This window comes from Eublepharis macularius, chromosome 12 (assembly GCF_028583425.1).
Source record: "Eublepharis macularius isolate TG4126 chromosome 12, MPM_Emac_v1.0, whole genome shotgun sequence".
NCBI classification, from domain to species: Eukaryota; Metazoa; Chordata; class Lepidosauria; order Squamata; family Eublepharidae; genus Eublepharis; species Eublepharis macularius.
The window spans coordinates 33,995,888-34,067,976 of NC_072801.1; the positions used below are offsets into that span (position 1 = coordinate 33,995,888).

Here is a 72,089-nt window from a genome sequence, read left to right on the forward strand (position 1 = left end):
ACTTTGGCCTTAAGGTTTGGACTTGAACCACCCTGCTTGGGTTGGCCCAGCCCGTGACACTACCTTCTGCAATCAGACAAGAGTCCGTTGTTTCCAAAAAGATTTACTGAAAAAGCAATCATTATAGTCCACTGGCCCAGATGCAATATCTGGGCTGGTACACGTGTATTGTTACGAATGACAGGCAAAGCATAAGGTACAAAGTATCAGATCCCAGCAGACCCAACCTCCCCCCATAGTTCTCAAAACAATCTCTTTGAAGCTAAGAAAGCGAAAGTTTCCCAAGGCTGGAAAAGCGATAGCCAAAACAATCCTCTTCTGTGAGATAGCTGCTTGGACCATCTTGGCACCTGTGAATAAAGCACATAGAATACTGAATGAATTAATATGGAGTCCCTTTGGTTACACACACAGGAAGAACATTCTAACCCTGACACCTTGAAGGTTCTAGGTGAAGATATTTGATCCTGAACAAAATTGTAAAGGTTCTAGGGTTGCCAACTGCTCAAATAATTGATAGTTGATTATCTATTGTAAACTAAATCTGCATATCACAAAACCAACAAGAGTTTTGAGCTGTCAAAGGTACTTGTTTAATAAGCAAGCACCATAACTCCTTCTTAGCAAGAAAGACTGTCTTCAACATTCTCACTTTCCCTGTTATAGGAACACAGCAGAACCAGAATATAGTAGACTAAAAAATATGGTGTCCTTAACTCTGCCTCACTGGAGAAAATTTATTGATAACAACCTAGCCCCAGCCAAACAACTTTAACTGAATAATCAACTGGCTACATCAATTAAAGATTCCTAAAAATGGTAGAAAACTTGCTTCATTTTTCTTTAGTTGTGCAATTTAGTTCATTTTATGTTCAGTCTGGTCCGGAGTCCCCAACCTTTTTGAGCCTGCAGGCACATTCAGAATTCTAACAATGTGGTAGGTGTAGCAACAAAATGGCTGCCACAAAATGGCCACTGCAGGAGGTGAAGCCAGCCATAAGATGGCTGTCACAGCTTACCTTCAGTCACACAGTGAAGACCCTTGTGCTGTGGAAGCAACTTCTGCCAAAGCAATGTTTTTAAAAATTTGCACAACCAATCACAGAAGCCATGCTTGGCAAAAGCCCTACCTGGTCCCATCCACTTTCTAAAAACACTTGGTGGACACTAGGAAAGATGTTGGCAGGCTCAATAGTTAGATTTGCCAGCTCCAGGTTGGGAAGTTTTTGGAGATCTGGAAGGCTGAACCTGGAGAAGGTGCAGTTTGGGGAGGGGAGGGACCTCAACCGGATATAATGAAATGGAGTCCACCTAGGGCTGCCAGGCTCCAGGTGGTAGCTGGAGATCTCCCAGAATTACAACTGATCTCCAGTGGACATCAGTTCCCCTGGAGGAAATGGCTGCTTTGAAGGGTGGACTTGATGGCATTATACCCTGCTGAGTTCCCTCCACTCCCTAAACGCCACCTTCTCCAGGCTCCACCTCAAAAATCTCCAGGGATTTCCCAACCTGGAGCTGGCAACTTTAAGTCCACCCTCTAAAGCAGCCATTTTCTCCAGGGAGACTGAACTCGGTCTCCTGGAGATCAGTTGAAATTCCAGGAGATCTTCAGCCCCCACCTGGAGACTGGCAACCCTAGTGCCCATGGGCATCACATTGGGGACCCGTGGTCTAGTCCATTCATTCTGTCTGCCATGGAAGCTTGCTTGGTGAGCTTAGGCCAGTCACACACTTTCGGGCTAACCTACCTCATAGGGTTGTTGTGAGGATAAAAATAGAGGAAAGGAGACAGATGTTAGACATTTTGTATCCCCATTGGATAGAAAGGTACACAAAGTAAAGAAATAAAATGTATTATAGAAGAAGAAGGTGTAGTAAGTCACAACAAACTCATGGTGACCACAACCATGGCGTGTTCAAGGCAAGAAATGAGCAGAGGTGGTTTCCCATTGCTTTCCTCTGTGTAGCAACACTGCTCTTCCTTGGTTGTCTCCCATCCAAGTACTGACTGTGGCTAACCCTGTTTAGCTCCCCAGCTCTGATGAAACCTGGCTAAGTTGGGCTAGTCTAGTTGCTAAAATGCATTATTGGTCTTTATTGTATTCTCTTATAATTCTGTAATATGTCTTGAGTCTTAATGAGAAAGGCAGATGATAAATGAATAAATAAGTTGAACTAGTTGACCAAGTTTTAAACAAGTGGTTGAAGCAGTTCGAGTGCTAGTACAAAATCATTTTGTAACATATTTTGGACTACAACATTTCCTGTCACAGACATAGCCTGAAAGACAAGATGAACAGAAGCTAACACTCATGTTAATTACCCCTGGCATGCCCTTGTCTGTCCCTCAGCACTTCTGCTAGAAGGGCAGGTGTTGAGAGGGTGTTTGTTCGGCCACAGTGTGACCCAAGAAGGACCCAGATAGGTATGGAAAAAATGGGTGGGGAGGGGGGAGAAGAGTTCTTGACAGTGACAAATTCACCTACCTGGTTTTTAACGGCAAATGAGAGGAGGGGTTAATTTAGAAAGCAATTTATCAGCCACTTAAAATAGCAAGACATGGATGGGGGACTTGTCAGCGCCCAGGAGGATCCCATGAGAGGGATTTGGGGAGGTCACCCATGCTCAGAATCTATTTATACTCACTTCAACACCTTTCTTCATCTCTCTCGGACTGCCACCTTCCGAGAACGCGAGCAAAGAGGAAACTTCTGGTGTCCATCAGGTGAAGACAGGACTAACATTAGTTAAGTTTTTCTTCATCATACATATGATCTGATTTCAGATTAATGGGCAGGCTTGTGCATGTTGCCTGATCCTCTCTACTCAACTTACTTAGAATACCAAGCAGCACCCCCGTCAATATTCCCGCCAATTATGGCTTTGAACTCCTACACATACATTTATTTAGCTATTTATACCCCCCTTTCCTCCCCAATGGAGACGTAAAGCAGCTTACCCTACTGTATTTTACCCTCATAGTCACCTCCCTGACAAGCAGATCAAGAGTAAAAGTATCTAGCCAAGGTGAGCTTCCACAGCAGAGGGGGGATTTGAACCCAGGTCTCTCAAAGTTGGACATACTACTATAACTGAGATTCAGTGATAACACAACAGTACAGGCTGTGGGCAGTTTTGATTATTTTTTGAACTAATTCTCAATGGGGTCAAATCTGTGGATACTTGCATCCAGGGACTGGAGCCATGAATTAACATTGGAGGGCAGTTAAGCCCTCATGTAATAGAAACTGCACTTGTAGCTCTAAGAAATGAATGGCCCTTGCTATGCATTGCCAGCCTTCAAGACTTGGCTTCTGTCAGTAAAAGGCAGAGGGAGGGGGCAGGGCCATTTCTAGGGCTATTTTGGCCTTTGCGGGAAGATCAGGGCAAGGTCCAGCAGCAACCACTAGGTGACTTGATATGCAATTTCCATGTCTCATGTAGGCCTGGTTGTTTGCTACTGTTCAACAGCAGCCACCCCACAAAAGCCAGTGTGATATAATGGTTAGTCAGACTAGGCTGAGACACTCAGGTTTAAATCCCCATTCTGCCACGGAAACTTATTTGGTGTCCTTGGGCCAGTCACATAGTCTCATCCTATCCTATCTCACAGGGTTGCTGTGAGGATAAAATTATTTTCCACTTGGGAATAATGTGAGGGGCAGATAAAAATCAGCATGGTTTGTGGGAATGAGAGAAGGAAGCAGCAAAAGTAGTAGTAGTGCGGGGAAGGGGATACAAGGGAAAATGAGGTGAGTGCCACACCATACAACTGGGCATGGTCCAGTGGTTACTACAATACAATTGGGCCCCTTTGGTAGAGGCTGCCAGGGGGATGGAAAGCTGAAGACAGGAGAGCAAATAAAGATAGGTTTGCTGGTGGATGGGAAGGAGAGGAGGAAACAGGGAGAGAAGCTATGGGGGCTTTCAGGGATAGGAAAAATAGTGTAGGAAGGGAAAATGAGATGTCCCCGTGAGTCCTTGCAAGCCCCACCTTGTACCTGTCTAAAGCAAACAGCATGTCATTTGGCCAAAGACTGCATCTACCTCTTTGCTGTAAATTGAACACTACACTACACTATTGGTACTCAATGGAAATCCATACCCTTAGGTATTAGCAACAGAATGCATCTGATTAAAGCATCCAGTGAATAATGGCTTAATTACCAAGAATAAGATCTGTGTATACATATATGTGCTGAGACTTTCAATAGCCGAAACACATTAGTCTATCTAGGTGAACTTCATTGCTTTCTAAAAACAAACATAGATCCAGAGGAGTTAGCCGTGTTAGTCTGTAATATCAAAATCAAAGAGTCCAGTAGCACCTTTAAGACTAACCAACTTTACTGTAGCATAAGCTTCCGAGAATCACAGTCTCTTCATCAGACGCATCTGGACTCTTTTCAATAAAAAGTTTTCAATTGTGTAAGAGAACTGCCTGCCCTTAGAGAAGCATGCCGTTCTCTGCACACCTGTCCACTAGCTGTGCCTCCCTTTTGCTGAATTCCTTTGACTCATATGGAGACAACAGACAACCTCCATTGAAAGCAGCTAATTCTGCAGCATCTCTGAAAACCACTGAAGTTCCAATTCTTTCCAATGCAGACATGGGAGAACTGCATACTAGCAGAACAAACCACAAAGATGCATCTTTGGGTGGGTAGCTTGGGCTCCTTTACAATTCTTTCTTGCTGGACAACAGCTCTCTCACAGTACACCAGAGAGCTATGGCAGTTTGGGAATAATTGGCTTGGTTATTTACACTAAGTCTGTCCTCTAGTGACAAAAAGGAGATTGTGCACAGGGTACTATTTCCCTGACTGCCACTTAAATCCATGAAAAGTGCTCTAAATTGCCAGTTCCTTTACTACTGTAACATGATTGTATGCCAGGGCTCCATGCTTTTAATTAACTTCTCATTTGAAAAAAAAAAAGTAAGTCCAGCGGCGTTTTAAAGATGTGTCTGACAGAGTAGCTCTGACTAAAAAAAGTTTATGCTGGAATATATTTTGTTAGTCTTAATGTGCTACTGGACTTGTTTAATTTTGCTGCAACAAACGTTTACACCTCTGGCATTAATTTTGAAAAGGCACCAAAACCACATTTCAAGCAAGGCAGTTCTGAAACCTGTATAAATTATGCAAGTTAAGTCTGCATAATTACTTATTTCTTATCATTTGTGCCTCTGCTCTGGCTCAAATTTTCACTATACATTGGACATACACTTGCAAGCATATTTTGAAGCCAGAGGAGAGAGAGAGGTCACCTTAAAAAGAAAAAAGTAGATTTTGTCCTAGTCCCAATCTTCCTGTTTGTGCTCAACATTGACTGTGGCATGCTCCCAGTCTTACACACATATTTCGGGGAAGGTGGACCCTTACTTGCCTCTGGGTTTGCTTTCTTCTCAGCTCCTTGCCTATAAGGAGTCCTGCGCTACATTCCTACTTACAGACCCAGCTGAGCCAAAAAGAACTTTTTTCTGAATTATTGATCTATTTGGCATGGCTGTTTCCATTATGTTACAAGTGACACTCATCTTTTTCCTTTGACTTTCTGGTGCGCCGTCTGCTCACGCCATGCCTTTATGGCAACCATGGACTATTTACCATAAGCACCCATCAACCATTTAAACATGAAACAGACAAGAGAAGAGGTTCAGTATCTTAAAACTTGTTTAATATCCATATTTTCATCTGTTGGGCAAAGCCAAAACAGTCTGGCCTAGTTTCAAGTTACAAATCCATACTTTTCTTTTATTTCAGTAAAATGAACTGTGTGGCAATAAAAAGGTTTAGTTATCTGAAATAAAAACTCATTTTAGCAACAGCTTTATTAAAAATAAAGGGGGGAGGAGTTACAATCTGTTTTCATCCAAAGTGAAACAACCTGTTTTGATTGTGAATGCCACAGAACAAGGTAAAAGGCTGGCTGGCTTAAGATGTCCTGCTGAGGCACCAACGGGAACTCTTGAAAGCCCCAATCCATAAGGAAAAAGGAAATAAATGCATGGCCAAAAGCTGGGTTGGACATTTTTGAAACCTTTAAACTTTTGAGGTCAGGGCTCTCTGTGGATGATCAAGAATTATGGATGCAAATTTTAACCTGTCCAAAGTGAAGACATGCTTTTGGAGCGGTTGCTAAGGCAGGAAAGCTAAAGGCTTACGCTTGGACAAGGACAAGGGTTGCAGTATCTTCAGTTCAATGGCAGGGGAAAAAGGGAAACAAAACACCCCCTGCCTCAAACTGGCTAAGATAAGGGAGGTGGAAAGGGGAGGTTTGCCAATCCCAACAAGACACCAGTTTTTACTTTCTGACAGTATTTATATGGGCCCAAGCTGCATTTTGGTGAACAATATGGAAATAATACCGCCACCACACAGAATAGCAGGTGCTGCTTGGAGGGTGGGTGGAAAAAGGGAAAGAATCGAGCTATATGTTCTCTTCTATATATGTTCAGAAGCAACCGCTGACTTGATAGGTGGGGGAGAAGATGATGTTGGAAGATGTACTAGAAGGCAAGTCAAACCTGGAAAACCCAGTGGCATGCCCCCTCCCTCACCTCAGTTAAATTTCGGCTTTCTGACCAAAAGGAAGGGCATAGATAACAGGTAGTCCGCTAGAAGGAAAACTGATGAACAGCCGAAAGATGCTACACTCTTCCCCAAACCTCCCCTGTTGCTGAGGCACAGAACATCTCAAACTCACAAGGAGAACCGCCTATCCTCACAGGAGGCTTGTGGCACCTATCTGGGGTGGGATTTAAAAAAACTCAACAACAATGCAGCAGAAATCCAATTCTCTGGTCATCAGACAAAAGACTGTGGCCACATGTGGGAGTAGCATTCTGCCACAAGTTTCAAGAAACTGGATTGGTCTTTGGTTTTAATGTTTTCCCCAGAAGGGGAGAAGTCAGGAACAAGGCTGGAACGTTTAAAAAACCTACTAATGGATGAACGTACACACCCAGCGTTTCAGGATCAGAAAGCCAGCTTACTCTTGAGGATGGGGTTCCTTCAGATGATTAACTGTAGCTGATACATCTGAGATAGCACAGTAATCAAAGGGGGGGGGAGATGGGAAGTTTAACGAGAGAGATTTAGCAGAACCAGCATCCATGGGTGTTTAAGAGATCATCCTCCAAAAGACTCCCCCCGTATGAGGAAAACCAAATTAAATGTTTTCCCTTTGGGAGACAGATTCCATCTGCAGGGGGATAACCGTCAAATGGTTGCAAAGAAGCAGTTTTGGGGGAGGAGAAAAACCTGCAATGCAACCTTGGTACCAAGTCACAGGTCTCCGTCCCTGAATGGAGGCCATACTAAGGAAAAAAGGGAGAATGGGGCTGCCACATCGACCTACTAGTTAGTTCACCTTATAACCAGTAAAAAGTGTTACTTTAAAAAAATGAAATTATTTGGGATAACACGCTAATGCTAGTGCTGTCAACAGACTGAATCTCTGATTCCCCTTCAAAGGGTGCAGAGAGGCCTATGCCAGTTCCCCGGTAAATCCTCACCGCATCACCTCTGTGCTTTCTTCCCCTTCTCTCCAAGGGGCTATAGCCTAAAAATTTATTTAAAAGAACGTATTTTTTTTAAATATTGACAGTGGACTGAAGTCCAGCCTCTTCCCCCACCCTGCCCCCAAGTCCGCAACTCGCCACATGAAGCGTGCGCGTCTTGCATCATGGAGCCACACCTTGGGTCCACGGTGTTTGGAAGTTCACAGTCCATGGAACTGTCTTTTCCCTCTACCGGCCACAGCAAGTCATGCTTTTGCAGTTGCTCAGCAAAAGATCAACCAACCAACCAACCAACCACCTCGCCCTCGGCCACAAAGCTCGGCTAAGTTGCCACAGATCCTTGCCAAGAACCGATAATGCCTTGCTCTATAGATGGGACAAGAACGCAAGAGGAAAAACAAAGCACTTGACACCGGTTTCTCGAGGCCCTTCTGTAGATTCCTCGCACCAATCCCAAGGCCGCTTTTCAAAATGTGTCTCTCTCTTGGTTTCTTTCTGCAGTTCCGGTTCATTTTTTTCCTTTTCATTTTTCATTGGGCTTATTGTTCCTGCTCAGTTTGAAGAGCTGTTATTAGAGGATCCAGAGGTTGAGGCAATGGCAGCTCCTGCTGGGCTGCTTGTTGATACAGATTTGCGGATGTGTGGAAGCAAGTAGGGGTCGCATGCCAACTGCTGGACGTCTATCCGATCCTCTTTTCGGTAGGCCAGGCAGCGCCTGATAAATGCCTGAAGGACAAACCACAGGGAAGAGAAAGTGGGCATTGAAAAGTTTCTGTTGGGGACCTCTTTTCTGGAGGAGGGGTGGTGGTTAGTGCTAGCAAAAAGAGGCCTGGCTTGCTTAACCATCCATGGCTGGCTATGGATCGGTCCTTTGTAGAGCAGCTGTCCAGCCCACATCATCCCTTTCAGCTGAAAGTCTAAAGAGAAAAGACCCACTGGGTCTACTCTCACCCATTCTGTCCATGCCCCTATTCCCACCCCCCATATATACTTGCTGTGGCAAGCAGGTCTCTTAAGGTCAGGGCTGGAAGTAGCTGTGTTTGCCTTTTCTGTCCTTTCAACATTAAGATCCAAAGCACCAGACTCATTGGCCTGTGTAAAATATGGCAATGGCCACTCCACAGGCTACACACACTTCAGTCTTATCTTTGTGTAAGCACAATTTGCCTAGCCCTGTTCTCATCTCTGTGTCCCTACAACAGCCCCTTTGCAATCATGAAGATTTGAGGGAGATTGAATGGACGGCATTGGCTGAAACAATTTTGAAGGGGGTTATAGAATTGAATGCTCAGGGAGACTAGGATAAATAGGTGGGAGCCAGTATTCCTATGCTGGTGGCAGGACCTGCAAAGGTGTCGGACTTTCTTTTGGGGCAGTTACACACTCAGCTGAGGAAATACCACAGTGGAGGAAGTGTACATTAACTGAAAATGCAATTCTCAAAGGAAATGGAAAAAGAGAATAGGAAGAGTATTCTCTGATAAGATTCCAACTGGTCTAAGGGAAATCTGTCCCAACTGGTAAAGCAGGCCCTACCTGGGGATAGCTTGGGTGTATCCTCCCCCGAATGGAAGGAACCTTCACCCTAGGTTTCTTTGTTCATGCAGTTTTCTGCAACACCCTCCTGAAGGAAGGTTTGACACATGTGTGGAACAATGGTAAAATTCAAGAAGTACTCTTGAGGGAAATTCCAGTGCAGAGCACTGGAAGAGAATGCTACTATAGTAAGCTGTTCCAGAGCAACCCAAAACATCTGCCTGAATACATGCCCCCTAGGACTGACAAGTAAATCTACTTTTAATTGGTGATTTAAGGGACTGTAAGAGAAAACTTTTTTACACAGGTAATGCAATCAAGGCAGTAATATCAGAATAAAAAATGCAGAGTTCCTTTGCAGAGTCCCCAATGCCAAGACTCTTCTGACAGAGACCACAGCAGTAAGAGCACACAGACCTTGCAAACAAACAGCTGCCAGAATTCTGTGGCACTTGACGGGGGCGGGGGGGGGGGGTAGATATTTGTCCCAAAGCATAACTTTTAAAATCGTTTCTAGCAACCAGTGATCTGTAGATGGCGTTTCCCCACATGTGAAAGGAAAAGTCTCCCACCTACTCACTGAAGCTGCAATCTTAGATGGCAGGGGGACACCTCTTGGACACTGGGGGGGGTGTCCTGCCCCCTGCAGGAAGGTCTGAAAGCAACAGGAAAAGTGGTATACAGATAACAAACAAAATGGATGAAGGAACCAGAACTACTGCCCTACCATCTTTGTTTTCTTCCTCACTAAGGGCAGACAGCTTGGCCTCTTCTTTATCCTGTTAGGATGTTTTTCAGTGACTTCCCAAACAATTTTCTACCTGAGAATAGCATGATGCTAAATTAGATCTATTCTCACCAGTATTCCAGGGGCTCAGCCAGAAGTTATGCCTAATGAGTTGCAGGCTTCCTTCAGCTGAGTACCATCCAAATTAGAGACAGCTATGCAACCTGAAGTTCTGGCCAATTGTTAATTCTCCTCGGCCACATCACATACTGTATGAGCCCAAGAGATTCTGCTGGAAAGTTCCTGGCCCAAAGAATAGAGGCTCCGGCAAGAACTGAGGTTGTCACTGCCATTCATAATTGCCAAGACAAAAGGACTTGTGTGTCATGTGTTAAAACAGCTCCGTTTTTTTCTCCCATGGATCATTTAAGAGCAACATGGCATCCACCATGGGAACCTGCAAGGCATTTACAGCAAGGCCAATTAATTCCACTTCCCTGAAGACTTATGAAAAGATGGACAGCCTGGTTGCAGGGTCTGAACCCTGGAAACAGCACTGGTAGACCCTGATACTTGCCCTGTGCCTCATCAAGGACAGACTGTGGAGCCAGCTCCAAAACATGGCCGGCCCTGGATAATTACACCAGGAATTACTCAGCTTGGAAATGTCTGTTTGAGGGGAAAGAGCACCACCCCTCACCAGAAAAACTCAGATTTCTCCTCTAACCTTCCCACCATTCTGCAGTTCTGTAGGGACTAACAGAGAGCAGCCTACAGAGATGGGCTGTCTTTGATGAAGCAGGCTAGAAGGGAGTCCGAGGCACTTTCTGGACTGAGGGTACAGGATTCAGAGTGTGATCAGTCACGTCCCTCCACTCACTATCAGTGAGAACTTGATGATCCCTGCCAAAAACAGAGCAGCACCAGATTTTTCCCAGCGTTGTCACCCATGGCAGATATATGTCCTTCCTTACCTTTGCTTCTGGTGTGACTCCTGGCTTTGGAGGAAACTGCACTTCTGTAGCTTTAAGGATCGTGTTCTCCTGCAGAATATCTTGTTGTGACTGGTTGTGACCAAAAGGCTGCAAGGAAGCATAAAAGAAACCCCTTTTGTATAGGAGAGGGCAGTCTTGGGCAGAACATGTGCGATATGTACATATACATGCATGCTCATTAATCATGTTTCAAAAGGTGAATTTAGATTTTTTAAATCAAAAAGCAGAAAACAAGCTGAGAAGGTTCTCAGGACTCTCAGATCTTTACCATTCCATGGACGGTTGACAGCCTCTGACTTTACAGGCTGGCTTTTCTTAAAACAGTAGTTTAATTACATGGCTTGCTTACTTCATTTATACCTCCCACTTTTCTCCCCAATAGGAACCTAAAGTTGCTTACATTGGTCTCTTCTTCTTCATTTTATCTTCATGACAACCGTGTGAGGTAGGTTAATCTGGGAGTGTGTGACTGGCCCAAGATCACCCAGGCCAGCTTCCATGGCAGAGTGGGGATTTGAACCAGGTCTCCCAGATTCTAGACCAGCTCTCTAACCACTACACCTCGCTGGTTCTCCTCACCTTTCTGCCATAGAGGCACTGGTAGAAGATTACTCCCACTGACCAGACGTCAACTTTATTTGAAATCTTTGGAGGTTCTTTTCCAACCACAAAACATTCGGGTGGCAGATACCTGAGAAAGAGAGAAAAGATTGCCATCTTTAGACTAGTCATGCTCATCTTCTTCGCTACCCACAGCACTTCATTGCATAGGGCAGTATTTACTCGAGGGCAACTGTTCTTTCATAGTGTTAAATGATGGAACATATGGAAGTAGCCTTGCTGAAACTATAATCAGTGGTATAGAAAATTATGTATGTGGTATAATCAAGTATACATGGCACTAAGAGTAGCAATAAAAGGTGAGGTCCCTGCTCTAAGCAGCCTCCCCCCACCCCCAAGTAGCTGAAATTCAGACTGCTTGTGCTTGCTGTAGGCTGGATCAAGCCTCATATTTTTATTTTGAAAGCATGCAAAGACACTGCTTCTAGACTGTTGTCCTTCTCTTTTATGGAAGCAAAAAGAAAAGCTGCCTTCCAGTAGAACTTTAGGCTACTTGAAAGAGCAAACCAAAAGATGAAGGGGGAACACAGTTTTTTTAAATCAAGTGTATTTATTAAAATGAAATAAAATGATTATTTGCCTGTAGATGTAAGTAATTACATAAAGATCATATTTATGACTTGCTTCCTCCTCTATTCCCCACCGTGATAGTCAAAATCCACACAGCAATATTATCACACATTGACCAAGGATGCTTAGAGAAGGGATTCATACACACAGCCTTCCCACTGGAAGTTTGCCCAGAATTCTAGCCTGAGAATAATATGGAAGCCACAAGAGAGCATTAGATGACTGTAGTTAAAAACTGAGAGTAATTTTAATTTTTCACTTTCTTTAAAGAAAGTTCTGTATCTCTCGGTAGCTGCAATAAGACAGGATGATGCCCAACGAAACATAGACCACAGCTCACAAAAGCAGTCAAAAAAGTCCAAACCTTATTTAATAAATGTTTGCCTGCCCATTGGGCATCCAGAGAAACCATGGATAACCCATGGCTCCATGTTCTTGTATGATGCTTAATCAGTCATACATGGAGTTAGAATGGAATCTTTTCCTAGGTTTCCTAGGTTTAACTGAGTTGTGACTGAGGAGGCTACTTCCTCCTGCAAGGTTTGACCTGGCTCACTCACTCTAGCCGTCTCTTCCCAACTACTCCTTGCACTGCACAGATACTTCTTTCAGGAATGCAGCTTTCATTTACACCTAATGTTTATTTTTATTAAATAATGATGTTCAGTCTGCAAGTGATGGAGGGGAGAGGAGAGAAGAGGTCTTGACTTATAGCAACGTATCATAAAAGGTACCTCTTGGCATTGTTCCTGAAAGAAACACATCTGGGCACTCACCAGTAAGTGCCAGCCCCTTGCGATGTCAACTCCATGCCATCAACAGAGTTATAACTATCATCGTCCATGATCTTGGAGAGGCCGAAATCAGTGATCTTAATCTCCCCACATGCAGTACCATTCACCAAGAGGATGTTACCTGGCGGAAAGAAGACCACATTAAAATGGGAAGACTCCCATTTCCTATTGGGAAGAAAGCAGTAGGCAGCTCCAAAAGAGAATACAGAAAGAGACCAGCCACATACATATTTTCAGTCCATATGATGTAGCACAGCCCAAACCTCATCAATTCTTTGTATCTGATTCCCCCCGCCCCCAACTGGAACACAGTTCACGGTGCTACATCGCATGGTGCTACATTTGGTAGAAGTACTGCCAATCCTCTTGCCAGGTGAATGGCCCTGCCCTCCCATGGGGGAAGTGACTGCAAGAGAAGGCATCTCCTTGCACTTTTCCATCCAGATGACAGTAGCAGGCCAGAGGGAAGGGTTGCACTGTTGCACAGCAATAGCAACAGGCCTCCCATGCTAGACCCATTTTACAAAAAGATCTTGAACCAAGAGAGATGGAAAGAGTGGCCAGGGAAACTGGGACAAACTGTTGCCTAGCATGAGGGTCAACAGGACTGACGATATGGTCAGGACTACTTAGCAACCACACAGAACAGGCTCCGCTGAGCAAGCAGACCCAATCCCTCCATGGATCTAGCAGCCAGTGCAACTGGTGTGGCTACCGCTGAAGCTTCAGAGGGGACTTTGGCAGCAAGCATCACAGACATTGCTAGCCCTAGTGGGCACAAGGTTAGACTAATTCTTGAGCTCAGGATGACCTATGAGCAGCTAGGATCCTAGGATCTGATTTTCCTTGCACTCCTCTCTGGCTGCTGTGGAGGGCTTCCTCTGCTGCAGCGCTCAGTTACGTCTGCCACTAGCACTTCTGTGTGCATGAGGACTCTTTGAAAGACACTGACTTTGTCCGTACAGAAGTGCTAGTGGGAGCTAAAAGTTAGCACAGCATTGGAGATGTGTGATGGTAAAGAAAGGTGTGTGAGAGGGTACAAGCGTGTGAGGGGAAAGATATCCTAAGATCCAAGCCTATAAGTGTCATATGTCTTCAAGGTGTTTGGATCTTGGAAGGCCAGGCAAAATTCGTAGATGCTGATATGGTTATCAGTTGAGGCCTGGTCAGCCTCTCTCCACTCCAGAAAGTCATGACAGAAGTCAGGAGGCTGAAAGGGGAAGGTCTGCATTTATCATTGGTAGAGCAAAAAAGTGGTTTCCTTGGAGAAATTCCACAAACATCAAGGGTCAAGAGGCAGGAAGTTGGACATAGTGACCTCAAGACAACAACTGCTGCCCATCAGTTCAGCCTATTTCATCAAAGCAGGAGCTTGACTCCAGCAAAGTGTAAGATCAGGGCTGTGCAACATCAGGAAATCCACAGACATCTGTTCCATCTCACTTAAGTTAATGAGACATACTACAAGCTATGAATAAAAGCAACAAAACCAATAAGGGCTGCCGGCTAACATACTTTTAAGAAATCTAGCACTGAAAACTTACATCCAAACATGACAGCTGGAAACCTACTTGTTAAATAAGCAACAAAAACTGTATCTGCTTAACATGTCTGCTGACACAAACAGTGCCCTTCCACTCCCAGGCTGCATTCTCGACCACTCCATGAACATACCTGGCTTGAGATCGTAGTGAATAATGGGTGGCTTGATTTCATTTAAATATTTTAAAGCATTCACAATCTGCATGATTATAGACCGAGCTTCTTTCTCAGTCATTAGTTTGTGCTGTTTCAGATAGAAGTCCAGATCATTCCCCTCACAATATTCTAACACCGTACAAAACCTAAAGAAAATGAAGCCAAATGTAACAGTTTAGGGTCTTTTAAGTGATGGATAAATAATGTTTCTCTCCTCCCCTGAGACTTACTCTCTCATCAGTGATAGTTCACAGGATTAGTTATCCTGAAGTAGCCCACCCTTCACTTGCTCCAGTGTAATTTGTTTATTTGGGTCAGGGTTCTTAAATCAGAGACAGAAAGCAACTGCTCCCTGAGATAAATAAATGACTATTCCATTATCCATTTCAACACAAAATGTTATTTTTCAAATTCACATCCTGCCCTTCAGCAGCTCACAATAAAAAGCACATAAAAAGCATTTAAAATGCACCTATTACAAATAAAGTTGAAGGATCATAGACTCAACATAAAAACAGCAAGGTGGCCTACCAATTACAAATTATTAATATTAATTGTAATAAATTTCTGTTATGTTTCTGAGGCAAAGTGCTTCAGGGACCACTGCCTGAAACATGGGATAGAAAAAGAAAAAACAAGTTTAGTGTATACAGACAGTTGCATGGAAATTACTGGAAAAAATCCCTGTTTGCACAGACATGGTTGAAAAGGGCTCAATGCCTCAGCAAGAGAGGGAGTGTGTGTCTAAAACATTCTGGGTTCTTTACCTGAGAGAACTTTTGCCTCTCGTTGAATACAGATAGCCCTTGATCTCTAAAGAGTAATCACCCAGCTCTGGGACAGACAAACACACTCAAGCCTTGAGGCCCCATTTTAAAAAGAGATGCCTCTTAAATTGCACATGTTAAGATATGTGCTGCTTTTTCCACTGTTGAGATGCAAGCTCTCCTGAGTAGTTACAGGGACTTGCTAAACAAGCATCTTTGCTATGAAGCAGAGTGCATGTTACATTTGCACACATCTTCAAGTATTGTTGGGAGCTCTTAAGAGCTCCTCCTCATGACTGCTTAACACATGTTAAGTTTGCCATTAACTTTACCTTCCCCATACACACATTGTACATCGAACCACAGCAGCGCATGCATTTTACTTTCTCTTCAAATTTCACACAGCATAAAATTTCATTCCATATTAACAATAGGTAACATGAAAATCAGGGGATGGCAGATACACTGGATTAACATACTTGGAATAATACAACTGATCTCCTGCCTGTACTTTGAGCCCCTGTCACCCTTCTTGCCTCTTCCAGGGAGACTCCCAAGGAGCAAGGACTGCCTCAAGACTTCCCAGTAGCTTCAGAAGCAGCACCAAAATAGCACGTTTCTCAGAACAATTTATAAAAAGGGTGGCACTCACGAGTCTGTATCCAGCGAAAAGTAGTCATATAGCTTAACTATACGAGGGTGATCCAGCTCTTTGTGGATTCGGTATTCTCTACATGCATGTCTGTAAGAACAAGGCAAGAATCCTCATTTATGTTATTTCCTAGCCCTTCTTGCAGATAAGTGAGGAGGAGACAGCCTTCAAGCCTTGTGGAGCACAGAGCATCATTCAGGGCTTCACAGGATCAAGGCTTTCCTTGAACTGTGACTAAGGAGACAATGAAAAGCCTTCACAGATATCACAGGTTTCCCCTTTCAGGGCTCATTCCCTGAAAAATCTCTGTTCTTATCACTCTTTCGCAGCAGAAGTGCATGTTCCCCTTCAAGTGAAATAATTTATTATGCTGCTCAGTAATAAACACTTTTGTTCACAGCAGAGAAAAGCTCTTCTCCAATCAAAAGGAATTCTGCATCAGTGTACCTTTACCTTGATCACATTTCCATTCAGTGCCTTTAAAAACAAATAAACTGTGCACCCTGCAAGCTAAGGTCTAGAAATACTTACTTGTGGTAGTTCTCTTTCTTCTCATCCCTCCAGTTTTTGTTTAACTGATGAATTTTGACTGCTACATACCTCTGTTCCGTTAAATCAAATGCCTGAAAGAAGAGCACTAATTAGGTACTCCAAAATACAAGAAAGGACATCTCAAGAGATGAGAAGACCCTGGGCGAGGGGAGACCGAGAAAATTTTGGAATACGCAATAGGTTTTCCTGTCCTCCCCTGCAAGAACTCCCCTCCTCATCAGTGTTTCCACAGAAAAACTAGATGTTTGGTGGAACTTAAAAAAAATAAATTATATTTTCTCTTTAAGAATGAGCAAAATGCTTTTTAAGACACAGTTTTACTCACTCACGAGGTGCAGTATGAAGATTTTATGTAAGGTAGTTTACAGATCTAGAAAGTGATAATCCCTGAGTATGTTGAAGGAGCTGCAATGTCTTTTCAAAGATATTCTGATTTTTAAACCTAATCGATTTAATTCACAATTAACAGGCAATGAATACGATGATATAGTACTGAAGAGTTCAGTGTTTTCAGCATTGTAAACTTTAGGTCGATATTCAAATATCCTGCTAGCCCTGTGATTGTATGAGATGGTTTTTGCCTAATTAACATATTGTGTTTTCTACAAAAACTGTTTTTTCTATTTTCATCTTTTTTTGTAGCTCTCAGACTGCAAACACTAAGGTAGCATAGGGTGCAGCAGGCTGCATCTCTAGTATTAGGTCTATTTACAATAAATATGCCAAATAGTGTAATTTTATATGCCAAGTTGTAAATGCATTTTGTATTATTAAAGCAGTAAAATAAGTCTAGGTTTCAATTTCAATGTTATTAAAGCAGCAAAACAAATTAGTTTCAATTTCCACTCAAATATGTTTAAAAATAGAAAAATACACGCAACCTCTCCATGCTTCAAAATTTCTAGAAATTTCCTCTCTAGACACCACAACTCTGACACAACCTCCAAAAATCTTGCTTCCTGAATAAGAAGCCCAAATAAAACATATTTTAAACTGCAATTTGATGTGGGTGCAGGAAATGTTCCGATAATCATCCCCAGAGGAAGCACCAATATTTAAATGTTTAACTTATAGGATAGTCATGTGCATCATCCCATTTATTCTCTCACTCGCCACCTCCTGTGTAAGATGGTATTATACTTTACAAATTAGCAGCTACGGAAATCATAGTGGCAGCAGTTTTAGTATCGCTCATTCTTACTTGCAAATCTGGTGTGTGGAGAGAAAAATGAGTATGTCACATAGCAGGACTAAACAGGAAGACTCAACCCGCTGTGATACATACGTGTGAACCTGCTAACATTTCAAGTGACACCATTAGCCCATGTCACCCAGGACCGCCTGCTCAGACTGGCAGCAGTTCCCCAGGGTCTTTCATAGTCTTACCACCAAGATACCCAATGGCTAACACTTTGAATTCTGCATTACCTCAATCAGGGGCTAAATTATGAGGAATATCTTGTGTGGAAATGAGATTCAACTTACCTTATATACTTCACTAAAACCCCCTCTACCCAGAAGATGTAGCAACAAGTATCTGTCGTTTAGTGTTGGATGGTCTTTAAATCTGGGGAAGAGAGAACAGAAGAGGACTTGATCCACACAGGAGCTGTAACTTCCTGGGTCTTAAGCACCATGATTCAAAATAATAAAATGTGGCAAAATTCCTGACTGAGGTTCACATCTCTGCCCTGATCCAGAGAGTCTGGGGACGGGAAAACTAAGTTAAGCTATACCTCAGTCTTATGAACTGGTTCCATATAGCTATGGGCCTATACCAAGAGCTGTGCTGTTGACAAACCTTTTATTTAAAAATATTTTATACCACATTTCCTCACAGACAGCCCTCAAGAAACCAGTTAAACACATAACACACAGTACGTTCAGGGCAAAACCAACAGCGACTTTAAGGTAACATCATTCAAGACAGCATGACTGGCAATACCAAAGGCTGCCGTTCTTCCAATTTTGCACACACTTTTGCTCTCTCTCAATCAGGCACAAGCACAGATGAAAATAATAACCAAAGAGAAAAGGACAGGTTGTTCAGAGTCCCAAATGCACATTATGGGAACAACTAAACATCACAAGGGCAGTGCATGGGTAGTTCCTCCACTTTGCCTTAACTTGATTCTGAGATGTACTATACAAACTGACTGCATCATGTTATGCAGCAAGTAGTTAACCATGAAGGTCAGCTGGGAACACTAGCAGGGGTTAATGAGGCATGTAAATTATGTTTTTTAGTTGTCAGATAGCCTGAGAATTTTTAAAAAGCATATGGTGGGATATGTACTGAAGTAAATACACCTGCATGTCTGAGGGTATGAAGGTTTAGGATATGGCTCCTAACAGCACTCTGCCCGATTTCTTCGAACCATGTAGGGCCATAACTCATTCCATTAGCAAAAGATGAATCTTGGTAATTTGTTAGCCTTTCTCCAGTTCCCAATTTGCATTTTCTCCATGCCTGATACTCACTGCGAGTTATCTTCATTATGTATCCTTTTTAATTCCCTGATATGTAGATTTCTAACTCTCTCTAGCCGCTCCAGTTCTGCCTGGATCTCTGCTTCTTCCTGCACCAAAAGAAATACCACATCAGTTAGACTGAAGAATTCAAAGTGAGCTATCTGATACAGAACTTAACGGAAGGGGACCCATTTGGCTTGATTAAAAAGAGTTACAAAGGGAGAAAAGGAGTTCGCATTTTTACAAATTCTAATATCCAGGACATCTACATTACCGTATTTGATTCCCAAAAGTAAGGGCCATTCTTTGCTTTACTTATTTGTTATCTAGGGACCACTCAAAGTGAATTAGAGCTATATTGTTGATTCTCATCCCCCCCTCCCCCTGCCCCGTGGCGCAGAGTAGTAAGCTGCAGTCCTGCAGTCCAAGCTCTGCTCACGACCTGAGTTCGATCCTGGCAGAAGCTGGGTTCAGGTAGCCAGCTCAAGGTTGACTCAGCCATCCATCCTTCCAAGGTCAGTAAAATTTACCCAGTTTCCTGGGGGGAAAGCATAGATGACTGGGGAAGGCAATGGCAAACCACCCCGTAAAAAGTCTGCCAAGAAAACATCGTGATGTGACGTCCCCCCATGGGACAGTAATGACTTGGTGCTTGCACAGGGGACTACCTTTACCTACCCTCCCCCTGCCCAGATAATGTACATGTCTTTTTATCATCTGGAAGTAGCCCACAGCCTGAATGATGTGTCTCAGTAACAGTAGACCATTCAGGAAAAACAGGGCAGAATGTCTCGAGGAACCAGTAATATGTGGGAAGGATGCAACCAGCATAGCACTGTTAGAATAGGATTCTGACTAAGCAACATAAAATGCCCTGGCCTTTAGAGAATTTATAACTCCCTTTTACTATCAAACACCTTCCGAAAACAGTGAACAAACTATTCCAAAATTACAGTAAACAGTCTGACATCTCACAGAGGACTGTGATACAAATGGGCCTGAGCAGTTCATTCTTGCTTGGCCCTGATGCAAGCCAATCCTCCCTTGGCTAGCAGCTGTCACTTCCCAGGCAGCAGCTCCTCACATATCAAGGAAGTGGGGCAGAGCAGCTGGATCTTTTCCTCTGCTAATGGTCCAAGAACTGAGGCCTTAAAGTGACCTAGTCATGCAATCCAACCCAGAATTACTTCAGTCTGTCTAGGGAAATCCATGGGCTCAGACAGGAGTGTCTTTGCATAAGACTGCACCGTGGCATGGAAAGTTCTCTCTTATTTGGTTATTATGAAAAGCAGTTTGTTTAAATCATTGGTTTTCAGATGTTTCTGAGGAATTCCTGGGAAGGTTATCAAAGCCTTCTGTAATGGCAGAGGAACTTCCTTGCGAATGGAAGAGGAGCTTCCTTGAGGAAAAAGCTTGCTTAGCAATACCCATCATCCCCTCCAATGTGCAGCCACAGGAGACCCTTGGTCATGTCCTAACACATAATCTTGGTTCACAGAAGTCAACAGCAAGACTCCACAAACCTGGCTAGCGTTCTTCATGAATGGAGAATGCCACTACAACACACCCAGGAATCCTCTATGATGTGCAGGATTCTGTGGCAAGCAAGTTGCATAAAATGTTTGAAAGTCATCTGTTTAGTACGGTATATTTGTATGGGACAGCAGGGCTAAAATTGCCAGCATTTCAGTCACTTCAAGGTATTCAGGGAGTTAGACCTTGTACCTTTTTCAGATGACCTAGCCGGAGCTTGAAGATTTCTTCTTGTTCATGATATTCTGCTAGCGTTAACCTGCATGTATACAAGATAACTGGGTTAAAAATTAAACTTCCACACCTCACACCTCCACCATTTTGGATGGGTCTGCACAAAAGAAAATGCCAAATCAAATCCTGGACCCACTCCTACCCCCTGTTCTCCCATGGGCAGCTTCCTATCTCTGCTGACCATAGCAGAGATGAATCACTGACACTGATAAATGCCAGTTATATGAAGCTGCTCTGTAATGAGTAAGGTCACCTAGGCTGGCTCTCTTTACTCTGACTGTGAGCAGCCATTCAAGTGATTTAGGTAAAGGTCTTTCCTAGCCCTGCCTACCAGAGATGTTTTGACTGCAGGTGCCAAGAGTTAACAACCTGATACCTTCCAAGCTCTACCACCAAGATATGGCCCCTCCCACTACAGACTCCAGAATAGTTGCTGTTGTAGAAGGCAGAAGTTCAACACTGGGATTCAGAATTGCCCTTTTTCCCAACGTGTGCTCAGTGGCTATCCACTCACCTTCCTGAGGAGTAAGGGACTACCCCAGCTAAAGAAACAATGCTGAGTCACATGGAATGGAGCAAAGTCTCATCAGCCACAATCACTGGGCAGTAAAGAGCCTTGCTCTGCAGACTGTAATTGTCAGCAACTTGCCCAACACAGCTCCAAAATTCCCCCATTAATTCCCGCACAACCCCCAAATCCCCTCACTAATCTGAACTCTGGTCTTCCAGCCTTAAGAGCAACACTTGCAAACTGGTTGCATCTTTCTAGTAATGGGGGGCTTCAAGAGTTTCACATGAGACTCAGGGTGGAGATGTCTACAGGAGCAAAGTTTGAGAACTGCAGCTCTAAATTATTCCTGGCAATTCGACAGCCCTAGAAAATGATGTGAAGGTTTTCTGCAACACTCACGCCTCATTTTCTGCTCCATTGGTCTTGTTCTTGCGCTGCTTCTGCTCATTGCTCGCTGGAGGGACTTGCCCCATGGCAGGTGGCTTCCGCTTTGCTAACATCTTCCGCTGCCTTTCTATCTCTTCCCTTTGGGAATTTATCCTCTCCTGTTGCCTAAGCCAAAGCAGGCAAAAAAAAAAATTACACACAAAACAAAACCGTTAGAAACATAAGTGTTTAAGCTGTGGGGGAGGAGGGGTCAGATATCAGTCTTCCACATCCCTCGCATAACAGTTTTTTGGCCGCTTGCCTCTCAGGAAGAAGAAGAAGGGAACTTAAACCAGGGGCTCTAGGAATGTGGTAGGCCACCAAAATGCTAAGGAGTGCTGAATTCAGCTTCTAGTGGTTGAGCAAAACCCACAGAATCTCAGAAACAGGAATAACTAGCCTTCATGCCTACAGAGAAACTGTCAAGGCTCCAAGAGGGGACTCCAGTGGTCAGAGTGCTGCTCGAGCCATCCCCTGCATATCTGTGTGGCTCTCATCCTCATGGTCCTGCATTTAAACCTCGCTTTCATTCTTTCCTATCAGGTGCAGCTACAGAAATACAATTCACAAGACTTGAGCAGAGTAGGGGAATCCCATTCTTCCCCCCTGCTTATTGGTAGCAGCTCCCTTTCCCCCATTTGCCCACTTCGAGCACTGCTGCCAGCTCCCACTCCTCCTCACAGGTTGCCTTTGTCAAAATGGCAGCCAAGATCTCATGGTATAGCTTTGTGCGATTTCAGTTTTTCCTCCCAATTTTTAAAAATATTTATGTTATTTATAGTCTGACTTTCTCATTGAGAGTCAAAGCAGATTACACAGAGTAGGGTTAATATGATCAGCAGCTGGGACACTCAAATAACACAGTAGGTATGGATAGTATAAATCTGAATACAAGCATACATCCAAATACAGAACCAAAACAGTGCTGAAACAAAACTTATTTGACATGACATATTAAATGACATGGAAACTAACCAATAGGAGCATACCTACATCAACAAACGCTACCCAATAATATAGTCTACAGTCCCTTTAACTGCAAGCATCTCTGAGTCATTTCCTCACTGAATAGCCTTGTTACGTGTGTGAAAATGCTCTCTTGAATTATTCAGTGCTGCATAGTTTGTGTATAGCCAGGGGAGTTGGAGCTTTCATGACTTCCTCAGACAGGCCGTTCCACAAGGCGGGGGCTACCACAGAGGAAGTATGTGTACAGACAGCTGTTGACTTTGCCCATTTGCAGGGTGGCACCTGCAGAAGACACTGTTCAGATGAGTGAAGCTGCCATGGCGGATCACAGGGAGAGAGGTGGTCCTGCAGACAGGAGGTGCCAAGGCCTTGAAGCGCTTTGTACGTGACAATCAAAACCTTGAACTGAGCCAGGTGATTGAAGGGTAGCCAGTGGAGTAACTGTAGAATGGGGGTACTATGCATGTTCTGCCTAGCTCTTAATAATACAGCTGCAGTGTTCTGTACTAAATGGAGTCTCCCAACTTTTTCCTTCATTTTTGCAAATCGGGGGGGGGGCAGGGGGGGCAGGGGTGTCCCCCAGGTCTGTACCTGGTCCCATTCTGTGGGTTTTTTGATCTGCATATGGTCAGGTTCAGAATCAGATATATGATTTAAGTGCAAGAATCCAAATTCTGCTTATGATAAAAATACAGAGCTCCAATTTTTATAACCTTTGTAAAGCATGTAATTGACATATGTAGATGTTCCTTTCCCAGGAAATTCATTCCAACTGCAAAATCTAGATTTCAGGAGAACAGAACTGTAGAAAAGTTTATTTAAAAAACAGAATTCTATAGTATGCAGAGGAGTATGCTGATCAACTTCCACATTTACAGACATGGTAAAACATTAGAAAGTTGCTGTCTAGTCCTTTCCTTATGTTCAGATCATGTAATTCTTATCTGTCATCATTGCTGAGTGGATAGGACAAGCCAGTCTGGTATTGGCTGCATCAATGTTGAGAACCAGGGTCTTGAATACCACTGTTCAGGACATGAAAGCATCACAGAAAATGTGAGTGTGTGTGTGTGGGGGGGGGGGGCTCAGAGGATTTAGCTGGGCAAGACAGACCATATGCTTGTATCCCAGCTATGTGTGATACTGGTCACTCCAACATTTTGTGGCTTAGAGCCAATATGGGTTTATCATAACCATTTAAAGATGCACATCTTGCATTTACAGTTTAAAAACTGATTGCTTTACATAATAACATCATTGCAGTAATTCCAGAGGGATAGCTGTGTTATTCTGTTCCAGCCAAATTACACAGGAGTCGCGGTAGTACCTTAGAGACTCAACAAAAACTTATTTTAGTGTGAGATTTCATGAATCAGAGCTCAGTTCTTCAGATGAGCAGGTTTACATCCATAGGCTGTCTTAAATACCCAGGCTCTGGGGAGGTTACAAAGACAGGCTAATGTAAAAAGAGATCCAACTAGAGAAATCAGTTCAGCAGGAATAGAGATGAACTGATTTCTGACTATTGACTGTACCTTGTTTTACATCAGCCTTGCTTTGTAACTTCATTCCCATAGGCTAGGTATCAAACCAAGCCTATGGAAACACACTTCAACACACCTGAGGAAGTGTGATCTGACTCAAAAAAGCCCATGCTGAAATAAACTTTGTTGAGCCTTTAAGGTGCTACCTAACCCCTGTGAAGTAGTAGGCTACCTTCTCGGAACAGAACGCACATCCATGAAGAATACAGAAAACTTAAATTACATGTCTCATAAAACTGTCCAATTAAGCAATAGTTCGCTCATCTTTTCTGCCTAGAGAGAAGGCAAAGAGATACTTGCAGCACTTACTTGATAAGGTTCTGGAAAGCATAACCATCTGTCCATTGCTCAGTGTAAGAGGCACCATGCCGGACTGTGGCAAAGTGACCCAGCCGCAGCCGATCCTGCATGCTCTTATCTCGGCATGCCATCTTTTCTTGCTTTGACTGGGGAGGGAAGGGAACAATGCATCAGGACTCTCTTGATCACTAAACTGCTAGCCTGTCAGCAAACACAAAGTGTTGATTCATACAAGCAAAGGGCTAAAATCAGTGAACAGAGTCACAACTGGTTCCCAGAAGAAATGGAAGAGGGCCAGAACCTCCACCCCCATTGGCATCCCCATAGTTGAGGTGCCAGTGTATGATTTAAGGAAATGCTCTACAGGCCAAAATGAAGTCCTTTTGTAAATTAGCTTGCTTCTTCCAGAATGTACCCATGGTAAGACGACAAAGACTCATAACAGGTGAGAGCTGCTCCTAAACAGAATAAATGATACTGTGCTAGCTGGCCCAGAGATCAGACCCAGCATAAGGCAGCTTCATGTACATGAGATAACATAATGCCCCTCTTTATGTCCAGTTAAATCAGATGTATTTGTTCTGGGCCCTGTCATTTCAATTATCTCATTTATCAGCATTCAATCAGGCAGGTAGCTTCGGGACATGAATTTAAATAGACAGATGTGCATACAAGTTTGAAGGAGGCAAAGAAGGGAAGTGGATCAAGTTAGGTGGGAGGGAGATACAAGAGAAAAACAAACTCACCTTTTCTATAAGCAGCTTCTTGCTCATTGTTACACATCTGTTCAACCGTTCTTTGTACTTCTCTAGCATTTTCTGTTGTTCGTCTATCTGCCGCCTCAAGTCACAGTTTGCCTGAAGATAAAGCAATTTTATATATTTACAAAAAAATTATGCCTGCAGGTACAATACTAAGCAGGTGAGCAAAAGAGAAACCAGCCAAAATGTCACTGGTAAACAGCCTGCTTGCAGGCACGAGGAGGTAACAGTTGAAGCTATGACTATTTCTGAAAACAGAGTAACATCAAAACATCACAGGAACAGGCAGACCGCTCAGCTCTTGGGATGTCTTTGCCAAGTACCAGTTCCAGTACCACTGCACCTTCCCACTCTTCTTTGAAACCATGAATAAGTTATAAATTCACTTTTAAATTTTGAAAAGGAAGTGGAAATTTCATATGGGATTCTCAGGATCTAAGAGAACTTTCCATGAGCAACAAGTTGCACTCTCCTCCCTTGTAAAAGGACAGAACCCCATCCTAATGTTTGGGATATCAAAGACAGAGTGCTCTCAACTGTCTATTGTGGTAAAGGTCAGAATTATCACTAACGGCTAAAGCAAAATTAAAAAAACCAATCAAAAACCATTGCGATGAAAGCATCTCTGAAAGCAGGCAGGGCAAAATTTGCAAATGTAATTTACTTACTCTTAATAAATCATCTATTCTTCCTTCTTTCTTTTCCAGATCAGAGTTTTTACTGTTTTCTAGTGCAGATATTTTCTCCATTGTGAGATCAGACTAGAGAGAAAAAAAAATATCCCAAACTGATAACTCTCCACAAGTTGGCTGAATACTTTATGGACAGAAAAGCAGTAAGATAAAGGATATCTTGACCAGACAATGATGCAAATGATGGAACTTTTTAAAAAGGATGTGAATGATCTATCATGGTTTAGAAATCAGTCGTTATAACTCCAGCTGAGTCAATCAATCAATCAATCAAACAGGCAAACAAACAGGCAAATGGTGTAACTGGAACCAAATGCTCTCAAACTTTGCCATGCAAGCCTTGCTTAGTCAGAAAAGAAATGTCTTGTATGTTTTCATGTATGCCAGATACAAGCAGCATCAATATATGGCATGCTTATTGCTCCCTGAAAGGAGAACAAGTGAAACCCCCCAGCAAAAAATGGCACATTGCACCGCTGGCCCCCAGCAGTGCCAACCCTTAAAAGGCAGGGCGGAGAGAGCAGCTGGCATTACACTGAACCGGGACACAGGTGGCACCTACAGGCCTTTCCCCAAAGTAGTTTGAACCTATTTAGCAAAGTTCCAACAGGCTCTAACTTGCTTTCGCAGCAGTGATGGAGGGAAGGGGCAAGAATCTCCTTGATTCCTCTGGAGTCAGCTGCCCAACAACTTCAAGGCAATATTATCCCTCAGGGGTCCACTTGTATTTAGGTCTGAACTCTCTTCTAGCATAACAGTATATCACCATCCCTTAGCCTTCATTCTCTCTACTGTGCACTCAACCCAAGCCATATAACACACGTGATAATGGCTCATCAGCCTTATACCTGTGTCTGTTTATGTTGGACGGAGATCTGTTTCTGGGAAGTGCAGGAATGCTCCGTGTTTCCTGAACCTGTTGAAGAAGGGCTGCCTTGCTGGGCCTGCAATAAACAAAGAGCAAACATAGGTGTATGTCTGTCGACTAACGAGGCAAAGCTGTATGCCAAATACACTCCTCCCCATTTCTACACCTTATCTTATCTACTTGAATGCTTTCAACCTTGACAGGTAGCAAGTGTCACACTTATTTCCCTGGTAGCCTAACTGAAGATACCAGGCATAAAAAGTTAGGGTTTTGTTACATGAAAAGGACGTGCTCTATCTTGACAGGAATTCTGTTCCTCTCCTCATACACACACATTGAAAATAATCTGGATTGTATTAAAATCATTTCCATGGAAGAGCTCACACCCTTAAAAGCAATTGAAATTAGAATTTTCATTCTACATTTTAAAAATAATTATAATCCTTCCACTTTCTGCATTCCCTTTTCCTATGAATGCACTTCATGTTTTCTTTCAATAGGAAGCACTGCAGAAAAGAGTGGGCAGGAGAAACCATGAGGAATAAACAGCTTAACAATGGAAGCCTTGGCTCTCTCAATAAGTCAAAAGGTCTCGAGGCCCAAGATATGTCACATCTTCTTAGAGGCAAGTTACCCTGCCCAACCTTTCAATGCAGAATAAGACAATCTATTCAGAGCCAATGGCTATACTGGAAGTGTATAACAAGTCTGAAGATTGCAGTTGTTATATGCATTTTAGTTCCACCTTGATTTGCATGCCATTGTCATGACTGACACGAAGCTACAGTCAATACAGAAAGGCTAATATGGCAACCACTTTCTGAACCTGAAGCCCCTGTAACAATGAAAAACCTATCTTACCCCTTAGGGGAAAAATATCTTGGGAATTGTGAGGACTGGAACACGATTCCAGAGAATCTTTGCTTTACATTTTAGATCAGAAGCATTTATAACAGGGAACCACTTTGTCACCATGAACGACAGGAGAGGTTACAAGGCAGGAATAAATATGGAGCCAAGGAGAGGACCCAGAGCTAGTGTGAATGAATGAAGGGAGGATCCTTTAGCTAGAATAAAATGAAGCTTTAGTTGTTGTAGATAGAAAATGAAGCTTGTTGAGAAAAGGGGACATCGGGGACAGTAATTTCAAAACGGTCAGCACCTTCAGCTCAGCTCTAAACCTTCAGTCATTTCTACTGTTGTATTTTCACAAACTGCCAAGCACCCAGGTCTAGAACCTTTTGAGAGTGAAAACAGATTCTGACAAGGGAGTCCACACAAAGACAGAATGTGCTTGGGGCATCTGCACACTATCCACCCTGAATCAAACCCATTCTGTTCCACATCGAGTTTGGTCATTAAGACCATGCTCACCGCAGTAAATGGGAAACAGAGGCTTACACCTCTCTGGGCCAGCTGCTCGCCCTCTAGCCGCTGTTTCGCCAGCATCGCCGACACTAGCGTTGGCAGAGCAGAATGCTCCTCCTGCAGTTCCTTGGCTGCGCTGCTCTCTACCCCGTAAAGCGGCTGCTCCACTCGCCGCTGTAATACATTTAAAGAAAATTACATGATATATTTGAAGGGAAAAAAGACTTAAGGGAAGAGAATAAAACAGACTTGGGCCAGATATACTGTTGATAAATGCAGGAACTTGGAAACAGGTAGCTTGAGAAACTGGGGGAGGGGGTCAGAATCTAGCTATCAAAATATAGTCCCATAACTTCTAGAGACTGCTCTGATTTTAAAGGAAAATGGAGTAGACAACCATGATGCCTTGTGGGTTACACTTTTTAGAGTCTCTCTACATGAGACACCTCAGCGTGTGTTCGTCAAGTATAAGGAAACACAATGTTAGCCGGGAAGCAAAAGACAGAACCAGTGGAGAAGGCTCCTCAGAGGGTTTGTTAATTTCATGTTTGTCTCCTGGAAGGTTCTGCCAATTTCACCTCTCCAGCCTAAAAGTGTGCCACTGCAATTTGCAACCAGAGGGAAGCGAAGAATGGAAATGGGCTGGAGCTGCCTTCCAGAGCAAGGCTTCGACCTGGAGAAGTTATAATGGGCTGAAGTTTCCCTTCTGACATTTAATAGCCCCTTCACAGAGCTCCAGTGAATAGCAAAGTCTTTGCCCTGCAGCTGGCTCTGTCTTTTAAAACTACCCTTCCCAGCTAACATTGCATCTCCCAACACATGTTCATTGTGTGTCAGATGTCTTATGTAGAGAGACTATTAGACACGTAATTTTTTAAACTCATGGCTGTGCTTATCTGTTACTCTGATTCCCACTTCCATCAAGCAAATCCAACATTTGTATGGGGGAATGTGACAATCAGAGCAATGTTGCATAATTTATTCTATTTCTGCTAGTCAAAAAGAGAACTAAGCAGAATGCCAAAGCTTATCTCCCTGTCCTGGAAGTCTCAGTAAGCATCCATCCATGGCTTCTGATTTAAAAAGCATTGCCCAAACACTTCCAACGTTTTTACAGCCAGAAGAGCAAGAAGCTTGGTTAAAGAAAACACAAAATCCAGAGGGTCAAGAAGTTGAATTCTGCATGCAATACCAAATTCTATGCACTAGCTTTACAGTGCCTGAGCCATTAGTCCAGTCTTTTGATTGGGAAAATAACATCCCAAAGCAGGAATCTGTTCCAGTATTATGCATTCTTTGTGTGTCTGTGTATACAGTGCCCCTGAAGACCAGTCATGGACACTCACGGGCTGCCTGAGTATATCAACAAATTAATGTGATTACCAGTTTGAGGCGTTGTCTGATTTTGGTTTTTTTCCCTACAGCGATGCCAGATCTCATCCCCACCTAAGTCCAGCACACTAAACACAAGATCACACACATGCAGCCTGATCCTACACAGGATTACCTGCAAGCTTTGCTAAAGTGAACAGGACTTCGTCCTAAAATTGCACAGGAGTGCATCCTTTGGACATTTTCTGCCATTAACTGCCAGTGTCTTCTGTGGGTTTCTCTTGTTTACCCTGGGACCAGGAAGGCAGCATGGAGCTGAAGGTTTCTAAACCCAGCTTTGAATCAAGCCCACAATTTAATCAGTTACCGACAGCCACCGGAAGCCCCTGAGATCTAGAACCCACTGCTACTTTTATTGTTGGACAATGCATTCTCATTCTATTCATACAGATGACTTCAACAGTTTTCTTACTTTGCTAGGAGGCAACAAGCATCTAGAAAAATGAAGGGACAGGGCACGTGCATTCATTATGATGTATTCAAATCTCACAGGCCTTGGACAAGTCAGAGGCCACAAGACTGTGCTAGAGCCATCATTTAAAAAAAAAACCATATGACTCCTTCAACCTGGGAAAGTGAAACGCAGGTGCAACAAAAGGCACAGGAGAAAAGAGATGTCTGAAGAGACAGGCAAGCTGTGTTACAGCAACTGTTTCCAGGGACCCACTGAACTGGAGTAGGCCTAATTACATATTCACACCAATTTATTATATAAGAGTGATGACAATTGTGCATGGACTTATTTTTAAGTATTTGGAGACCTTTTATAGAAGCTTATGTATAGACTTTGCCACCATTTTGTTTTGTTCTGGTTTTTTCCTTTGGACAAATAAATAAAAAATAATTATATCAGCATCTACCGCCCAGCCTTGTTAAATACTTTCGGAGATGGTTGGGTGGTGGCTTTTGGAGAAGTCTGCCGCTGTATGTTTTTTAAATATTCATATGGTTCTATCGGTTTTAAAGCTATTTTTTTTAAATTATTATACTGATTGTAATCCGCCCTGAGCTTGCTGATGTGGGGAGGGTGGAATATAAATTGAATTAAATAAGTAAATAAATAAATATCTTTTCTAAACTGTGAATTAGCTGTTGTTGGGGCTAGGATGGAAGACAGCTGAGAAATGACACTCCAAAGTGTTTGTCCAAAGTACTCAATGCAGGTCAGACTGCAGAAAAGTTAGTATACCTTTAATGCCTGCAGACTTAGCAAAAAAAAAAGCGCTTATGAAACTTCCAGCTAGTTTTATAGATGTGATTTGAGGAATCTCTAGGTGAAGCCTTTCAGCTAAGAAAAAAATCCTTAATCAAGATCCTATTTCTCCATTTGCTGAAGCCAGAATGAAGAGAAAAGGCAATGTTAATGAGGGATGTGGGTGACACAGCTGAATGCATGGGTGGCACCTGGGTACTGCAGCTCCTGCCATGTGGCCCAAGAGAGGATGGCGGGGGCCTTCAATGCTCAGCATTGCACCTCAGAGTGTGAACTGTCAGCTGCTTGTGCTGGCAGATGCCTCTCTTTCCATCTTGGAACAACTGGAACAACAACTTTAAGGCTGGCAGCATGCCTAAGAGGCGCTCCTCCTACGGGTTGATCTTCACAGGGCAAAGCGCAGCAAAACACCCTTGGGGGAGTGGATTAGGATAGAAGAGGCCATGACAGAGGCTAAGAACTGCGTCAAAATTTTCTGCTCTAAGTATTGCTTCCCCAGAGGTTCCAGTCAGGAAAGAACTTTGGAGAAAGAAATCATGTATAAGTTTCCAGAAGTGCCCAAGAGAAAAAGGAAGAGGGCCTAGCGGTGGAGCAGACAATGCAGGAACTGAGAGGTTCCTTTCTTCCCTGGCTATTTACTAATCTGGATGGCCCTCTGTCTGTGGAGCAAGCAACAGTAACAACCTTGGTCTGGATTCCCTTCACCACTGATAGAAAGCAGGGGCCACAGCAAGCTGAACAGAAAACAGGAAACTCTTGCAATGCCCAACGGAGACTGTGATACATGTGGAACCAATTCTCAACCAACCACTAGGTAGGACAGCTAAAATCATTTTTGAGTATCAAGAACTGATCCTGCCTTTCATGTAATAACTTCCATCAGTGTCACACCAATCAAACACTTCTTAGCTCTCTTCACATACATTTTAAACTGCTGCAAATGCTGAGTTGGATCCTACGAGTTCCTTCCTAAAGTCTTTCTCCATTGGAAAAAAAGTTCTCTCTGCTAAAGAATGACTTGGTGGAAGGGAGCCATAGAGTTCAATCAGCTGTTACCTGCAAAAGGTAGGTGTACTGCTTTAACGCTGAGCCAAATTAACCTGACTCCGATTGTATTATCTGAATACACTGTGAAACTATTCCCTTGTTCTGTTTTCATGGTTCATATTTCCAAGCAACCTGGAATAGTTTGTACAGTAATGATTCAGAAAGTCTCAGAGATTATGATATGACTATCTTCATGGTTAACTTTTCACCCAGAGACAAGCACTGGTTCTTTTTAATTCCAGCTACTCTATGACACGCACTGGCAAATTCTTGGTGAGCACCAAGAGCAGCAATGCTAAAGGTACTTCCATCCATACACTGAATCACAGTAACTCCCGCAAGCTACATATTGGCCCTCACACCTACATAAGTATTGTTCCTGTTGGATCTTCTTAGTACAACTAAGTACTAAGTACTAGTACAACCAACTCTTTTGCAGACTAGCCACCATTTGTATGCAGGCCCTTGGGAAAACAGACCCTAATACTGAGCAACGAGCAGTAAGAACAGAGCATAAGAATGTGGAAGGGAAAGAAGAGAAAAAGAAGAGTGATTCAATTCCCAACACCTGGCCATATGGAAACTCTACCTCCCCCTCCGCCCCCACAACAGGACTTCTAAATGTACCAAATTGTTATGCCCAACCAATAAGCTGTGAATGCCAGAAACGTTTGTTTAGGAGACACTCTGAAATACCATTGTTCACAACACAAGAGTCCACATTCTAGCCCTTCAAGGGAATACTTACAGGTAAGGGATTTGATAAGGAATGCTGTGGTGATGATCGCGCAACAGGTGGCACACTTCTCCCAGGGCTTGTTCCAGGACCGCTTCCCCCAGCAAACTAACAAAGGGCAAGGGAGAGAAGAGATCAGCAACTTCATTCCAAACAATTATCATAAAGTATATTTCAAGGATACTTTGGAGCTCCAGCATGGTATGCATCCAATATGAAAATGAAGAATCCAATACAATCAGAGAAAAGACCTGCATTTTCTATCCATAAACCCAGTTATGAAGATGGAGAGCATGGTTGCACAGAACACTTAGTTGCTGAATCAATCAAGGAATCAATACGCTCCAAGGAACGCATGTAGAATTTAGAGTCCTTGCCTGCCAACAAAACACATGTTCATATGATTTGCAAGAAGAGTACCTGGCAGCTTGCTCATGAGACCGGCTTACCTCAAAATAATCACTAATTTTATGCCCCCTCGGAGTGACAACTTTTCCTGCAAGGAAAACAACCATGTTACCAATCAGGTGGTGTTCAGTCTTTAAAACCATCTCAAAATACTATTAGGATTCAAGTAAAATAATTCTTGTTAAATTTACCTTGGTTTTACGGAAGGCAAGAACTAGAATGGCACCCTCCCTCATGGGCACACCTGCTGAGTCTGGGGCATTTGCAGGCTCAGAGCCCTTAAACTACTGATGGAGTAATTTATGAGAATAATGTGCACTTTCTGTGACTAGCTTTCCTTCATTACATGAAAGTTAGTTGCGTTCCCTTGCAAATGGCAGCTACTTCTTCCAGGAACTCTGTTCCCATGCTTCTGTTGATTTGGACTGGAAGGTTTGTTAGTAGCTAAAACGTTAGTGCAGATCAAACTATAACTCCAGTATAAGAAAGTCCCCGCATAAGAAAGTCAAGTGTCCTGCCTGGCTTTGGGGAAAATTTGTCCTCTCAAGGACTGGACCCATTTGTAATTCAAAAGGGGCTCAGGAGGAACGGACTGTAGAAGCACAACAAATGCTAGCCTTATCTGGGGGAAATGCAGACAAAGAAGGGATCTGGAGTGGGAGAAGCGGAGAAGGTGTCACTGTGAGGGTACTAGAGGTGCAACAACAATGATGCCACAGGAGGAAGGGGAATCAGTGGAAGTGATGGCTCCTGACCAAAGCTGTATGTAACTCTGGGGGGTTAGGAATTTCTGGTTTGTTTTGGTCATGACTAGCATGGATTTGTGCAAGAAATAAAGTATCATAAAAAGAGAAATATACTTAAAATACTGCTCACAGTTGAAAGTCACATCCTCCCACAATGCAACCTTCAACAGGAGGTAAGGGTGCCTCAAATGTTTATTTAAAAAAAAATATTTATGGTCCACCTGTCTCACTGAGACACAAGGCAAATCACACAGCCTAAGTCAATACAATCAATAGGAACTGACATCTAATAATGCAATAAAACTGGGATTACAGCAATTTGAAACAAAGCAAAAAGTAGTAGACATAATTTATTACAAAATGTAGAAAAATTGTAGTATATATGTAGAAAACAAGAAGATGAGAAAAGGACAATATATACAGCAAACAGATAATATATACTATATTGAGAAATACAGTCATCCTCCTTTTATTAAAGCACCTTCCTGAACTATTCTGTTATAATACAGCCCAATTACCTTTATAAAAAATGCCCTCCTAAACAATTCTGTTTTACACAATTTTGCAGAATGAGAGAAGCATGGGACCCCTCCTGACCTTCTCAAGACAGGCCATTCCACAAGGTGGGGGCCTCAATGGAGAACACACGTGTATGGACAGTTGCTGTTCTTTGCCCATTTGCAAGCAACATGTAACATTTGCTATACAGGAACACATCAGTGCCCAAAGCAACATGAGAACTGCATGTAACTGACAGGTTGTGACTGCTTCACATGACTTTCTTGGGTGTCTAAAGGACTGGGAAGCCATGTCCACCTGCAACACAGCACACATATGTAACAAGACTGGCAAGGGTAAGTGCCAAAATAAGCCACTGCAGGGCTAAAAATGTTTTTCATATAACAGGGACAACAAATCGTCTCTGAAGGAAAGGGCACTGCTCAAAGACCAGGATCATAACAAGCTGCTCGACACCCCCTGGAGGCACATGCATGCCCTCAGGGGACAGAAGAATTCTCTAACAACCAGCCTCATTACTGACTGTTTGCAAATCCTAATTAGAAGGCTTGGAGCACAGGTTACCTTGACTCGTCTCAAAGGGCTCTCCTTTCCTCTTCCTGTTGCGCTGGTCATTCTGTTTCTTTTCAGGAGTCTTAAGGGGAAGGGAAAAAAAATTGAAACCAATTTCTGCAGACCTCCCAGGGTTCAAGTATATTAATATACACCTAAAATGGATGCACCTAAAATGGCTGCTTGTTCACAGCTTGCTGTACACTTTCCACTATACAAATAAATCAGGCCCACCTTCTTCAGTGGTTCTGAGTCTAAAATGTGTGTGGGGGGGGATATTGTAAATCAGGGGCTGCTACACCTCCTAAAGCAAAGTACTGAGATAATACAAGTTTGTTTTGTTTAGCCAAGTCTGTAATACATTTCAGAGTTAAAGCATTTATGATTTTTTTAAAATCTTGAGGTTTTTACTTCAATGGGGAAACTAAACAGCACAAAAGGATATTTACTGTTGCTGGAACAGACCCACACGACTATTTTCACACTGGAGGTTTGCAACCAGTGTGTAACCTGGTCATCTTAAATCATCTGCTCTTACAAGGCTATTGCAGAGATTTAGATAGCATCCTTCTATCCAGGGAAACAATACCTGTCAAGGGGTATAATAATCTTAGTTTCATATGATCATTATTTTGTAAAATGGTTGTGTGAACCCACATACAGACAGCATCTTTGACTAGGAAATATCTGTTCCACTCTTCCAAGACAAGCTGAAGTTCAGGGTGTCAGAAGATCATCAAGCTTCCTTACCTCTAATTCCTTATCACTTAGAGAACCCACGCTGCACAAACTCTGATTGGAAGATTCACTGTTTAATGGACCCTAGTGCAGAGTAAAAACAAAAAAAATATTTTCACCAATATGTAAGTCATCTCTGTTAAACAAAAGCACATTTGTAAACATTTAAGAATAATCACCATCCAACATCACAACATCCACACACTAGTACAGACTGGTTTCATCCCTCCTCAGCACAAGTCAGTTGGCAAGCCAGAGATGACAGTGGTTCTCTCTCTTTAGTGCATTTCCAAAATTCTGTTGCTGGACTAAATAGAACCAAAACTTAGGCCAGTAAATTCTGCTATGAATAAGGAGGCCCCGTTTCCTTTGCACACATGCCGAGTTCCCTTTCTCAAATACAGGATGCAGGCAAACTTAGTAGTAGTTTCAGGAAATGTATATCCCTCTCAACAGGCTGAAAATTCAGAAAAAAACATCTTAGCTAGGCCTGTTTAGCAGCTGCAGAACCCCTGATGTAAATGCTTCTGAGTAACACCGATGATGACCCAAGAAACTAACACCCCAGTGCTGTGTCGGATACAACTGCAATCTCTTCCCAGCACACAAGTATCTGTTGCACCCAGCAGACAAGAAGCTGTAAATGAATGCTCATCACAATGATCCTAAAAACATAGAAAGTGGGATTTCTCGCCTGCAAGAACACAATAGTTGTAGACGATGAGAAATCCCACCTTTTCCTTATGATCCTGCAGAAAGTGCAGAGCTATAAGAAGAATGCAAAGAATATCAATGTTTGCTTTTAAAGAAAAGTATCTACATGCAAACAGAAAGACTAAAATGGAGGGCATGTATAGATATTATGAGGAGAGCTTGCTTTGGCAGCATATATTGGGTATGAGTAGAAACATTTAGACTATAATATGATAACCTCTGTAGGTTTCTGCAAGAGCTTGCACATGCATAAGGAAACCTCTGGTCTCTTTTTAAATCACAAAGTTCCTTTTAACCCTTCTGTATTTCAAACAAAAGCACGCTGAGCTGCCATGGCAAGCTCACTTTGAGAGAGGAAAATGTCCAGCTGAATAGGTACAGCAACCACAATGTCCCCTTAATTGAAGTCAGAGACCTTAATGGGCGTGGTGGTGGTGGTGGTGGTGAGAATCTAGATTGAATTTTCAAAAGAGATTGTCTTCTTCACTAAACAGAGCTCTCAAGCCCTCTCAAATCTAGCCCTAAATTTGCAGGTGCTGTACTCCCTCTCAAGTTATTCAAGCCTCTACCCTCTTCTAGCTTGCGACACAAGATCAACTGATAATGAATCTGTAGGGCACAACCGCAAACAAGAAAGGGAAATGGAAAACAGGGGTGCACTTACCTATAACTATTATTCATTGAGGTCTTCTGTGCAGACACACATGGGACTGTGCATGTGCAGGCCTGCCGATCGGTAGGTTCTATTGCTAAAATTTCCTCTGGTGGCGTCCCAGAGCGCAGGTGCAGCTTGTCCACAGAAACAATCCATTCTCTGGGAGGAGCAACACCCCTGACCTTCAGTTTTTCCTTGGCTGCCAGACTCTTCAGGCAAGCAGAGAAGAGCACACAGTAGGAAGGAGGGAGGGTATGTTTGCACAGAAGACCTCAATGAACAACATTTACAAGTAAGTGCAACCTTGTTTTCATTTTTGGTCTTCTGTGCAGTCCCACATGGGAGATTAACAAGCCACTTACCCATGGAGGAGGGGTACGATCTTCAGGAGAAGTGTTTGCAGGACTGCTTGACCAACAGCTGCTTCCCTCCTGTTATGTACATTTAAGATGTAGTGCCTAATGAAGTTATCAGCTGAAGTCCATGCTGCAGCTCTACAGGTGTCTTGTAGAAGAGCGCCTTTGAGCAGGGCTGCTGATGACGCCTGTAACCTGTTGGAATGGGCATAGACTCCCAGTGGACAAGGTAAATTAGTTTGTTCATAACACATCTTAATAACCTGAACTACCCATCTGGTGATGGTTTGAGATGTAGCCTTTCCTCCTACTTGGGCCTGCATAGCAAACAAAAAGTTGGATATCTGACCTAAACAATGCCGCGCAATTTAAGTAACAGAGTATAGCCCTCATCACATCCAGAGCATGCAGTATCCTCCATGTCTTGGATGTTGGAGAAGGGAAAAATACAGGCAGTATTAATTCCTGTGAGTTGGGAAATTTGGAAACTACCTTCGGTAAGAATTTCAAACTTGGTCTTAGTTCTACTTTCTCTGCATGGATTTTCAGGAAAGGAGGATCCATGTGTAGTGCCACAATTCACTTACTCTCCGGGTGGAAGTGATGGCTACCAAGAATGCTACTTTAATCGAAAGGCGTTTTAAAGGGCAAGTGGCCAAGGGCTCGAAAGGCTTAGTAATCACAGTTTTGCCAATACCAGCTGCAATCACTACTGAGGTACTGTTCGCATTGCTGGAAGAAACATGTTTTGAATACCTTTCAAAAATAGTTTAGATGTATAATGTGAAATATTGCCGTTTTGTCTACAGGGGTGTGAAAAGCTGAAACTGCAGCAAGACAGACCTTGATGGAAGATGAAGAAAGCCCAGCATGTTTAAGACTCAAAAGATATTCCAGAGCAGAGGCTAAAGGGCATGTATACAGTAAGGCCTCTACTCTTGAACCATCCTACACATTTACTCCATTTATGGGCTTAAGATCTCCTAGTATTAGGCTTTCTAGCATTCAATATGACTTTACATCCAGTTTGGGTATGTTGTGATACCTCATACCTCAGTATAATAGGAGATCTTTTACCATTGCTAAGTGTTGAAATTTGCCCCTGGTCATTAGCAACGATCTGTGAAACCATGCTTTACGCAGCCAAAATGGTGCTATTACTATGCAATCTGTCTTTTCCATCTGTATTTTGCAGATGGTGTGAGCTATGAGGGGTATGGGCGAGAAGAAGTAAAACAGGTACCCTGACAAGGTTAACTGAAAGGCTTTTCCCAGGGACCCTGGGCCCATTCCCCCTGGAACAGAACAATGGAGCCTTTCTGCTCTCCTCTGTCCTAAACTAATCTACATTCGGGAATCCCCATTGTTGGAATATGGCCTATACAAGATTCCTTTAGTGACTACTTGTGAGTGGAAAACCTAGCCTGCTCAGCCTGTCTACCAAGTGATTGGATGTCCCTGGAACATGAACACCCTAGAGGGAGACATTGTGCTGCACTGTCCAATCCCAGATCAACATGGATTCCAGACATGGTTTCTGACATGGTGTAGACATCAAATCTTGGAACCCCTTGATCATGGGGAATGTGATATTGGCTGGGTTCCCAAAAAAGAGATGTTGCAGTATTTTGTCCTTGGGTCTTGGTTCGGAAGAAGCCACATCTATGTCTAAGGATTCTGCCATGTGGAGCATCTGCTCAGCATAAAGTCAAAAGTCATCTGTGGGAGAAACAGGTTCTCTGTCTCCCATAGTCTCATCTGGTGACAGTTCAGATGGTAGACTTGGAACGGGTCTGATGAACTCAGAGCACTCCAAGTCGAGCAATGTTTCCAGATCTGAGATAGTGCAGTCAGATCCGGGGGCTTGGAGCCTCCAAGGGCACGATGGTTGGTGGTGTCCGATCCGTTCAATTGGCAAGTTCCACAAGGGCAGAGGATGTAGCCAATTTATTAGATGGGTTAGCCGCAGTTGACAATACCCATTCCCATAAGGTGGCCTTGAGCCTGGTAGCTCTTTCAGCTCTGGCCTTAGAGGTGAAGCTCTGGCAGTGTTTGCACAAGCTAACATTATGCCCCTCTCTCAAGCAGACTGTGCCTGTCCCTCTTCGTCATTTTCATATTGCACTGAGTGCATCTTTTAAATAAGGCTTTTTAAAGCCATTCTAACCATCCTTCTCTCTCTCATTTTTGCAAGGCAAAGAATGAAATTGATGGAAGAAGAAACTCATCAACCGGCAGAAAAATGGGAACTGAAGGTCGAGGCCGTTGCTCCTCCCAGATAAGCAGGCTGTTTTGGCGGGAAACAAGCCATGCCTGCACTCTGGGAAGGGGAAGACATCCCCCAGTGGAAATTTTAGCTACAGAACCTACCATTCTGCAGGCCTGTGCCAAAGACCAAAAACGAACAACTTACAAGAGGAATTACACTTCATTTGCACTAAATGAACACATCCTTTTTGAGAAAGCCTGATCAAAAATTTGAACACTGGTGGGTACTATGCACCAGTGAGAACTGAAGCAGCTTTGACAAATTTTCTTTGGCGCTATGAGCCAGCCCAAAATTTTAGGAGCCAGATTCAATTTTTCATCCTTCAGTGTTTCATATTTTAATGAACAAATTTTCTAATTATTGCCATTGCAAAACCTAATCTTAACTTCTTTACACTTTCTTGTTTTTATTAAAGCTATGGCAAAAGTGTTGTAGTATGCAAATAAATATAGGAATAAACCTGGTTGTCATTGCCACAACCAAAAATTAACCTCTAACTTTAGCTCAACTTATCATAATTCCATTATTACTTTTAAAAGCTCCATGTAATGGAACAATGGAGCTAGTATGGAAAGCAATGGGTAAAGAAATAAATTCATCTACCACCACTGACTAGAGTGTGAAGTTAACATATAAATAAGCAGTAAGTACTTCATGCACATTTATTTTTAAGTCAGACAAAAAATATCCCATTCTAATGCAAAATGATAAATAATCTTTGTGTTGGATCCAGCCAGTTATTTCAATCAAATCTCAGCCAATGCCCTTCCTTATTATAACTCCTGTCCTACATGGCTTTTGTTTATGCGGGTCCCATGATCCCAAGCAGTCTAAATGTACGCACATTTACAAAATGCCTGCAGTAACACTGTATGCTGTTCAAAATTAGGACTTTAGGAACCTGCACATATATTATCAATATTGAGAAAACACCAAGGGGGGAGGGGGTATAATCTTGAACATTTTGTTACAGGTGACATTATTACACCGCAGACAGGAAGAAGAAACATGGGAGAGAGGGAAAAAGAGAGAAAACTAAAACTAAAATGAAAAGTTATCCTCATTTAGAAAACTAAAACTAAAATGAAAAGTTATCCTCATTCCTTCAGAAGAATATAAAAAGATTTTAAAAACCACAGAAGAAGACCAAGAACTGAACTCTGGGGCACAGACAAAAACTGGAAAGGAAAGCAAGGGGGAACTATAAACAGCTGGCTAAAAAGAGAAACCAGAGATATAGATGTGAAAGAGAGAGAACAGGCCCAGAAAATCCCAAGCCGGCAAGAGAATGCAGAACAGTGATTACTTGTATCAAATCCAGATCAAGCAAAATCAAGGTCGTATGTGACCATTTAGTTTTTGGCCAAAAAAAGCCCAAGCAATTCTTTAGCATTTGAGAGTCAGAGAACTTGCCACAACTCAACAGAGTTGTCTGCACAACTGACAACCCACTTCTGTCGATTCCCGATGCTCAAAAATCATGAGATTTGCATGTAAGAACCAAGGCTAGTTTCAAAGATCATGAGCTTCTTTTTACAGGACTTCTAGTTTCTAAACGTCGAGGTTAAAGACAGTTTGTTCTAGTGAGTGTCTCATCTACTGTAAAAGCTAAAAACTTTTTTTAAAGGAACACCAAAGTTGACATGCTTAAGATTAACAGCCTACCCAAACACTTACCTAGCATAAAATATTTTTTAAAAAAGAATTTGTAATATGGCTGTGGTCATACTAACCTTTGCAACACCTGCTCCAGTGAACCTGGCCTCAAGCAGTTCCTGCCGTCGTGGGTCCAGGCTATGCAATTCTTCCATCATATCTACTATAAAAAAAAGATGCACCATAAGAACAAACTTTACTAGTAGTAAAAATTAACACTTGCCACAAGAGAAAACATGAATCTAAACTAGTGTTAACAGTATTAACAGATCACACATCTGTTAATAGTATGTAACACTACAGTCAGTAAAGTGATGTAATTCCCAGAAGAACTGAACCCATCAAAGTAGCATTCACATTTGTCTACTGATCACTATTGGTTGGTTGAGCTTTACCTAATGCCCCCAAACAAGCATTAATTGTTCCTTATTTGCAATGCCCAGTCAAAAGTAATTCAATTATCCCTGTCCACCTATACAAATCATTCTGTTAAGAGTCTCCTTATGGCTAATTCCCATCTCTCTTACTCCGGTAAAGGAAAGGGAGTTTCCTTTGCCTGCAGAAGTACACAGATTCAGCTCCTGGAATATGCAGTTAAAAGATTTAGGTAGTAGGTGATATAAGAGACCTGAACCTGAGCCCCTGGGAAAGCCACTGCCAGTCAGAGTAGTCCATACTGATCTTGATAGACTAATGGTTTGAGTTTGTACGAGACAGCTTCATATGTTCAAGAAGGCATGTGTGTTCATGGACTGCAGGCACATTTAGAACACAACAGAGAGACCTCTGATAATAGAGAAATGGAGAAAATAACAGGCAAGTGCAGACCAAAGTAGTGTAGTTACTAGTGATGTGTCCCATGAAAAACTACTGCTCTGGAAAGAGAAAGGCAAGTGACATCAAACTGAGAGGTTCCTACAATGCACCCAATTAAATGTACCTTATTTATTCTACTCCAAAGGTTAACTTCAGCAAGACATACTTTACTTCTATAACATACTTCTATAATATACCAAGGAAAAATGGGCCGTTTCCCTACGTCTTAAAAACAGCACCTCGCTCACGGAATGCTGGCAGCTTTTTTGCACAATTTCTGACATCACGGTTTCCAAAATGGATGCAAATGCCACAAAAACAGAATCATAATTACCTGCATCCATTTTGGGAATGGTTACATCAGAAATCGCACGGAAAAGCTGCCAGCGGTCCATGAGTGAGGCGCTATATTTAAGACATGGGGAAACAGCCATGGTATGTTCATTTTCAAAGGATCACTTTCTATTCTAAATAGATTGGTACTCCCACATGGCATCTTACAAGAAACAAAGAGATGAGGACCCTGCATTTGCAAAGCATTCTCCATCCATGTATCTCTACAGGGAGGATAGAAGCAGCTTGCTCTGAAACCAACTACCTACATCACCCCTTCAGTAATTTGTTATTTAGGGCTAGATATCTGAATCCCAGGCCCTCCTGTACACTGTGCCCAGAAGATTCTGGACCTGGCATCCTCCACCACTGTTACCTCACCCCATAGTTTGTTGAATGAGGGCCCCTTTCTCTTTTGTGCTATTCAGAAAATCTCATGTCGCCTGTTCATCTCCCACTGGTACTGGGCACCCTAGATTCTCCAATCACAATCAGACAACTGGAAGGAATCAGAGGGTTCTTTATTTCAACCATTATACTCTTATATCAACAGTGGAAAAGTACAGGTGAAAAAATGCTATTATTACCATGAGAAACTATGACACCCCTAATTGTTTTGCTCAGCGACACAGTCAGCATTTCCAGCTACTATTAAGCCCCTTTTACAGCAAACAGATGTCACGATTATCAATTTATTTCATATGCTCTAAGAGAAGAACCATCTATGGATGAATTCTGTACCCTTGGCTATCATGATGTTTTTCTTCTGTGTACACATAGACAGCCTTCTAATGGCAGGCATCCAAACATGACCCATTCCTTCCCTACGTTTCACATCATTTCAACTCTCACAAATATGCTACTGAAAAGATAGTCTCATCTGTGTTATCAATTATGTTACAATTCAGTGATACAATTAACTAAAGGTTAATATGGTAGGGCTGCAAGTTTTCCTTGCATGCACCAAGAAAAACATGAGCATTTAGAGGTTCATACAAATCTACTGTTAACCTCTGCTCTGCGATACACTCTACCAATATTTGATCCATTTTAAAATAAACATACCAAATTGAAATATACAAATATAACCCAAACAAGTAACTGTGTGGCTGCTTAAATGATTTAAGCAATCTTAAATGCTGTATGCTTTCCAAATCTCTGAAGAAATATAGGGACATACAGACATTCAGGGACAAGTATTCATTTATCACTGTACACTAACACCTTTCATCATATGTTCTTACACCCCTCAATTTTTAGTCAACCCCCTCAACCACAAAGCTAAAATGCTATAAAAGGATAAAAAGCAGTAACAAAAAGAAGTGAATTTTCTTCTCCTTTCTCTTTAACCAATAACATACACCGTTCAAAGAAACTCAGAGTTCTAGTGGAAAGGGATGGGACACACGAAGCATCTCTGAATGGTTTCCACTAGTTCATCAAACCTACAATTTAACTGTAGAACAGCAAAATGTATCTAGACCAATAATTGACATCATCTCCAACACATTGATTCCAGAAGTCCAGAAGCATTTGTTCGACTTTCATTTCCCCCAACTAAAAGATAAAGCATTGAACTGCTTTGCATAGAAGCACATGGTTACAAGGAATATTCCTGAAGGGCAGCAAATACCCTTTAGAAATATGTAGGAAAACATCACAACAATTTATCAGTTCTGTCCATTATGTCTTTTTCACCACTCCTCTAGAGAACTGCTGGGGAAGAAAGAGCATAGATGGTATTTTTAAGTCCATCAGATCCAAATGCATTCCGAGAAGAGAAAGAGCAGGGAGTTTGTGTTTTCTTTTAAAAAAATACAACCGGGATATACTAACATGGCCACCTCTATGGACTGCTGGTACATCTTATGACTATGACCCTAAGCTCACAAACTTAACGGCACTTGGTTTGTAAGTTAGTTCTTCTTCAAGTGATGGAACTCATAGATATGTGCTTTTATGGTCATGGTGCCGATTAAAAGAGAAAAGTTATTCTGACTGAGAATGTTTACAAACACATTCCTAAATTTCCCAGCAAAGCTGCTGAACTCAAAAAGCAGTGGAAGCTGATCAGAAGCATAGAATGGAAGTTAACATTAAAACTATGAGTCAACAGTAAAGACCACAAAGCATGTGGAATCACAAAGTTTCTGAATTTCAAACAAAAACACACAAAGGTGGGCTTGCCACCTAAGGGACTACTGGATCCCTAAAGCTTGGCTGGCATCTGAGAAAAGCATGTGTGTATTTTTTACAACTTCAGATCTCTTGTCCCCCAAGGCATATGGAATTCCTTGAGGAACTGAGATTAAATCCAAGACTGGGGTATGCGTCTGAGGACAGTTAACAACACAGAACACAGTTTAATTCGCTGGCTTTAATAGTATTAAGCAGAGTGCATAAATACATCGCCCACTCACCACCACAACTGGGCTAAAATTCCACAGGGCTTTCCCTCTCTTCCAGTGTTCACTTTATACTCCCCCCAAAATGTATGCAATTGTTCTAAGAGCAAAAAAGCCCCCCATGCTCATGAGCACTCCTCTTACTAAGCGCCCCCCTTGCTTCCCAACAGATGCTTCTACATTCTAGGAGAACATATCAGAATTAAAAGGAGAGCATGTGTGGTGATCAACGCTCCATACCAAAGTGCTTTCAAGAGACAGAAACATCTAGTTCTTAATAACTACCCCCCCCCATATAAAAAACCCAACTTATTTCAAGGAGGAAACAGGAGCTGCTCCTTGCAAGAGCATCCCTTATAAAGCCTTTATGCATTCCCCTGTTTATAAACCTACCAAAACTTGGAGCAATGGCAAGTTCCACCTGTGGTGACCTCCTCTCCCAGGAAGTGGTGGCTGCCATCTCCCCTGACGCCCCTCCTCATAATACACAACTCCAGAATCCTCCACACGGCCAAGACCTAGGGTTCAAATTCCACCTGTCCCTTCTGACTCCCAAACTGAAGCCACCACCCCCCAGCATAGGGTCCCATACACACCCTGCCCTAGACGCAGTTACCATGGCAACCTAGGTTCACCCCACCACACACCATACTCCTCCAGACCCACACACGCGGAAGATGGTGGGTCTTCCGGCCCCTCTCCCACCACAGTACTACTCACCCCCTTTAGCTGCTTAACGCAGGCCCGCCCTGAGGCCTATGCGCGAAGCAGGCAGGCAGCATCATCACCACAAGCACAGATCTACTTCTACACGCACACCCCTCCAACACCACACCCCAAATAATAATTGAAAATACCCCCTTAACAAAAGGGTGTTTTTAAAAAACAAAAAATCCGAGGAATGACCCCCCCCCCACCCGAGGCCTACACGTCCACACAGGCAACCGCGGATCTCCTTACAACGTTACCATAGCAACCTAGGCCCCTCTGCCGAGGCCTACCGGGGGGGGGGGCTGGTTCCCCAACCCAAGTAGTTCCCATAGCAACCGGCTGGGGTACGGTATCCCCCCCTCCCAAGCTTCGGCCTACACAGGTAGAGATCGACCCCCGCTTCAAAAAACGCCCCCCAATTAAATGGCCAAAGTAGTTAAAGCGGGGGATTCAGGGAGAAAGCGGGCCCTGAGGCCTACCTCGTCGCCCTTCCCTGATAAGAAAAAAAGGAAGCCGAAAAGCCCCACCAACGCCACCGGCCGCCTCCGCCGCTGTCCCCAGGACCCCCGAGGCCTACGAGGGAAAGCTCGACCGGCCTGCTCCTCCTCCACCCGCGGCCTTGAAGGGCGACGGAGAGGAGTGAGTCTCTTTTTCTCTCTCTCTCTCACTCAGCTACGTGGAGGCAGGGAGGGAAACACGGGACTCGCTCTCACCTGAGGTGGCTCAGCTGGGCTCCGCTCCTACCCGGGGCCTTTTTGCAAGGGGGGGGAGAGGAACGATGAGGCGGCGGAAGACTTGGGGGGGAGAGAGGGGAGGGGCGCGGGGGGCGTTCAACAGTAGTGTCGGCGACGGCACCGTCTCCTTGAGGTGGGAAGAATGTAGGCCGCAAAATCCCCGGCCTCGCGTAGCCGCCGCACCCGGCAAAGGCAGCCTCGCCCCCGGGAGGCTTGAGGGCCCTTCCCCCCAAGGGATGGATTAGTGATGGAAGAGGGTGATAAAGGGTGGGGTGCCAAAAAAAGCTGCTCAGTGGGGGGGGGGAGGCTTGCAAGTTGCAATCAATGGGGGCGGGGCACCCCCTTTACTTTTCTCCCCCTTCTCTCGCTCTTCTCTTCCTTTCGTCTATGCAACCCCCCCTCTCCCCCACCCCCCCTTTTCTTAGTAGATTTTTCCCCCAAGCCCAGCCCCCGGATCGATTGGTGCAAAATAAAAAAAAGACACTTGTGAAAGCTCGTATTGTCTCGCGAGATTTGCACGGGTGGGAGGGGGAAGAGCGTGGTGGTGAGAGGAAGGTTGGAGGGAGGGGAGAGGTCAGCGCAAGGAGGAGCCAAAAAGATGGGGTGGGGCGACGGGCCGAGGTTGCACGCTTGGGCGCGTGGTGCTGGGCAGAGGGAGGCCATTGATTTCTGTGGGCTGAGCCCGGAGTCGCTGTAGTTGGGACTGCGCTGAGAAAGTGGGGTGTGTGCGCGCAAAATTGCATGGGGCTGTAAAATGAGAAGGCTTGTTCGTGCCACAGGTAGCGAAACGCAGGATAAGGGAGTCATGGGGTGCATTAAGGAGGGATCCAGGATCTTTTACAAGCACCTCCTTGGGGCGCTGTGTAGGGTCTCGCTTGCATAGAGAGATGTGCATCGGGGGTGGGGGGAGCTGCTGTGCACCGAAGGAGATGCCGGCTTGGGAGCGTCTTTCCGTAACAGGAACCCCCGCTCAGCAACGGTGGTGAGGTGGAGACTTCTTGAGAGGGAAGTCTTCAAGGGGTGTGACTTGGGGGTGTCTTTGCTTGGTAGAAAGGCAGGTGGGCCGTCTGTTAGGTTCGTGGCCTGCCTCTGCCCCGTGGTTATTTGCGGCGTTTATCTAAAGCGATACTGCTTGGTGGGCAGCCGTTTCGCTAAAGCAACGCGCGTGTGTTGGGAAGAAGCCAGTTGTGCCTAATGGGATGAGGGGCTGTCTTCTGTGCTTCAAGGGAATTGTAAGGGGGGGGGGTCTATATTAAGGAAGCGCACGGTGCGGCTGAATAGGGGCGTCGCAGGGCAAAATCGAGCAAAGGGCTTGTTCCAGGGAAGAAGAAAATGTTACAGCCTTGATGAATGTATGTGCAAAAGGGGAACAGTCGAAAGAGACCTTCCGGCGGGTCGTGGCAGAGGGGTGGGTTTAAAGCGTTTCTTGAAATGAAGGGGAATCTTCAAACCAGTTTTGTGCGTGGAGTGGATGCATGCATACCCTGAGGTAAAGCAGACTGTGGGGAGGGGTACAGTTCAGTCTCCTTTCCTCTTTGCATTGAGTTAGCCAAGAGACTGCCATGGTGCCCCGCCCTTTTCTGCTCTCCCCCCCCACCCAGAAAAGTCATTTTCTGTGAGCAGCAAATGAAGAAGTAACAAGTTGCAAGGGGTGTGATAATTCCACAAATTTATCTGTTGCTTGACTCCCCGCCTTCAAATTATTCCCAAAATGGATAGCAGAACCATATCCCTGCCCACCCTGTGCTGCACATGCTTGCTTGCCTAATTTCCTCCTGGAATAATGTCTCTGCCAGAAACCCTCAAAGGGGTCTGTTTTGTTCTACATGCCAATCCCTCTCCTTTCAGTGCTTCTAGGAGTGCTGCTTCTTAAAAGTAAAACATTAAACATTCAGGAGATGGCACTTGCAGCTCAAGGTGGGAGCTTTGGGGATTCAACAGTTACAGAGCTTAAAATATAGAGAGCAGCTGTAAGGCACACACTAGGAAAAAGGAAACCAATCCAGAAAAAATGATAGCTTGCTCCTGTGTCAGTTTTCCGGCTACAGCCTTATGTTGACACAGATGTTGTCCCACTTAGTCCAGTGGGACTTGCTCCATAAGAAGAGTCCTGCTAGATCAAAACAGTGGTCCATCTAGTCTGGCGTCCTGTTTCACACAGCAGCCAACCAGTCACCCTAGAGAGCCTTCAATGCAGGAGTCAAGGTGTCTCCCAGATGTTGCCTTCTAGCACAGATACTTAGTGGTTGACTGCCTCTAGATGTGGGTGTTCCCTTCAGTCATTTTGGCTTGTAGCCACTGATGGACCTGTCCTCCTTTCTAATTCCCTGGTAAAGCCCTCTATGCTTGGAGTCATCACCTCATCCACTGGCAGCAAATTTCACGATTACTTCTTGAGGGAAGTACTTCTTTCTGTCCATTTTGAATCTTCTGCTCATCAACTTTATTCAGTGCCCCCAAATTCTGGTATTATAGAAGAGGGTGAAAGTTTACTTCCTCTGGCCCACTGCATAGTTTTCTAAAATGTTTATTTAGTCACTTTTTTTCCTATTTAGTACTTTATCCCATCTTTCCTCCAGAGAGCTCAAGGGAGTGTACATCATTTTCCCCTTCTCTACTACATCATCATAGTAACCCTGTAGGATTTTCAAGGAAAGAGCCGTTCAGAGGTGGTGTGGTGTGGCCTGCCTCTGTGAAGCAACCCTGGATTTCTTTGGTAGTCTTCCATCCACATTCTAACCAGGGCCAGCCCTGCTTAATTTCTGAAAGCTGACAAAATCGGGCTACCTGGACCATCCAGGTCAGGGCATAAGATAGACTAGGGTGAGAAAGTGACTGACACAGGGTATTTGGATCTTTATACCCTGACATGCTAACAGAGAGCATTTCCTCAAAGGAAGGATTTTTTAACCCCTTGACCAAATGTGTTTAGCATTGCAAGCTTTGTTACAGCACTTTCAAATGAAAAAAAGTTTTCTGATGGCTTTTGTGGAGCCTGCAAAGAATACAAGCCTGGAAATTTAAAATAAAATATTTTTTAAAAAAAGAATACAAGCCACACTGGGCAGCTAGAAACTTGATTCCGTTTCCAAAATAGACATTTCATGTCTTGTTCTCCTCAATTGCATGTTGTTGTTCTCTTCACTCCAGTTTTCAGAAATGTCCTGTTTTTTAAAAAAGGAACCTAGATATTACTTGATAACCACCAGCAGCTGCTGTATCTTGTGTATGTTTACACAGATATAAATCTCACTGAATTCCATGAGATTTATTTCCATCTAAATACGCACAGGACTGCAGTCTTCTTTTATCAGCTGCCAGTGATAAGTGTGCAGACCGACACATGCTTACTTGGGAGTAACTCTCATTGAACTCATTGCAGTACTTCCAAGTACACATGCATAGGTGTAGGCACATAAGTCTTGTTTCTAGCCCCCAGCAGCCAATAAGGAGGGGCCTACTAGTCCTGTTTTTTCCTCATTTTATTCAAGATCTTTGGAATTTTATCCTCAACACTCAAGGAAGTGAGTATCAAGGAACACTTCTGGTGGGTTGCTGTTCTGGTGGGTTCTGGTGATTGCTGTTTTAGGCATATACACTTGAGTCTCTGTTATAGCCTGGGCTTTAAAGAAGGGGTCCTCTGAATTGTTTGGGCAAGAAAAACAAAAACACAGTAAGTCAGTGAAGAACCAGGTGTATTGACGTAAATCAAGTTTCCTCTTTTGAAATTTATTATTTCCTTAACTAGCATGCCTACTAAATGGGTGTTGTATTACCTGGGCCTCCCTGCCGGCCACCTAGAGATAGTTGCCCTTGCAAAGGGTATCTACCACCTGCCTTTGCCATATATATCTGTAGGTGGTTGGGTGGTGGTTGCTGGTGAAATCTGCCATGTTTTTTTAAAAAACCTGGTGCTATGTTGTCTGTTGTGTCTGGCTTTTTAAAATATTTTAAGATGTTTTAAAGGTATTGTATTTTATTGTACTGGAATCTGCCCTGAGCCTGCTGATGCGGGGAGGGTGGAATACAAATCGAATAAAATAAATAAACTAAAGTCTTTATCCAAAGTAGGAGCAAAATCTTGGGCCATGCAGCACTGGTCTTTTGCACTGCAGAATTATGTCTGCTTAAAGAGTAGCTACAGACTCATTTGCTAATCTATGTGCAAGACAACTGTCAATAATGTAAAGCTAGAATCCTATGGACATTTGGAAAATAAACATCACTCAAAAAAGGGAAGCTTTCCTCTGCATATACTTAAGACTGGGGTATAATCTAGAACTTTCTAGAAGGTACGGTAGCCACTAAGCAAGGTACAAGAACAAGCTTTGGGTCCAGTAACACCTTAGAGACCAAATAGATTTCCAAGGTATGAGCTAATCATGTTTCTCTATGAAACAAAGTTAGCATCCATGATGTGTGGCTGGTAGAGGTTCATAGTCTGAAAATACTGTGCAGAACTTGGGGTCGTTGACTCTTGAGGCACTGGGTTTATTCACACAGCACTGAACTGTAGTTTGCCATTGTGTTTTCCCATGCAAGTGTTTGATTGCCATGATTCAGTTTTAAAGAGATTGTATGTAAGACTTTTAACATGTTTGTATTAAATATAAATTTTAAAATAACTTGGTTGAAATGATAAAGACACACATTAATGAAACTTTAGCAAATTAAATCCAGGTTTTTTAAAATCTATGTATTTATACTCCATATTTATACACCAAAACTCGATGGGGCTGCTCCAGCAGGTAAATAAACCCAGAGGGTCTTCAGAGAGTATCTTGCTGAAGAATGATCTAGAACTCTTAACAAACTCATAAAACTAAAAGAAGTTGGTTCTGAGAGATGAAAACTTGCTTGCACAAGTGGTATACTTGTATGATCTAGTGTGAAAGAGAAACTTGCAGGATCACCCCTGCTCTCCTGTGACCAGAAAAACCCAAGTTATGATTTTACAGTACCCAAAAAGATACCTTATACTCATGAGCATTTGTCATTCAGATGTTTGCTTTACTCAAGGAAGTGGTTTTTGCCTACAAAGAATCTCTTGTGACACATTCCTGCATTTGAGGAAATCTTCAATGCTAATAAAGGAGGACCAGCCCTTGGGAAGGCACTTCCCCCTTTCTCTGAAGGTATAAATAACAGGAGGTAGCTGTTCAATTTGGGCCCAGAAGGAGGCAGGTTTAAGTGATGATTTTGCCAGAGTGAAAACTACAGTCTGCCTAGTGAAGTCAGACATAGACCTGTGAATGTGGGGGTTCTGTGGGTCATAATTGGCCCTTAGTCTCCTTAGTGGTATTAAACATACTGGAAAAATCCCTCCCTGCTTAAATTTTTACTCCCAAGAAAAGTTGTGAGGCCAGTGCCAGCTCTGTTCTGACACCCACACCAAGAAGTCACCCATTGTTAGTCATACTTGCTCTCGCAGTATTAAAAAGGCTTATGAAATATGGCTATGCCATAAGCCCCTTCTCTGACTGTGTCTCAGACACTAATAATACTTTCCAAGCAGGCAGAAATATGGAAGCCAGATCCCAGCCGGGAGACAGAACGTTGTTGTAATGTGAGATGACAGGAGAAGCCCTCCTCCCACCGCCCAGAAATGTACTAAGGATCCTGATACAATAGGGCCTTCCTGGAGTTCCTAAATTAATCACCACAACAGGCAACTTAGGGAACTGATAGCCTCACTCATCCATGCTTTGTAGATCATCATTCATTGATAACTTTAGTTCCACCCAGGAATACCTAATCAAACCCTCTTCGTTCATTGTCCCACCCTGGAGATGGTTTTCCAGCTCATTGTCTTGCCGTGGAGACAACTTTTCAATCCTTTGTCCCACCTCAGGAACAACCATTAAGACTTTGTTCGGGGGCAGATGCAATTTCACCTCTTGGTAGGATCCATGGTATAACTGGACTGCCCGTCATAGCTGTGTGCATGATCTTGGATCCAGCATCCACCCTTGAACCTCCATTCAAGCTTTTCCACCTTGATGTGCTGGTTGCTCAATGCTCACTCTCTCCCGGACGCCCTCTTCTGGATGGTGAATACCACCCAATCCCTTAAATTCTGTCCAGCTTTCCCCACTGCTTTCCACTTAGCTCTAAATGTGTGCTGTGTGTGTGTTGTGTGCTGTTGATCTTTATTTTCAATAAAATTCCCTTTTTGATTGAAACCTGTCTGGTCTCTAGCCAGGACAATCCTCGTATACACAGGTGGAGATCCCGAAGTTATCCCCATCACTGCCTTTCCTTGCATGCTAATTTCCCCAGCTCACAAAACCTACTCATTGGGTAACACCGTTTCTGTACCAAGTTTCTGTGGTTTCCCCTCACATTGTGGGGCAGCCCTTAGAAGAAGTGGGCCTCCTTATGTCTGGCCACAGTGCTGAGAGTGTGTCCTGGTCTCAGCCTGAGGGCTTGCAGTAGTTGCACTGGATCCACACCCTGTACATGGTAATCCCCCCCCCCCATTCACCTGGAGGCAGCAGTCCACCAGATCTTGGACTTTCGCCAAGCCAACTGTGGATAACAGCAAATCCAACTCATCCAAAGAAGGGAAGGGAAAAAAAGAGAAAACCCTATTTACTTGATTACCAAAGGCAACTTTTTAACAATGCCATTTAAGCATCACAGCCAAACTTTGGTTTGCCCATCAGATACATGTTCTGAACTTGTATCCTCTCTTCTGCCTTCCACTTCCTGATGGGCTGTAATTCTACCTTGATGGGATGCTCAAGCAGAATGTGACTCAAAGGCCTGCAGTTCAAGGACTTTAAGTAATAGGTAATGGGAAAGACTTCCCTGCCAGAGAACTGACATTGGTCAGAGGAGTTAATCCAATGATAGATGCATCACAGCAGCTACGAGCCAGAATCAAAACCTCTCTGGAATGTAGGCAAACTATAGTTCTAAGTAAGGGTTCTTCATTCAACTTGAATGTCATGGAAAACTCTCTACTGGGAAGCGAAGGAATGAATTGAGGGAGGGCAAGGGCAGGAGTTAAGAAACCTGGAAGTGGTAAAAGGACATTAAGGACCTTATATAGTTGGATGCTTTTAACCACCTTTTCTCTGCTCAAAGCAGCTTACAATGTTAAAAAAGAGCCATCTGATTCATAAATATTACTTGCCATTAACAGACTAATTCATAAGGTGGGGGAGGGGTGGAGCAGGTGGCATCAGCTTGTCCCTTGATGATGCCTTCCCTTGATGCCTTTCTCCAAAACAGCGGGAGAGGCACGAAACTGCCCAGCCTAGCGTGCGCAATGGGGTGTGCAAGGGCTGCAACTGGGATTCCTCTCACCCCATCAGAACTGCCATAGGCACATGGCTGGATCAACAAGGCACCTGTTCTCCTTCTGTGCCTCCCCTTACCACTCAGAGCCCCCACCCTCCAGCAGGGTGATTTTAGACTGTTCTGGAGTCTGACCAGGAGGTGCAGGCTTCCAACAGGGAAGAGGGAGAGTGGACTAGAGGTGAGGTGCAATCCTAGAATTCCTCTTTCTGCAACTCACTGAACAGGGCAACTCCACCCCCACCACCATGCCAGTCCTTGGAAGGAGGGGGCACTCAGCTACTAGAAACTTCGAACAACATGAGCAGTCACATCAAATTCAAAAATGAACAGATTTTAACACCCAAATCTTGCGCTCCAGAGAAATAGAGACCAAGAGAGACTTATTGCAAGGGTTTCTTCTCACTAGAGGACTGGCAGGTGTCCTTCTCACCCAGTTTTCAATTGCATGGACTATTGGTTTCTTTCACAATTGATGCCAGTCAACCCACTTTTCCATTCTGTCTATGTGTTTCTACTACCAATCTGTAATTCAGGCTCATCCTAATTCAAAGTTAATGTTAGGGTTTCCCTTTTTGTGCTGTGTATGCCATCAACTGCAGGACTGCCTCCAGCAGGAAGTGAGAAACTGCCAAAATTTGCCTAGCCCTGTCAACAGAGCAAATCAGCCTGAAAAGATGCCCTCAAGTCCACTGACAAGAAGAAACTGAGCCAGAATTCCAGTGTTTCATTCCTATCTGGTTTCTACAGCACAGCAAGCCAACCTGTGTGTGAAGAAATAAACTCTGGTGCCATCTCCTCTTACGTAGAAGTTATCAGCCAGCCACTGACCTAGAAAAGAAGGTGGTAGATTTTTATTACAGCTCTGCTTATGCCAACTATTAAGAGCAGATAGTGGCAGTGACAGTCAATTAAAAGCCAAAAGGCTACAGCAAGATTGGGTATAGGTCTGGTTGCTGTAGAGCAAAAAGGATACTGCAGAGCTGGAAAAAGTGCAGAAGAGGGCATGTGAGATAATTAGGGCATTGGAGCACTTTTCCTGTGAAGAAGGGCTAGAGTCTAGGGCTTTTCAGTTTGGAAAAAATGACAACCAAGGAAGGATGTTAATATCCATTTATAAAATTATACATGGGGTGGAGAAGGTGGACAGAATGTTTCCCCCTCTCCTGTATTACTAGAACTTGGGGGCACCCAATAAAATGATGGGCAATTCAAAACGGATTTCTTTATGAGCAATTAAATTTTGGAATTCACAGCCTGATGGTGTAGTGATGGCCATGAGCACAGATGGCTTTAAGAGGGAATTAGATTCATGGAGAAGTCTATCAAGGGTGACTAGCTGTGATAACTAAAGGAACCTCCACATCCAGCAGCAGTCAACCTCTGAGTACAAGTGCTAGGAACCAACAGCAAAGTCTTGTCCTCTGTGCCTTCCTTGTTGGCCACCAAAACAGGATGCAGGACTAGATGGACTACTGGTCTGATCCAGCAGAGCTCTTGTGGGATGTAGTGCTATTGGCTGAGATCTGAAAGCCTGAGTAATGCGGAAACAAAACCGAACCACTCCCTTCCCCATTCTCATCCATCTAAAGGAATAGATGACATTAACCTCTCCCATGTGCACACACCCAATGTTATAGTCACTTGCCACACCCTCCCAGAAACACTCTTACTATCTGCTTCTTTAATTTTTCCAATCATGAAGGCTAGGAACTTTTTTAAAAAAATGCAAAACAGAGAAGCAGAGGGAGAACTACATCCGCCCTCAAATGTTCCAATGCACCTTTCTTGGGCCAGGTCAGAATGGCCCTAATCTCGTAACAGAATCATTTGGCAAGGCTTTAGAATTTGGCTAAGTCTGGTGATTATGCACTGCACTCTGGAGAAAAGATTTTTTTAAAAGTTTTAAGGAAAGATTTCACTGCTAGTCTTTCAGTTTACCACAATTAACTGAGCCAAGGGAGAATATAACACTCATGCATACTTCCAGTATAGTTAATCCCTTTTTACAGCTTTACTTCTATCATTAGTAATGGGTGAACTCTTACCTCCTCCGGAATTTCAAGAATCACAACCTTGCTCTCTTGCTTAAAGGGGCGAGGGGGGGGGGAGGAAACCACCGTGACATTTTAAAATCAAGAGTCCTAAATTGACTCGTAATATAAAATAAAATTTTGAAACTGGTACAGTTTAAGCTTATTTTTACCACCAAAAGGAGAGCTAACCAAAAAGACATTTGAATGATGAATGAACAACTAGGAGGTGCGTCCCAAAGCTTCAGCTGCAAGGAGCACCTTTGTATCAGCCACATCATAGGATTAAAAAGGTCAAGAAAATACTTGCAGAGGGGAAAAAAAACTTATATAAGCTATCAGCTGCAGGAGTTGAGCAGTGTTCCAGAACTGAGCCTGACAAGCTCAGGGATTGTATCACATCCTCCCATTCGAGTGAGACTCTGGGCCATCTGTGAGTCTGCCTATTGTATTTCTAGAACCTTAAAAATCCCCCTTTGAGAACATTTACTTTTCACTGTCAAAGCTGCTACTTTAGACACTCTCAGGAGGATGTTTGATTTTCTAGCATGTGGAAATACTGTGTGTGATACAACTTTGTATTCCAAACCAGATAACCACAAGTGTGATTAGTATCCCTAATTGCAACACCTGTGCGCTCAGAGAGCGTCTCACCACAAAAATGCAGTTTTGCAGCAGCAGCAGCTCCCTCCCCGTCAATCTGAACCAATACAAAGAGAAGCAGTTTAGGAGTAGCATGCCCGAAAGGACAAAAATCAGGACCACCACATCAAGACACTTATTTGGCATTGGAAAAGGCACCTGATTTTTGCAAAAGTTGTGAGTGAAGGCAAAGTAGTGCGTCGTGTCATATTCTGGATAAGCCTGTATGTCAACACAATTATCACTCTTAGAACACAGTTCTTGTTTTATCCTCACCACAGCCCTGTGGAGGAGGTTAGGCTGAGTCACAGAAACTTGCTCAAGTCCTATCCCAACAGCTTAATGTCTGAGCCTGGATCTCCCTACCACCATGTTCCAAAACACTTCACAGTCTACCATAGATTTTAGCACCAAACAACTCAAATGCTACACCCGGATTAAGATGTTTTATTTACTTTATTTATTCCCTACTTTTCTCCTCGATGGGGACCCATAGCACTTTCCCTCATTCTCCTCTCCTCCATTTTATGCTCACAACAACTCTGTGAGGTAGGATAGGCTGAGTAAGCGTGACTGGCCCCAGGTCACCCAGAAAATTTCCATGGCAGAGATGGGGCTCAAATCTGGTTCTCCCAGATCCTAATCTGACATTTTAAATTAGCATTTCCATGCAGAAGTTAAGTCCATGTAAGAGACTGCCTAAGTCTGATACATAGGTGTACAAACATTCCAATCTCATTTTGAACTTAAGGTTAGAGTTCTTTCTATTTTAGGATGGTCACTGAAGGGAAAGGATGCTTAACTGTGCAGGTACCTCCAGGATCTGATAATTAGCAGATAACCCTGGGAAGTCACTGTCTTAGTTCCCCCGGGATCTGCAACCCCATTTCCACTTGTGTATATAACTGGCAAACAGTGTTACAGCTGCTCATCTTTGAGTCTGACAGGTGCACTGAGGCCACGGTTTCCTCCACCACACCAAGTCCACTGCCACAGCAGCCTCCAGCACCTGAGCCCTTGGACTGTTGTACAGAGCCACTCTTCCCAGAGATGGCCTTGTCATCCTTACTGATGTTTTTGTTTGGAGCCAGCTCAGGAAATTCGGTAAAAAGCCAGTGGTGAAGAAGCCATTTTTGTGAGTTTTGTAGAATTCATTCTGGTACTGATTGGCATTGACTTCTTAGGCCTCTGCAAAGAAGAGGGCAGAGGAGAAAGCCCCAAGTTACACAGAGAATTCAGCCCTTTAGGAGATCACAGCTGAAACTTGGAAGGAACACTCAAAGGTTGCCCAGCCCAACATACGCAGGTTATTTGGCATCCAAGGTGTCTTGCTGAATTAAGACACTTGGCCAGATTTTCCTTGAAACTTTCCCCAGGGAAGAAAATTGTATAACTACCCTAAAACAGCAGCATTCACTCTTTAATTTGTGCACAGTGAGTGGGTTTCTCCCTGAATTTGACTTACATCTTCTTCCTTCTCTTAGGAGATAGGGTGAATGCTGCTCCTCTTCCTGACATCCATTAAATATCTGGAAACTGCCAACATGTTTCTTAGCTTTAGGGTCCCCTGGGAGAATCTCTCTACACAAGATTCCTGGTTGCGTGTTTGTCAAGTGTAGGGAGACACAATGTTAGCCAGGAAGCATAGTTTAAAAAGGCAGAGCTGGTGGAGATCACCGGTCAGAGGGTTTGTTAATCTTTGCCTCCCCAAAGGCTCTGTCAGTTTCACCTCTCCAGTCTAAAACTGTGTGGGATTGCAACCAGAAGCAGCAAGGAATGGAAATGGGCTGGAGCTGCCTTCCAGAGCCAGGCTCGGACCTGAAGAGGGTATAATGGACTGAAGTTTCTCTTCTGGCATTTCACAGCCCCTTTACATAGCAAAATCTTTGCCCTGCCCCTGGCTCTGTCTTTTTAAACTACCCTTCCCAGCTTACATTGCATCTCCCGACATGATTTCTTCACATCAGATGTCTTGCGTACAGAGACTCTACACAGTGCATTCCTGAGAACAGAATCACACCCTTCTAAATCCATAGAAATCTACTGATAGCAACCTTACCGAAGCCAAGTATCTGGAGTGCGGAGTAACTGGGAACTTTATCCTATCTCTCCAGAAAGAGAGGTAGAGTATATTCATAAATGTAAATGTATGTAACTATGAAGGTCTCTGCCTTCAGTGGAATCACATTCGTTCAGCCTGCCCTCATTTTACTTTTTCTGTCCTCCATACATGAACTATGAATCCTTCTCAGTGTGACAACATCCAGCTTGGAACCACCACCTCCCTGACATTCTCAGGCCGCAGCTTTCAAGGTGGGCTGTAAAGCCCCTCAGCAATCAATCACCTCTGGAACTCCCTTCCTCTGGAGCCCTGTATTCCACAGTATTCCCAGGAAAGTGGCCATTAGTCACTTCACCTTGCAATAATGCCACTGAAATCCGGATGTCCAGTTTCAAGTTCCCCAGACACACGAGGCATTTTATGGGTCACAGAGAAAAAAGGGCCACAATCCAGAAGAATCTTGTTGAGTTCACAGAGGCTAAAGTGCAACTCACTTACTTTGGATCATGGCCAAATTGTTGCTGGAGCTGTTGCAGCCACTTCCTGCTCTTTGGTCCACTCTACATTATCTACGCAGGAAGGAAAAGGTGAAAGGAAACAATCCAGCCTAGTGAATTCTAGAAGGGGTTGCTTGCCTTGAGTCTGCAGCAGTAAATAAAAGGGGAGTCCAGTAGCACCTTCAGGACAAACACAATTTATTCCAGCATCACTTTTTATGAGGGAACACTCCACTGCATCTGATAAAGCAAGCACTGACACACACAACTCTTGACACTAGAATAAGTTTTGTTGTACTTCAAAGGTAGCACTGGGACGCCTATTGCTTCTGGTGAATCATGGTTGCCGGAACCCACCTGTTCAGAACCAGCCCAAGCATCTGTAAGGAGTCTGGCTGATCTCAGCCGTGCATGCCGAGGAGTCCAGGAAAACATTAAAGTACAGCAATCTTTGTCAGAAAAGGAAAACGGCAGATTTTGGAGCAAAGAGTCAGCATTTCAAAGCAAAGGCAAATCAAACTCAGCAGCAGGCGCCGAAGCAACTGAAACATTCCCGAGGGGAGCCGGGCTCGTTTGGGGCTCCTGAAAGGCCGACCAAGCGGCCACTCGTCTCCGGAAATCTCTGCAGGAATCAACCTTGTTGGTGGCCATCAAGGAACCACCACCCTCCTGTTAACCTTGTCGAGCAAAACGAGGCGCGGTCCTTGGGCCATCTATTCTCCATCCACAACGGGGTCATTCCTTCAGCTGTCCAGGCGGCGCTCGGCTGCAGAGACCCCGCCCCGGACCGAGCTGGTAAGGCGAAGAGAAGGCGAGCTCGTCGGGCACGGAGACAGCGCTGGCGTCTCCTCCTTCCTACCAGGCGTTGCGCTGCAAAAGGCGGGCCGGATCGGTGAGGAAGCGGCTTCCGAACAGCGTCGTTTTCCCGCCTCAGCAGTTCCCGGGCGCCGCCATAGGACTGCTGCGACCGGCAGACAGAACCTGCTGGTTGGGGCGCGCCTCCACTTGGAACCGCTGGAGAGCGCCCGCGGCCAAGCAAGAGGGAGGGAGAAGCGGCCAGGAGCCCTCCCGGCAGGCTTGGCGACGGCGCGCCGGAACTGTCCAGCCAGATGTCTTCCAGTGCGGGGCTGCGCGCACTTTGTGTAATGGGCTGGCTGGCTTGCGCGTTCTTCCCCAGGGAAGCGCGCGTTGGACCGCGGCCTTAATCCATTGCGGCTGCAGTAGGAAGCTCCAGCCCCCTCCCGGCCGTCTCTTCTCGTCTACAAAGCCCAGACATCATGACAAGGACTAAAGTGCAGCCCGCAGTGTTCTGTGCTGGTTTTGTTCCACCTGGCAACCGTGCGAGCCGAAAGACTGGGTAAATGTCGGATCTGGATGGTTTTAAACGGGTCTTCATGAATTCAGGTGATCCCCCCCCCACTGTAATAAAATGAAACCACTGTCATCATGCCATGGCTCCCTAACAATCGGGGATCTACTGCTTCGTGGCGCCCTGCTCCATGGCACAAATATTTGGAGCCAACAAGGCACGGATTTTTACGGCGGTTGCCCAAAAAACACCATCAAATTGCTAATCACATCCAAGGACAGGGATTGCATCACAATGCACACAAATTCATCTCTTTGTAGAAACGCCACAGCACAAAAATATGAATCCAAGGCACAGATCCTCTGGATTTTCATGCCCCCTCCCAACTCCACAACAAATTACATATAGCCACGTCTGTGCAGGGGGTAGAAAAAGTGGATACAGAGAACTTTTTCTCTCCTATTAGAACTGAGGCACCCAGTGCCGTTGATGGATGATAGGTTCAGGACAGACAAAAGGAAGTAGTTATGTACTCAACAAGTAATCACATTGTGGGGTTCCCTTCCCTGTCAGTAAAGCTGGCCATGATCATAGACAAATTAATGAAGAAGTCTATCAATATGTCCTAACCATAATGAGTAAAGGTAACATTCATATTCAGAGGCAACAAACCTGAAACCCAAAGCTAAACTACACAGTGACACCTGGAATGTGTTCTTTAAGTAGAAAGACGCATTTCACAAGGCGGGTTGGCGGAAGTTCATCTGGGAAGTGTAGGCGACTCCTTCCCCTCTCTGCCAGCCTCCACCTGCTTTCCTCTCTGAGCGTGTGCTTTTGAGGGGGAGGGGGTTGGAGCCTGAGGCATTTCCCTGCCTTTCTCCTGTTTGTTGCCTCACAAACTGGAAAGAAGCTGAGGAAAAGTGATACGTTTTGGGGGGAGGGACTGGGGTGGGGGTGGGATTGACATGACGAAAGCAAAGGGGAAGGGGAAGGAGAAAGTGGGAAGGACCTGGAGCTGCACCTCAGGGTGTGTGTTTTGAATGAGCTGCTGAAGACGCAGATTCTTCTTCCAGCCACAAGCCTGCTGGACGTGAGAACGCCCTGGAAGAGAGCAGCAGCAGCAGCCCACCCGTAAACGGTCTTTGGGTTTTCTTCTTAGTCTCTTGCTCTTTTCATTTAGAGAGCAATATGCAAGTCCAGTTGCACCTTAGAAACTAAACCAACTAGATTTCCAGGATATGAACTTTTGAGAGTCAAATCTCCCTTTGTCAGATACAACACCATCACTGGACCTAACATCTCGGGTTTGTTAACTTGTTATGCACATGTTCATCTTCCAATGTTATATGTGCCATCAAGTGTCAGCAATGCCCTTCCACTCTACATTTGACAAACAGGTCAGTTCCTATGCAAAAGAATAAATGGAGATTTACTCAAAGGAAAATTAGCACATGAGACTGTGAAACCGAGTTTATTTGCAAATTTGGAACAATGGAACACCAAGGGTTAAATCAGAACATAGGATTTTTCTTGCTTATTTTCTACACTTTGCACCCCTACTCTATCAAGCTAATTACAATATGTATTATAGCTAGCTTCCTGACATTCTAATTTGCAATGCCCCTCCCACCCTCTGTCTGGATGTTAAAGAATCCTACCTTTTCCTACTCTTTGTATCTAAGGGAGCTTTGACTCTTGAAAGCTCATACCCTGGAAATCTAGTTGGTCTCTAAGGTGCAACTAGACTTGAATATTGCTTTCTGCTGCAGACCAACACAGCTACCCATCTGAAACTATCTTCATTTAGAGATATCAGTTACTCCCAAAGGCCAACATAATTTCCTTCTGTCAGCTCTTCTGGGCTACAATCCCCCTCCCAAGCGGCTTTTTCAACGTAAAAAAACTGGCAGCAGTAGATAGCAATAGCATTTTAATGTTATAACACTCTATTGCCATAGTCCACCAGTCCCTCTAAATCACCAGCTTTCATGGGGGGTGGGTGGGATATCTTGCCCTGTTGTGGAGATACACTTTCCCCATTATATCACCACAATGAAAATGTTTACAGGCTTACTAGAGGGAAGGGTGTGACCTTGGATAATGCACACATTCTCATCAAACAGGACTGGAAAGGCAGCATACAAGTTTTCTAAATAAACAAGACACTTTGATGGCACTCTTCCCCCAAAACCAGAGATCAGAAGCTTTAGGAAAGAGCATACCAAGGATGGGGAAAGGACAATTGCAGCATGATTAGACCACACGATTGTGTGTGTGCTTCCCTCCCCAAACCCCTGCAGTTCGGTAACTAAAGTGGATGTAAACATCTGCATGGAAGCAGCCACTGTGTCATTAGAGAAGAGTGATGAAAAGACAATACTTTGTTTGCAGTAGTTTGGAGAATTAAAAAAAAAACCCAACAGGAATATGGAAAAGCCCAGAGGCCCTCTGAGGCTATAAACACAGTATGTTTGGGGGGGGGGCGGGAGTTATCTGACCTTTTCCGGCCCTTCATGTGTGTGTGTTTTAAAGTACTACATGGGTATCAATGTACTGAATATTCAAATTGCTCTATATGTGAGAACCACAGTGTAAATGTTATCCATACAGAGTGAGAGTATCTTCTCCCATGTGGGCAACATTGTTGGCATAAAGGTCAACTTGCCACTCTTCAGTTTTCCAGCTCTGGACTTTCAGAGTGAGTGAAGTGAGCACGTCTTGTGCCTGCATCCTCTGTCAGTCTGTGTTGAGGAGGTGGGGGAAATTGCTTGTCCCAAAGTTAAACTTGGGTAGAAAACCAGCAGTAGGGACACGGGGTTTTTTTGTTTGTTTTTAGCAGGAAGGACATTTTATCCAGTTGGCACACTATAAAATGCTCATTCCAGTTTGGAATCTCCACCACCCAAAAAAACACCAGCTCAGCCAGCATACTCTGGACCTTGGCACAGTTTTGTGCAGAAACTTAAGAAAAACAGTGCTAAAAATGTTCTCTTGCCACTTGAACCAGAAGATTCAGAGATGCTGGGGAAAGTAGAAATTTTGACACCATATATGTGCCAGTGCCAACATTAAATTAAAATAAGCAGAAACAAATCCTCAGAAACACCCAAAATGAAGCTAATGAATGCTGTTTTGATGTTCTTGCATACTGTTAAGTTTCTTCTTTGCAGGTGTAGGAGGGAACGGGGGGGGGGCAGTGATGTAGGGCAGCTTCTGCAGCTCTTGTCTCTAGGCTTTTCTGAGCCAGTGAGTGACAGTGTAGGCTGCAGACTGCAGAGAGAGGAGATCTTGGGTTACCCTTCCTTCTCACTTTCTGAGGCCTTCTTTCGGTGAGGGATCTAAGTTACTAGTACTGCTGTGTGTGTTTGTCATTACTAGTGCTTGTGCAGGATTGGTGGTTCTGCTGATGGTTGATGTTGGTTCCATAATAGTGTTCCACATTGGCCCTGAGTTCTGGCGGGCTTCTGTGAGTGACGCTGGTTCTGTGGGCTTGCAACAGTGCCCCTTGCTTCAGTTTGGTTCAGTTTGATAGACTGCCCCTGTGTGCTTGGTTAGGTTATTTTTTTTTTCCTGGAAAGCCAGTTCCCTCATAGGGAACAGTGGAGAGTGGTGGGGGCAGCATGTTCAGGGACCCATAACATTGGACCCCTGGGCCCAATTTTCTTGAAACTTGAGGTTTCTTTAGTGGACAGGAAGGGCCAGGTTCCCTGTGATTTTGGTGTTGAAAAAAAATTATCCAGTCCCCTGGATAATTTCCCCCATAGAGAATAATGGAGCCGAATATCAGCAAAGCCAAATATTTATGGTATTTCAGATACCCAGATACATTGTACACCTGAAAGCTGTTCAAACAGGACTGGACGTGTCTGGGCAATGTTCCAAGAGTTAGAGCAGGGCTGGTGGGGTGATATGTGGAGGAAATTGGAGGGGCTGAGGAGGATCTTCAGGGACCAAGGCATGGGTTTCTATGCTCTACCCACCAATTTTAATACCTCTTTGTGGCAAGTAGATGCAAAATCGATTACGCAAAAAAGATTTTCTTGTCTTTCATGTCATTTACTTAAATGTAGAAGAGAATTCTTTTTCTCCTTGCTGGGTACAGGTCTTCTCCTGGACTTATATAGACCTCTTGTGCAGCTATCCATCAGGGTTTATGGCCATTGGTAGAGGTGCTACTGGACCCTTTACTATTTGGTAGAGGAATAAGTGTCTTCCTGCACTTATATTGATTTCTTGCATACTATCCATCAGGGCTTATGGGCATTAGTAGAGGAATGAGTCATACAAGCCACAATTAAAGTTATATTTGGATCTGTTCCCTCCCCATATTTGTCTAGGGGACAGAGGGCAGAACAGTTCTGAGCCACGCTCACCACAAAAGCAAAAGAGCTGTGCTGTCATAAAGGGTAGTAATTGCCTAACAGGCTTTGGCTGCAGAATTAAACTTTTTTCCTGCACAAGTTATAGGGTTTTGGTCCATTCTCACCTCTCCTCCATCATAAGGTCTCTCTTAATGGCCATTACAAGGACCAAAGGCCTTTCCCACCCTGGGCACTTTCCCAAGGGCTAGGCTTAAAGTAGAAGTAACATTTTGCCGTTTTTAAAAGGCATATTCAAAATGAATGCAGACTTCTTTTGCAAATTAAAAACTGGTAGGTTTTTAACTCACAATAGGTAAGGCATACTTTTCCATTTGCAAAACGGGGAAAGAACCAGCCCAATGTTCACTGGGAGATAATGAGATAAAGACAATGTCCACAAATTATAAACTGACTAGTGCTTCTTAATAACAGGTGGAATACTGGGTTATCCAAAATGCAAAACCCCATGCTTTTTATTTGGGTCTGCTGTTCACCAAAAAATGTACTTCCTTGGAATGCTGTAAAACAAAGAATCCTTGATTTGTTGCCTTATAATTAACTTGGGGGTGGTGTTAGTATGTAGGGTGTGGGGCTTCTCTCACATGCTGAAAATTGCATATGGAAACCTCATTTCAAGTTCAGATTTCAGTATTTGGAATCAGTTTTTAAGGTGACACTAGTTTACGTGTTGAATGCTACAGTACCAATGACAAAATTTGGGATTCAGTCATACCAAAGATCTTGATACTCACACTCAACTAGCTTTTTTCTTGCTGCGTTTCCTCCCAGTCCAGGTGAGCCACACTCAAGAATGGTGGGGTGTGTGTGTGCAAAATGACAAGAGAGATTTGCCTCTTCTACCTGAATTTCTCACTGTATTAGCCATCATACAAAGATGAAATCTTGCACCTCTCTCTCTCAGGAAGTGCAACCCAGATACCAGCCCGAGAGCATTCTATAGAATGCCCTCGAATTAAAGTGGAGGAAGCTGATGCCAGCCACACCCAGGGCTACTTTTTGCTTCCTTTCTGCTTCTCACAAGCTTTGGTCTGTTTGTCCACAGGGCTAGCTGATCGGGAGAGGCTGTAATACAGCCGGTTATCATATTCCTGTAGTTCTTCAGGAGTCAGCAGCTCTTGGCAGACATTCCATGACCAGGAATAGGTGGAGAAGGTCTGATAGAAGCTGGGATTCCCTGTATCCAAGCCAATCTCACCACCACGCAATCTCCGCCAAAGCTTCAGTGATTTGTTGCGCTCCCGGATAGCAAGTGCCTTCCGGTAGTTGTCTGTTGCTTTCCTCACCTGAGAAGGAGAGAGAAAGAGACTCTAAATGGAAGATTAAATTGTTTGAGCAGCTGTAAACTACATCATACAATGTCTTATGCTTTGCAGCAGTTTAATCAATACAGAAAGAAAGCATAATAGTTTGATTTTAGAAAGGGAAAGAGAACAAAACAACAAAAGTGAAAATGCAAGAGAGAAAAAAATCACTCTTTAGGAACCCTAGGAACTTCCAGCCAACCCTGTCCTCTGCCTGAAAGACAAGGCTGGTTTCAGAAGTTGGGGAATCCCTCTTTGTTGGAGGAATCAAAAGAGAAATCCCATTGGGTGACCAGAAGAAAGTATTTTCCTGGATGCTGAGATTGCCTTCTGGAAATGGGGTAGAGAAAGCAAATCAGCAACAAGACAATGATAATTAAACAATTTTTCGCAATTTATCTCATTTTGGGGGGAGTTCAGAACGCGTCATATTAATACCTACAAAAATCCTGTGGAGTAGAACAATAACAGACTACCTGGAGAAGTTGTAGAATTTCCTTTCTTGTAGATTTTCTAAGAAAGGTTGGCCAAGCGGATAACAGGGTTAACATACCTGTAACTTATGTTCATCGAGTTCTTCTGTGCTGACACACATGGGGACTGCGCAGGCGCAGGCCAGCCGCCGGAGAATTTTCTAGAGCTTCCATGGCTCCGAAGGGGCCGTTTGTCGCGCGCCTCAGCGACCGTTTTCCCGCCCAAACGGTCACGTGATCCTCCAGCGACCAACGGCCCCTTCCCTCAGTTCTCCCTTGCCGCCGCTTGACCAACACACTTCAGCCATAACACCTTAAAAACACCAATTTCCGTTACAGCCAACACAGTATTGTGCATTGGAGTTCACAGCGGGGTAGGAGGGAGGGTTGTGTGTCAGCACAGAAGAACTCGATGAAAACAGGGTTAACATACCTGTAACTTATGTTCATCGAGTTCTTCTGTGCTGACACACATGGGGACTGCGCAGGCGCAGGCCAGCCGCCGGAGAATTTTCTAGAGCTTCCATGGCTCCGAAGGGGCCGTTTGTCGCGCGCCTCAGCGACCGTTTTCCCGCCCAAACGGTCACGTGATCCTCCAGCGACCAACGGCCCCTTCCCTCAGTTCTCCCTTGCCGCCGCTTGACCAACACACTTCAGCCGTAACACCTTAAAAACACCAATATCCGTTACAGCCATCACAGTATTGTGCATTGGAGTTCACAGCGGGGTAGGAGGGAGGGTTGTGTGTCAGCACAGAAGAACTCGATGAACATAAGTTACAGGTATGTTAACCCTGTTTTCATCTTCGTTCTTCTGTGCCTCCACACATGGGAGTGTACCAAGCTTCACACAATAAGGAAGGCGGGGGTGAAGTCCAACACAATTTTATTGAACAAACAAGATGAAAAATAAATAGATATGCGTATATACATCTATGCAAAAAACTGTGTAAGGACACATGAATATTCAATATTTACATATATACACACCCCCAGGTACATATATACACACTTTCACTCAAGGGTACCCAGCAGGTACGCCAAGAAAGTCATTCCAAACTCCCTCAGGAAAAAAGGGAGTGTAAGACAGCCTTGGCCACAGATACATCCTGCTCCGCATTGACATCAACGGCGTAGTGCCTGACAAAGGTGTCTGCAGAGGACCATGTGGCTGCTTTACAAATGTTAACCAGGGGCACCCCCCTGAGGAGTGCCGAAGAGGATGCTTGGGACCGCGTGGAGTGGGCTCTGACATGAAGCGGGCAAGCCACCGCTGCCAGGGAATAGGCCTTGCTAATGGCCGTCACAATCCACCTAGACAGGGTCTGTGAGGAAGCCCTGTTACCCTTGTCCTTGGCCCCAAAACATACAAACAGGTGAGGACTGGCGCGGAATCCCTTCGTCCTATCCAGGTAATAGGCTAGGGCCCTCTTCAAGTCTAGGGTATGGAGGGCCTTTTCCCCCTTAGAGGAGGGTTGAGGAAAGAATGCAGGCAGTGAGATATCCTGCGAGAGGTGGAAGGCGGACACCACCTTGGGCAGGAACTCAAGGCAGGGACGCAGGACCACCTTGTTGGGATGAAACACAAGAAAGGGAGGGTCAGACCGCAGTGCAGACAGCTCACTGACCCTTCTGGCCGACGTGACGGCCACCAAGAATGCTACCTTGTAGGATAGCATATCCAAGGGGCATGTAGCCATAGGTTCAAATGGAGGCAACATGAGATGTGAGAGCACCAAGGACAGTGACCACCGAGGCACTGGCGCAGACACAGGTGGGTAAAGATTGTACATGCCCTTAAGGAACTGGCGGGATTGCGAGTGAGAAAACACCGTAGCACCCTCAATTCGGGTGTGAGCAGCTGATATCGCTGCCAAGTGTACCTTGAGGGAGGACACCTTCAAGCCCAGGCCACGCAAGTGGCACAAATACTCGAACACAACCCCCAAGGGACTGCTCTCGGGCACCACTCCTCTGGCAAGTGCCCAGAGCTCAAACCTGCGCCACTTGGCCGCATAAGCGCGCCTAGTGGATGGCCGACGAGCATTCAGGAGGACCCTCTGTACCTCGTCAGTAAAGCCTACAGGGGAGGAACGATCCGCCAAGCCGTTAGGTGCAGCTTCCTGGGATCGTGGTGGACTAGGCTCCCATTTAGGAGAAGGTCTTGCCGAGGGGGCAGACTGACATATGTCCGTTGGGACAGCCGCAGGAGCTTCGGGAACCAAACCTGCCGTGGCCAGAAGGGGGCCACTAGGATGCAGTCTGTCCCGTCCTCCTCTATCTTGCACAGGACCCTGGGAATCAAGGGGAATGGAGGAAACATGTAGTGCAAGCCCTGCGTCCACGTAAACTGGAAGGCATCTCCAATAGAGAGGGGGTCGCTCCCTGCCCTGGAACAGAACGTGTGGGCCTTGGTGGTTGCCGCAGTGGCGAACACGTCTATCACTGGATGACCCCACATCCGGAAGATCGGCCCAACGCACTCTACGTTCAGCTCCCACTCGTGGTCCAGTAAAGGGACCCTGCTGAGGGCATCTGCCCGGGCATTGTCTGACCCAGCCACGTGTATAGCACGGAGCGACACGCCGTTCTTGATAGCCCACTGCCAAGTGAGTGTGGCTTCCCGGCACAGGGCCATGGACACTGTGCCCCCCTGCTGATTCACGTAGTACATGGCAGTCGTGTTGTCCGTCTGCACCAACACCTGACGATTTCTCAGCAGTGCTGTAAGAGACACAAGTGCGAAACGAATGGCCCTTAGTTCAAGCACATTGATATGGAGGGTCTTTTCCCTGTCAGACCAGACATCTTGCACAGACACATCACCACAGTAAGCCCCCCATCCCAACAGAGAGGCATCAGTGGTAACCGTGATGTCATGGTGTTGATACCCAAAAGGGGTCCCCTTAAACAAGTTGTCATCCGACAGCCACCAGTCCAAGGAGGAGAGGATGACCCTCGGGATAGAGAATTTGAGGGACGGAGGGTGCAGCAGAGCATCGTACCTCCGCACAAACCAGTTCTGGAGAGGGCGCATACGCAGCCTAGCGAAAGGCACCACAGAGGTGGCTGCTGCCATATGCCCTAGTAAGCACTGGATAGCGCGCACAGACTGGAACCGGTTCCTTTTAAACATGGACACTAGACCCCTTAGGGTCCGAGCCCTCTCCAAAGGGAGCAGGGCCTTACCCTCCACAGAGTCTAACAGTGCGCCAATGTAGGACACCTTGCAGCTGGGCACCAGCTTGGATTTCTCCAAGTTCACCAGGAGCCCCAGGCGTTGGCAAGTGCTAAGTACCAAGCCAATGTCCTGCACCAGCCTAGACTCCGATTCAGCCACGATGAGCCAGTCATCGAGGTACGGAAAGATGGTACAGCCCTCTTCCCGCAGGAAGGAAACCACAGGGGCCACACATTTCGTGAACACTCGTGGGGCAGTGGACAGGCCAAAGGGGAGCACCTTATACCGGAAAACCCTTTGCCGGTAAACAAAACTCAGGTACTTCCTGTGCTCCTTCCGTATGCCCACGTGAAAGTATGCGTCCTTTAAGTCAAGAACCGCAAACCAATCCCCCTGTTTCAGCAAGGCGATCACAGCCGCCAACGTTACCATTTTGAATTTGGTCACCTTGAGGAAGGCATTAAGGCCCCTCAGGTCTAAAATGGGACGTAAGCCCCCATCCTTCTTAGGGACCAGGAAGAACCTAGAGAAGAAACCCTTTACAGAGTCCTCATAGGGCAATTCTTCCACAGCACCCTTGGCCAAGAGCGATACGATCTCTGCATCCAGCTCGGCCATAGTGTTATTGACAGCTGTCAGGGGTGAACTGCATCTAGGCAGCTCAACAAATTCCAGCCCGTACCCCAGTTCAACAATAGTTAAGACCCATGAGTCAGATGTTATTGACTCCCACTCAGAGAGGAGTGGACTAAGTCTGTCCGAAAAGTTCGGGGATACGGCTGGCGTGACCCGTCAGTACTGCCTCCCGGTGCCCTGCTGATCCTTCTGCTGGGCCGGTTGTTGTGCCGGACGAGGCTTGAAGGGCCGACGCCTCCTCTGCTGTTGTGCGGGAGGGTAAGGCCGCTGCTGGTAGGCAGGATACTGCTGGTAGCCCGGCCGCTGCTGTTGGTATCTGCCCTGATAGTGGTAAGGGCCTGACCGGGGAGCGTACCGTGACCTGGAGGAGGGCTTGTCCGCTGGAGCTAGACCCAAAGACCGCGCCGTCTGCCTGTCCTCTTTTTTCTTTTTCAGGGTCTCGTCGGTCGATTTGGAGAACAGCGAGTCCCCTTCAAAGGGCATGCTCTCCACCCTGGAACGCACCTCTTGGGACAGGGCCGTCGACCGCAACCAGGAGTGGCGCCTGAGGACCACCGCCGAAGCCATCCCCCTAGCAGCAGTGTCAGCAGCGTGGCTCCCAGCGTTCATTTGCTGTTTAGACAGCCGGACAGCCTCTGTTTGCAGCAGGGACACCACCGCCTTCTGCTCAGGAGGGAGGTCCCGGGTATAGGATGCCAACTTCTCCCAGAGGTACAGCTGGTACCCTGCCATGATGGTCTGGTAGTTGGCAATCCTCAGACCCAGCGAAGCGACGATGTACTGGCGCCTGCCCATGGCATCAAGCTTCTTGCCCTCTTTATCGGCAGGCACCGAGGAGTGACCCGATCGTCGGGGGTTGAATTCCTCTGTGACAAGGGAGGAAGGTGGAGGGTGTTTCACCAGCGCCGGCCAGGTACCCTGCTTGATCTTGTAGAGCTGCTCAATCCTCTTGGATGTTGGAGGCTGATCACAGGGCACCTGCCATACCTTCTCCACGATTTCCTCAATACCCTCGAGCATGGGGAAGCCAACGTACGCCGGGTTGTCTCCGTAAATGCGTTTGAGGAGCTTGTCCTTGGTCTGGGGAACTGCCGAGGAGATGTCCATCTCGAGAGCCTTGGCCATCCTTGCCATCTGGTCGGCGTAGATGCGGAGGTCCTCGAAAGGCGAGTCCGCCGATGGCACTAGCTCCTCAGCCGGCGATGGTTCGGACCAGGACTCCGACTGGTAGCCGCCAAAGCTCTCCACATCCTCCTCATCGGAACCGAGCTGGGATTCCGGAACCTGGAGCGGAGGGGGAGCCCACGCTGACCTCGATGTCGAAGGCCTCGGTTCCGACACGGAGAAACCCGCAGGTGCCCCTTCCCACTGGCAACGGTATGGCGAGGGGAGGTAGGAGGCCTGTCGATGTCGGGACGCAGTGGACCGGGCCGATCGGACACTGTCCCCAGACCGACGTCGCTCACGACCGGCAGCTGGTGGAGATGGACGGGCAGGGGAAGGACGGCTCCGACGAGGAGACGGGCTCGGTTCCAGCCTCGGCAACCGAAGAGCAGGCGATGGTCGGCTCCGACGGCGCGGGCTCGGCTCCGGCCCCGACGAGAACTCTGCGGGCACCGTCTCGAAGGCCATCGGATCCGGCACCGGCACGGCGAGTTCCTCTGGTTCGGGGGAATCCAGATGAGGGGAAGGCGTGTGAGGAAGCACGATGACCTCCTCCTGGGGAGCGGGATGCGGCGACCGATGATGTTTGGTCTTCTTCTTCTTCTTCGCCGGTTCCGAAGAAGACCTCGGAACCGACGCGCTCCTCGCCTTCGAAGGGGACCTCGGCTTCGACCTCTTAGGCTTCACCGGAATCGACCCGGTCGTCGGTTCCGATCGGGGACTCGGTACCCGGATCCTCGGTTCTGATGTCGGTCTCGGATCCGATCTGGTGGAAGATGCGCTACGGGGCGGCCGCACCGGTCCCTGCGCTGGAGAGGCCGCTCTCGACGCCGAGGCACTCGGGGGACGCGGTTTCGACCCCGACCTCGCGGAGGCCACTGAGCCAGCTCTCGATTGCCGTTCGGCAGAGGGGCTAGGGCCGGCCTTGGAGGAAGGTAACGGGGCGCCTCCGGACATGACCTTCTGCCACAGGGAGGAGTTCAGTCGGGCCTT

The 72,089-nt window shown here is 44.8% G+C and overlaps 1 protein-coding gene across 3 annotated transcripts; it reads right to left on the reverse strand.

Moving 5' to 3' along the window:
* Positions 1-5,815: 5,815 nt before the first annotated feature.
* On the reverse strand, positions 5,816-46,410 carry TLK2 (tousled like kinase 2). Of its 3 annotated transcripts, none has more exons than XM_054993474.1 (22): positions 46,095-46,410; positions 41,194-41,276; positions 35,479-35,550; positions 34,741-34,810; positions 32,953-32,999; positions 32,516-32,611; positions 28,122-28,289; positions 26,728-26,823; positions 25,856-25,948; positions 25,173-25,283; positions 24,436-24,572; positions 21,587-21,739; positions 20,635-20,701; positions 18,919-19,016; positions 17,923-18,004; positions 16,417-16,508; positions 15,886-15,975; positions 14,443-14,612; positions 12,751-12,889; positions 11,363-11,474; positions 10,763-10,870; positions 5,816-8,251 (listed from the first exon to the last, which is right to left on the reverse strand). In XM_054993474.1, exons 2-22 carry the CDS (start codon positions 41,272-41,274, stop codon positions 8,078-8,080), a joined length of 2,256 nt encoding a protein of 751 aa, XP_054849449.1. In that variant the 5' UTR covers positions 41,275-41,276; positions 46,095-46,410; the 3' UTR covers positions 5,816-8,077. The 3 variants fall into 3 exon arrangements, with proteins under 3 accessions (XP_054849449.1, XP_054849448.1, XP_054849451.1); XM_054993473.1 differs by having other exon boundaries at positions 41,194-41,279; XM_054993476.1 differs by lacking the exon at positions 28,122-28,289 and having other exon boundaries at positions 41,194-41,279.
* Positions 46,411-72,089: the final 25,679 nt, after the last annotated feature.

What these genes read in the sequence shown, in the direction of transcription:
- TLK2 (XM_054993474.1), bottom strand. Translation starts at nt 41,274, where the DNA reads ATGATGGAAGAATTGCATAGCCTGGACCCACGACGGCAGGAACTGCTT. An exon ending in TCTGTTTCCCATTTACTGCG is followed by an intron (nt 26,824 to 28,121) that starts GTGAGCATGGTC and finishes TGTTTATTGCAG; the next exon opens with GCCCAGCAAGGCAGCCCTTC. An exon ending in GAATAGATGATTTATTAAGA is followed by an intron (nt 25,284 to 25,855) that starts GTAAGTAAATTA and finishes CTTTATCTTCAG; the next exon opens with GCAAACTGTGACTTGAGGCG.